Source organism: Hemibagrus wyckioides, linkage group LG23 (assembly GCF_019097595.1).
Source record: "Hemibagrus wyckioides isolate EC202008001 linkage group LG23, SWU_Hwy_1.0, whole genome shotgun sequence".
Lineage (NCBI taxonomy): Eukaryota > Metazoa > Chordata > Actinopteri > Siluriformes > Bagridae > Hemibagrus > Hemibagrus wyckioides.
Window position 1 is genome coordinate 3,368,307 of NC_080732.1, and position 68,850 is coordinate 3,437,156.

Here is a 68,850-nt window from a genome sequence, read left to right on the forward strand (position 1 = left end):
TGCAAAGGCTTAACAGAGACGAGCAGCTTGACTGGGTTAATCTGCGGTGAAGGACTTGTTAAGCTGGACAGAGGAAGGACGACATGTGGCTGTAGCAGAATCAAAGTAAATTCATTAGCTGTCTTTTGCCATGAATTACTAATTGAACAGAGCGAGACGCAGCTGCCTTCACTCACATTGTCATTCCTGTGAGAATACTGTGTGTGTATACTGTGCACACCAAGATTTCCTGAGTACTTTCACAAAAAGCAGGCGCTTTTAGGACTAAAACGTAAAATGCACTTGAGTGTGGTGTGCATTTCCTCTCTCTCTTTCTCTACCTCTTTTCCACTATCTGCATCCATCTCCAGAGCATCTCCATCTCCAGCTGGTCTGCACACTAAAGGCCTTTTGAAATGAACCCACTCTGATTTCATTCTCTCTAATGCACTTCCTCCCTCCGTTCATTCTCTTCTCTAATGTCCTTCCCCATGCCTCGTCTCAAGGTCGTTCTTCCTATTTTGTATTTATCTGAACAGAGCACATGGATGTTGTTTTTTTCGTTTGGTTTAATTTACAATATTATAAACATGTTACAAATGTAATGACCCCCAGGATCATTTTCATGAGTCTTCTCAAAGCATCCCATTTAAAGAAGCTGGTACCAGACATGTAGTTGACAATACTTCACTCCCTGGATGCTTTCTGAACATTTCCATCCAAAAAGGGACGTTAGAGACACATGCAATTACAGATGAAACCAGAAACTGAAAAAAAAAACCCAGCTTCTTTGAACGTGTAAGGAGCAAATCAACATCGTGATTTGTAGAGGCTCAGATGCTGATTGTGTCCTTGAGCTCTCCTGATATGTGAGATCTTATAGGTCCTGTTACACAGAGGAGGTCCTCAGGTGATATGTAATCCACAATCTTTTAGATGCTGATTGCGGTCTTGAGTGTTGTTTACATGATCCAATCCACTTTTTCCTCAGTCTTCACATCGCTGCTGAATCCAGTGGCCTCTTATGTGTTCGATTTACTTGAACTCATAACTGGAAGCATGAAGTGATTTAAAATATGGCTAGACTGTGACCAAAGGTCTTTAACATTTTTGGCACTCAATTTTTCCAAAGCAAGAAAAGTTGGAAGAATTGTGAAGTTGAGATCAGCAGGTCAGGATTTTGATGAAGGCTCGGCGAAATTCGATGTTGAATGTGGTGTAAATGACGGGGTTGAGGGCGCTGTTGACATAGCCGAGCCAGGTGAAGGCGCTGTACAGCTCGGCCGGCACGTGACACTTACTGCAGTGAGTGTTCAAGATGTGAGTCACAAAGAAGGGTAACCAGCAGATGAGAAAGACTCCTAGGGGAATTTCCACACACACACACACACAGACACACACACACACACACTAATTAACTCTTAATAAATATCAAACAAACATGGCACACTTATTAAACTCTATACCTGAGTGCGGTTATAGAATAATACATTAAAGTTTAGACCTCCAGCAGCTACCATTTCTAAGTGCCATCATTTTTTAAAAACAAATCAATGTAAAACTGACCATTCGGACTTTGGGCTGAGGCATGTGTGAATTAATTCCCTCCCTGTTTAGCCAGACACTTCAGATTACCATCAATGTCATTCATCAAGTGTAGGACACGCTGGCTTTCACAAAGCGCAGCAACACATCGTGAGGCAGAGCATTAATTGTGTGAAATTGTTTTCTGGGAACTTAGCAAGCCATCAACTTAATTTTACAGAGCCTGACTTTGTCTGGACGGCTGAATGACACTCTTCAGGGTTCCCCAGGTGGCCGTGCTTCAGGCTGACAGCTAACACACAGACGTAGCACAGAGAGATTGCCGGGTTGTGATCTGGTTGCTATAGAATTAGGAGTGTATGAAGCTAACAATGAGAGGGGTTCGCATATCAATGACTTTATAATCCCTCACTGGCTTTTTTTTTTTTTTTCCAGAAAATTATGTCAGGAGGTAAACCCGAATGACATTCTGATAAATGTTTATCAGCGAGATACAGTATGTGAGGGCTTTGCTGTCTGTTTGCTACAGTGGGCTTGCAGCCAGATTCCTAGAAGCAGGTGCGCTTTATCTTTCTTCAGCAGATGATGAGTCGTAGCAGGAAATTGAGATAGTAGGTAAATGATTCTGCATCAGCTAACTAAAAACGAATCTGTATCGACAGAGGCCAGACTGTCCACTTTATTAGGAATACCTGCACATCTTCACCTTTGTGCAGTTATCTTATCAGCCAATCATGTGGCAGCAGTGCAATGCATAAAACTGCAGACAAAGGTCAATACTTCAGGTAAAGTTCCCATCAGAAATCAGTAAAAGTGTGATTTCTCTGTCTGCAGTTGTGGTATGGTTGTTTTGAAATACTCAAATATTCAGACCAGCCCATATGATACCAACCACCATGCCTTGATTGATCAAAGTAGATCACACCTTTTCTTTATTCTGATGTTTGATATGAATATTTCCTGAAGCTCTTGACCCATATCTGGAATTAATTAATTTATTTATCTTTGCACAATGCTGCTGCCACATAATCGGCTGATTACATCGACCTACATGAGTATAGGTGTTCCTAATAAATTGGACAGCAAGGGTAGGTCACTTGGTAGGTATACGATTACAGTCATGTATAATTTTGCGTGTAGTACTGGTATAAGTCTATGAGGAACAGCAGAAATTAATTTTCACACAAACCCTCTTTTGTAAGCTTACATTTGGAGGCTAAAGTTCTTCCTTTTTTTATGTACAGTATGTATTAATTTCCTTTTGGTTGATGGACTGTACTGTAATCTGACATTTAGGTGGTCAGAGGTTGATGCTGCATTCTCTCTTGTACAAAAATATGCTCATACATGCATATGATTGCTTAATGTCTCTTTGCGAGAGTAACGCATCTGATCAGGAAGGTTCTCACCCAGTACGATAGCCAGCATCTGTGTGGCTTTCTTCTCTCTGGACTGTCGGTTCCTGTAGCGGCTCTGGTTGTTGCGCCGTGAGACCCGAGTGGGCCGAACTGCGGTGCGAGCACGGCCATTAGACATCTCCTTCACCTCGTTACTCCTCACAGTCGCCGCCTCTCCTTCTTGCCTCGCCTCTTCGTCACGATTGGGCTCGGGTTCAGTGCGTGCGAAGGAGGCCTGGCTGATGCTGCAGTAGTTCGGCGTGTCCACCGGGGGAAGGATGGAGTTATCGACGGGGACCGTTTTAGGTCGTTTACGCCGTAGGCAACCTGAGAGAAGCCTGGGACGAGCCACCTTCTCTGTGCTCTCCTGAAAAGATGACGATTACAATAACAGTATAATGATTCAGCAGCTAGATAGTCCAGATACAGAGCAATATCTAAAACTAGAACAGTAATCCAACAGCCTCTAGGTATTAAAGATGCAGTCTGGCGTATATAATGGTGTATCTATTTAAGTATTAAAAATATCATGAATCACAATTCTCACAAACTCCGCCCTTAGCTTAGTGTTATAAGATGTACAACACTGTTAACTTTTTTCAAGTATATCCTATTTTGTAATAAAGTACTAAATTAATCAATACATCATATCAAATCAAGAGAATATCTCTCTGTATCTCCTGCTTCATTGTCACTCACTCTGAGACCTGAGCATGTTCACCGCTGTATTAACTATCATGTTCACTGTTAAGGTTATTTGTTGGGTTGAAAATTGGTGTGAAAATTTAATATGACATTGCAGCATTAAGACCCTGAGAGAGGAACGGAGCACCTAGCGTGACGTGCTGTAAGAACCTGCGCTCCGGGATTGCAAATTTTCAGCTCTCGGCTTGCATCCCCAGGGTAATAATACAGCGTGACAAAACAGACGGAATAAACTGGGCTAAATAAAGAGCATGCTCGACTGCCGTTCATTACAGAGAGGAGTCACTCAGCTCAATGTGCCTCTGTCAGTAGAGGATAAATTTATACCAAGCGTCAAACGTTTAGCACACGCAAAATATACACACATTTACCACATTGATCCTGATGGGAGACAAGTCGCGTCTGTCTTTTCGAGCGTCATCTTGCAAACAGGTCTCCTTAGGGAGAGAGTCAGAGAGAAAAACGGAGGGAATAAGTGTGAGAGGAGAAAAAAGACAAGACAGAAAGGGAGAAGAGCTTTGAGAGCAGACTGGGATAAAAAGAGGAAAGAAGAACACTAGATGTCTTACATATCTATATTATATAAAATCCTGCTGCTAATATCCATGTGTAGTGAAATTAGTGCACTTCTTTAACACATAGTAACGAGATCCTAATGCATAGCCACAGCATCGGAAGATGTAGGAATAAGAAAATTAAGAGCAGGCATGTTTTAATAAAGCATGATCATTGTGCTGTGTCCCAGTTACAGAAGGGAATTTATATACAAAGTTTGACACTAATCAACCAGATGCCTGCTTTTTTCATGTAAAGAGTGTATAATGCAAATAAAACCCATATCTCACAGCTGAGTTTTAAGTTTTAGTAAGGAGAAATGTCCCATGGCTCTGAGATAACTGACCTTAAGGTCATAGTTGGTTTTATGAGCTGGAATTGAACATGGAATGGATTAAGCGTCCACTTCAAACGCATGGTAGAATGTCTTCAGAAAAAATAGGCTATATAACTGATTTGAAAACAAAGCAATGAATAAATAAATAAATAAATAAATAAATAAATAAATAAATAAATAAATACACAACATCTTTACAACTTAACATGTATCAAATTTAGATTTTCTTTAGAATTTTAGAAATTTTAGAAAAATAGACTAAAAAACTGATTTATGTGTTTGTCAATTCTGTGGATATCATATAAAATAAGCAATAACTAACCAACTACATTCACATTCACAGTTTCAAATCTCCTTTGAAATGATCTATAATATGATATATAAGTTTAATAATATACAGCGTGTTTTGTTGCAGCAGGCGAGCCATAGGGTTTAAAAAGTTTCAAAAGTGTTACTATAGATTGGCTAATTACTAAACGTTCATCAGGGGAAAGTTTAAGAGATAAATAAAATATACACTATTTTAATTACCGCCCCACCAGACAGAAAACAAAAGCTCATTCACAGTTGTGTGGGCATGTCGGAAACAATGAGATGCTTAAAGACTGTGTAAACATGTCGAAATAATGGCCTCTGGTTAAAATGTGCTTTTTACCTGTCTTACCTCAATCTTCTAGGTCATTTTCCTTTCACAGCTTTAACAAAATGCAAATAAATAAATAAAAAAATCACAAATGAACACATTTGGTATTCTATCTACAAAACAGTGAGCAGGAAAAAAAAATCATTTCAGTTTCTGTTATGGGTTAAAGCAGGCAGATGAAATAAAAAATTTCAGTCGACCTGTGCAGTGCTTAGGTCTAATATCCGTGTCAAAAATCTCACAGGAGGAAGAGGTTAGCAAATAACAATGAAATGGCCTTGCTGGAACTGTTTCAAGGTCTCGGCTCAATTTCAAAGGAACGACACGGAAACCACATCCCCTGATCAGGGGTATGGCTTAGATTGATCTGCTTCAGTGATAGATGATGCTTTCGAACATGCTCTGCTGGCCAAAATAGATTCGAAATGGAGAAATATAATAGCAAATTGGCATGTAATCCAAAATTGATCTGTAAGGTGCTATGCTGGAACACTAACACCTTATGCATGAGTGATTCTTCTGTTCTTATCTCGATGGTCTGTTGTATGTTTTCACAAAGTGGGAACACACTGATGTGGTCAGGAATTAATTTCAGGTTGGGGGGGGGCGTGAGCGTTACAATTATATTGATATATTGACATGATCATGCATCCTGGGTCGAAGCCAGACAGAGTGCTGTGATTTTCTGCAGATGTGGGCCAAGATATATCTTGTGACATCACCAGCCCTCTCTGATTCACGTTACATTATATCATAGAAAGCAATTACATACAGTATGTGTCTTCACTGCAAGGAGCTTGACATTTGGAACAGTTAAATATTGATCAATCATTCTGATGTCATCTTTGACCTTTTATGAACATCATTACAGTGCAATACCCAAGCAAAACTTTATCCTTATTATTATTATTATTATTATTATTATTATTATTATTATTATTATTGATTTGTAACCTGCATTGTTGTTATGTAACTGCCCATGAATAAGCTTGATGAACTGTGAAAAAATATTTTTAATCTTGAAATACACCCAAACCTTCAAACCACCAACCAATCCCCCTTCCCTCTAAACCTCTGCATGAACGTGTGTGTTACTCTTACTGCGGCTGGCAGTGCGGACCCTGGCGTGGCTTCGCTGCTGGCTTGCCGGAACGTTATCCTTTTCCTCCTCCCCCTGAGGAAGATGTAAATGCGCACGTAAACCAGCAACGTCACAATGAAGGGAAGGTAGAAGGACACAACAGATGAGTAGATGACAAAATCAGGGTTGGATATGGAGCACACCAGTGGATCGTCTGCAAACACAAACAGCATAAAAAATATTTGATATGGTAATAATATCGTAACATCTCATATACACAGTACACGTAAACTGACTCACTGTAACATAATTACAAATTGTAGATAAACTAATGCGCTCATACTAGATTTTTACTATCTAACTGCCATTATTAGAGATTACAGTCCACCTAAATTAGCTCATTTTCAGTTGCGCTCCAGACAGTAAAGCCATAATGTGATAACAGTTGGGGGTGATGGAGCCACTGGGTCTTCAATACAAATGCACAGTTGAACGATTTCGTTTCTATGGCGACACGATCAAACTTTGAATGTCTAATCTGTCCTTAGTGAAGACAGAGCAGGAGTTATTTATTGGGAACCAATGTGAGAAACCTGCTGTATTATTCCCAGAAGGCTTCTTTGTATATCATCCATTACTTCTCAGCCAGAGACTAATTAACTGATTACACAGATCGAGTGGCTACAGAGGTTGCTCTGTATATCCCATTGAAAATCCTGAGTGTAATCTGATTGAAAGGTCTCAGAGGGATTGACCATGAAAAAATAAAAAAAATGACAGCTCTCTGATCAACGCTCTGATCATTCCTTTACTTTTGATCTAATATTCAGATTCATGAAGCAGCAAATCCCAGGTGTGATTCAAATCAAACAGCACACACTGACGTTCACATCTGAGTCCATTATCATGAGCTGGTTATATTTATAGCACAGTGAGCTGTTCGACTGTCAATTAAAGCTAGGTGTTGGGTTTATATATATATAAAAACACCATTTCTGACAATAGCACAGGTTGCAATTGATATCACAGGTTTATATTAATATTAATAGTCAATGCTTCACATAGATTAAGTCTAATAATAATGACATACACTACCAGTCAAAAGTTTGGACACACCTTTTAATTCAATGTTTTTTGTTTAGGGATTTATTTTCTACATTCTAGAACAGTACTGGATATTTCAAAACTATGAAATAACACACATGGACTTAAGTAATCCATATGTAATGACAACAAAAAACAGTCAGTTGTTATTTTAAGACACGAAGGTCAGGTGTTCTGGAATAGTTCTTGCAAGAACAGTATTGTCAAGTGCATTTGCAAAACCCATCAAGCACCATGATGAAACTGGCTCACATGAAGACCATCCCAGGAAAGCAAGACCAAAACTTCTGCTGCAGAGGAGAAGTTCATTTAGAGTTACCAGCCTCAGAAATCACCAATTAACAGCACCTCAGATTAGAGGCGTTATGAAGGCTTTACAGAGCATCAGTAGCAGACATGTCTCAATATCAACTGTTCAAAGGACATTATTGTGTATTTCGGCCGCCTTCAGCAATGTTTTACAATGTAGAAAGAAATAAACATCAGGAAAGACCATGGAATTAGAAGATGTGTCCAAACGTTTGACTGGTAGTGTAATTCTATAGGGATTTTGTAGTAGGGAAAAAATGATTTAACATTTATGGAAGGAGTCTCCATGCCATAGGAAAGTCTAAGTGTGGAGAAAAGCGTTTTTTTCAGTAACAAGCTTCATTTCTTCGTCCGATTACCTATGAAAACATGAGCGTAACGCTTTATAGCTGCTGTAACGTAAGTAATAACTGATTTTGTGGAATTGCCAATTGAATATTTAAGATGTCCCTTTGGTGTATAAATAAATCGGTAAAAAAATGTGTTTAATAAATAAAATAAAATCCTGTATTAAATTAATTCTGAGAAACTTTGAGTATAAGAAATAATTTAATATGAACCAGTGAGTACAAAACAGTATGTTTTCAACAATACTAAGTTAAGAGGGCGTGTCTTACCACTCACACAAATTTCATCCACACAGCAGTTAAGAAAATGCAACAAATAGGATTCCCAAGGTATCTTTTTGAAGTCTGTGACTGTATCTGCATCCTGACCTGTGGTGTTGAAGCCAAACAGTAAAGGGCAGGAGACAGCGAAGGCCAGGATCCACACTGTGGCTATCATCACTGACACTCTTTTACGTGAGCTGTTAGTTGTGTTGTACAGTACAGGCATCACTACGGCTGTGTACCTGCAGAGAAACAGCCAGACTGCTCATAGCATGAAAGCTGATACAGGAAGACAAAGGAAAGCAAGTCAAGATATTCAATTCTATTTGTGTGGCACATTTAAAAATGCACATTGACAGGAAGCTGCTTTAAAGAAGTATAGAAATCCAGGATATAAATGATGCACTTTAAATTTATCCCTAATGAGTGTTGGATTACAAATTTATAAAATGTTAAATCTAGGTTCCAACATAATAGTATATAAACTAAAAAGTTATGTACATTGGGTTTTACATTTTAAGGTAAAGATGATGACATTCTAAGAAGATCAAGTCCGGCAGCCCAGGTGTCTGAGACATTAACCTTTTGTCTGTATGTACTTCCACCGGGAAGGGTCCCAGGTTAAATGTGAATGCTAATCTCAAGGCCAGGCTGTGCCTTTGTCTGTATGATAATGTGAAGGTCTGGGTGATACTGTCAGGCTGATTGGATTAGCACCTATGCATTTGAACAACACTGTTATGCTGATGAGCTCAGGGCTGGGGAAATTCCGTTACCGGGCTGATTCCTGTACTGCAGTTGCATGCTTTGTTTAGATTGTCTCCACCTCTATGTATCCCTCCCCCTGGAAAAGTATAAATTCTACAGTGCTGAAACTATAGTCAGACTTGCATGACTACAGCGACGCACAGTGAGTTCTCAATAAAGAGTAACTTCTGCTTGAAAGATATCCCAACGTCTCCTGGTCTCTGCTTCGACAAGGAAAAAGTTTCCAACAGAGGTGACTTATGAACTCCCTATGAGACGAATTGAGGAAGAAACCTTAAAAGAAACCAGATTCAAAATGGTACGCCATCTGGGTGACACCGGGTAGTGCGGTTAGAAAATAATTTCCCTTTTATAACTGTGTTATTGAATATATGGACAAAAAGCCATTTGCATATCCACAGTAATGCCATATGTCTCAAGGCAGTCCATGTGGTGCCATCCTCAGCAGCAGCAAACAGCCTCTAAGTGATATAGAAATAAATAAACGATAAATATCTAGTGAGAGTTGACCAGCAGCCAAAAAAGAATTTGCAAAGGAGTACTGACTATGTAGTTGAGTCCCTTCTAAAACATAAATTTTAATATTTTAATATACAGTATGTGTATCAACTATAAGGTGCTGGAGAGGACACATTTAGGACTTAAATTCATGAGCAACCTTACCTTCTCTGCCTGATTATGTGCACTTTGGGTTATGCTACACTCACTTTAAACCATTTGTTCCGCTGCCCCAAGGGTTTTAATTATTCAACTCTTCACATCGTTCAAAACTGAAGAACTGCCCCTTAATATGGAAGAGGGATTTGTGTGTTTTTACTCACTTGCTCTCAGTGGATTTTAGGCTTTCTTTTCTAATGGTGTATTGGTATTAATAATAAATTACGGACACATCCAGGGCAGGCGTGTTATTAACACTTTCACCCCGAAGGCTGCGCCTGGCTTCGGGTTTAAATAGCTTTGACGGTGTGGTGTGGAGAAAAGGAGGAAGAGCAGAAAGGATTGTGGCCAGGTATGGATACATAAAGAAGGGTTTAAATACAGACACAGGATGTGTGTGAACGTGTAATAATCAACATAGCTTTCTGTTTCACAACAGAATTAATATTAATGACGCTGTTTTGTAGTCTCGCCCATTTCACTCCACACGAGCCGACCTATTATTTCCTCCTGTTTAGCCGATACCTCTCAGCGTCTACTGATTGCATTTTGATTTGTCTCTGAAATAATTGATATGATAATGACGATGATGATAAAGGTTCAAACCGTGCCATTCAACGCAGAGAGTAATTAAAATCCCCTCAGATCCACGGACATCCTCACTATTTGCAAATGAATTAACTTTGAAAGTTAATTAAAAAGTGTCCGTTTTATTGTGACCAATGGTGGCCCATTTCTAAGAAAGTCATCAAAGCTGTAGTTAACATTAAAGTAAACTGATATACTTTGCCCGTTCCTGGTGGTTTGTATCACAGTTATCGTAAAATGCATAATGAATTTAATTAAGGATTAACATTCATGTACAAAAAGCCTGACTGATTCCTGCTTCTTCTTTTTTTTTCTTTTATAAACAACGCATGAGATTTGTCCAGTTGAATCAGATTGGGCCTTGAACTACAATCCTTTTTAATTCCAATTATTCCAATAATATAGAAATAAAACAACAAATTAAACACAAATGGATCTTTTAACACTTCAAAATTCGAAGAAATAAATTGTTGACAATAATATAAGCCCAGTAAAATATCTAATAAAACATTTCTGACAGGAAGTATTCCCAACCTAGAAACAACTCTATTTATAACACTATACTGTATTTGTTTCATATGTTTCAGAAGTGAGATTTAGGAAGCATGCATTTAACCAGGGAAAATATATGTGTTAGACAGGTAATATCTGGTAATATTAACATAAAGTGAAAAGTACCCTTTTTTAAAAATAACTTTCAATGGATGAATCATGAATAATGATGTTTCCTTTTTCAGCTAGGGGACTTACAAGTTAATGCAATAATAATATGAAATTTTTAAGCATTTTATGTGTTATATTTCACCATAATGTGTAGATATAATGGGCTGAGACAGGGAAAAAGTGCTGTAGGTTTATTAATGTTTTATTGCTTTAATTTATGTATCTGAAACATGCATAATGGAGCATCTATCTTTGAACCACACATTTTCACTCTCAATGGCATGGAGTGAGCGAACACTGCAGCGCTATAAAACCTGCTAGCAGTTTTAAAACAGATGATACAAACAAACTTAGTTTACAGTCGAGTGGTTTGTTGTAGGGCCTTTCAGATTTCACTGTAGGTTGCAGTTGCTACTCAATAATAATGAACTTGAAGCAGCTGAAATCTTTTGTACATCGTTATTAAAATCCTCACTTGCAGGGAATCCCGTGATTGATTAGCGGTGACGTTACCTGTCGATGCTGATGGCACACAAGTTGAGAATGCTGGCTGTACACATCATCACATCCAACATCACAAATATATTGCAGTACAATCGACTAAAGAGCCAAGAGCCACCAACCACCTGCAAAAAATGAAGCGGTTTTACAAGCATTCTCGAACTCTCACTCGCTTTATTGGACTGGATCCTTAATAAACAAATGCTGCATCTTTCCATCTTATTACAAATTAGCAACATGAGTACACTTTTGTCCATTTGGATAGTCCTTATCTCCTATGATATATGGCGATTAAGATGCAATGAACAAACAGATACATCTTATCTTCCATATTCCTCAGTGAAACGCAGTTGTCATGGATGGTTGAGTTGTATCTAATAAAGCTCTTGCAGATATGCTTCCGCTCTGAATTACAAACTCTGAAATTGAACCAACTGAAATTTTGTTCTCAATCGCAAATCGTGCTATTTCTGTGACACGCTCTAATGAGCTGAGAGATTTAGAGTTAACAGCTTTGCTCCTCTGAAGTATCACAGAGGCTCCCTGTTTACTTCAGATTTGTAGCACGGTGTAAACTCTGGTTAGATTGCTGGTGAGGTTAGGAATCTGTATGTAGCTGTTAGAATGTATGCCGTAACTGCCGTAACTTGTTTCTTAGATGTTCCACAACTTTAAATGGAACTACTGACAGTAAAAAGGTAAGATGCATCATTATTTAATAGATTAAAACAAAGCAAATTGATGTGGAATAAGCAGAATATCAGACTTCATGACATGCTGTTTCAGGAAAATGATTCACTATGGGATGCTTCACATCAGATTGGATCACATCACCCTGTCATGGATTATTTTCCTATAACAGCATGCCCCGCCCTGCTGCTGGTCCCCTATTTATTGTTGCTCTGAATCTTCATTGTGTCTTCATTCCTCATTGTTTGCATTCAGACAAGATTCTGACTTCCTTCTGTCTTTGTTTTTCCAGTTCTTTAGCCAAATTAAGTATCTTCTAGTTTGACTTCTGCTCATTTTGTACACACTGATTATGCATTTGCTTGCGTCATTTTTTTGACCTTGCCTGTGGTCATGGACACAGATTACTGGTGCTTCAGACTCCCAGCCAGATGGAGAGACCAGGACACAACAACATTCATCAATCAATTCAGAACTAAAATGAAATATTGCCATTCCCTCACTTTCAGTAACCTCTTTATCCTAGTCAGAGTCTGTATAACTACAGTGTTTGATCTCTTTGGGCTCACCTCTAAATAAACAGCCCAAGGCATGACCAGCGAAGCCACCAGCAGATCAGCCACAGCCAGGCTAACCACAAGATAATTGGTTGTGGTTTGAAGCGACTTCTCTCGGACCACTGCCAAACACACCAGCACATTCCCAAATACAATCGCCAGGATAAGTAACGAATAGAGCATGGCGTAGTAGTTACGCACTCCTTCCTCCAGAGCTGGAGCCATGCTGGAGTTTGGCATCGCGTTGGCAGATCGCTCCGAGTCATTCCACCACCAATCACTGCTGTGTAACATTGTCATCGAGAGTAAAACCTGAGAAACAGGCATGAGTTAAGGAATCTGAAGGGAAAACATCAACATATTTATAAGTTCACAGAGAAATGTTATAAGTATCATGAATTTAATGACTAATAGCAAGCTAAAAAACATCACTTCTTCAAATGTTAGACTGACAGAGTAAAATATGAACAGAAGGCAGAACCTGGACCTACAGTTTTTCTTGAACACCTGGACAACTGTCCTCATGGAACAAAGGCTACAGAGGATTCTGAATCTTATAGCAAAGCCTGAATTCGCTGAAACCAACTGAGCAATGACCACTAAATGGAACTGAACATGCAGAGCCTTAACCCATCCTTAATCAGGTCTTACACCAATAAATTACATTGGGTGTGGCATAGGAGAATTTTAAGTGGCATACATGTGATGTTGGCTATCTATCTGTCTATCTATGAATCTACATTTACATTTCTGGCATTTGACAGACGCCCTTATCCAGAGCGCCTTACAATTTATCTCATTTTATACAACTGAGCAATTAAAGAGCCTTGCTCAGGGGCCAAGCAAGGGCAGCTTGGTGGAGCTGGGATTCAAGCTCACAACTTTCCAATCAGTAGTCCAACACCTTAACCACTAAGTTACTATATCCTCACATCTATCTATCTATCTATCTATCTATCTATCTGTCTGTCTGTCTGTCTGTCTGTCTGTCTGTCTGTCCATCTATAATAGATCAAGTTAAAAGAAGCCTAAAATTCAGGGGTGCTGCAGCAACCTGAACACCTCCACTACAGATCCTCATTGGCCCACTGCTTGTTCAAGCCAGCATTTAAATAATCTAATTACAAACCTGACAAATGTAATAAACATTTATAAGCTCTTGGATACCTTTCTTGATTATAGGTTTAAACCTTTAAGGATTCCCCTTAAGGGAAAACTGCAGAAAGTTCTAAAATGTTTGACCTTTTTCTGTGAAAGTCCTGCTATGCAGTATTCTGTAAGGTGTACCGGTATGCTACAAAAGTGCTTGCAAAGCAGAATAAGGACAATATCCACTTATAATATGGATGTGAAAAGGGCAAATCATGGAACTACCTAAATAATTACAATCCCCACTCATATTGTAACCCTCTGCAGTACAACAAGCTCAGCAAACACTGCATTACTCCAATGGCCCTGAGTCATTCTTCAGGCTCAGCAAACAGACTGACTATCACTGCACAGGCTCAGGAGCACTATAAGACAAAAAAAAAAATCTAAATCAGGAAACAGAAAGGTAAATGCTTTGGGGTTTTGTGGCTTTATAATACTGACAGACACTGAGAATTATGCTAATGACATATAGACTTGGGAAGAACAGACAAGCTAAAGAGGCACACACAGTCTGGCCAGACTAAAGATAAGAGATTCCTCAGCTCCCTGTTTTATATCATTATTTAATGATAAATATAATAAAATTCAACAAAACCTAAATGTGATTTTTTCTTTGTGGATGGATGGAATTTCTTCATCTCATAAATCAGAGTGACACAGTAAGCAAGTGCATGTGTATATTAACTCATGCATAAGTACAAAGGAAGTTAGTGTCTCCTCTGAGCATGTTGAACTGCATGAGTGATGTTTTGGAGGAGGCACGTGTTAGTTAGCCCTCCCAGATTAATTTGTTGTATTGCTGTGCAAATAAATGAAATGGAATTAGCAATGACTACAGTAAACAAGTAATGTGAAGAATTCTATAGAAGTCCTTGTCCTTGTGTGTCACCATCATAGGAATTTATAAATGACCTTATCATAAGCACGCATATTCGCTAACACATGTCCTCTATATGTTCTTGTGATTGCTAATATTGTAGTAATATTGCAGTTGTATTGTTTTTCTTCTTCTTATGAAGGCTATTAAAACTTTAAAATATTCCATGTCCAAACTTTGCCAGTACCAATATACCTTTGTCAGGTCAGTAAATCACCTTTGGAATTGGATTGAGACTGGATTGAGGCAGAGAGTGAAGAAGCTACATATGGTTTTTAATAGTACATCAATTTAAATTGGGTTTAATTTCAGCTGCAGCAATAATATTAGCAATAGCGTGGGTCAGTCCTCATTCCACCTCTATTTTCTCTGTTTTGACGCTGCCATTTCAATTAGCCTACAGCCTCCAAGTTCTTATTAATCCCTGGAAATTTCATAAAACCCCCTTATATAAGTGCCATTGTGTGCAGAAAGGATCACTCTCTTAATATAGAGAATCAGAGGACTTAATAGGTTATTAATGGGTTTTGTGAAATTTTTAAAACAACGTTTTTTTGGTCTCATAAACAGAAGGATGAAACAGACTGAATTCCAAATTTGGCTAAAGCCCATAAATTCACCCCATAAGACATGAGCCTGTGTCAAATTTATTTTACAGAAATTGGGGTTAACAAATCATGATTAATCATGAATCATGAATAAAAAAATTTCACGCAAAACTGTCACTCATAATGGACTTGTTTCTGTGAGATTCTGAATGATGACCCTGGGTCATGGGTGCCCAAAAAAAATCATTTAAGCACGGGATTCCCAAAGGAAGACATAGTAGCCTATGGTAGTTCTAATAGGAGATTAGTTTCCTGTGTAAACCTCCATACAGCATGCTTTGACAAGTCATTAACAACCCCCTTGAGGGTTCCTAACGTGTTTCTAGGGAGGTGGGGGGTGTAGTCTGCTGATATGCTTTTAGGATGAGCATCTATACAAAGAACAGAAAACAAGCTCTGTGTTAGTGTTTTTAACGCCATTGATGAAACACTAATCATTATCAGCCACTAAACTCATTAGACTCATTAAACCCTGTCTGTAATATAAAAATGTAAAAGAATTTGATCCAGAATATAATAATTAATTGCATGATTGTTATATATGTTATTCATATCATTCAGACAGAGTTAGACAGCACATTTGGATATACTGTAGCCTGTTGTAACGTATAACAACTTACTGATTCGTACCTATCTCTGGATGAACAGAGGAAACGGGATCTTCATGCATATTCAACATCAACAGACTTTCTAATCAGTCCATGATTAAGTTGTTTCTAATGATCATGTTTGATAAACTTTCAGCAAGACATACGTATGCACTCATATAAATATTTAATCGATACACATTGTCTGAATATTAATAAAAATACCCATGCTGATGGTATTACCTGTGCTGCTCGGAAATCACCTACTCCTGTGCGCTCAAACTTCTCCCGACACTTCGCCTGTGTACTTCTCCATTTCCCCCTGTCCTCTTCAGGATGGAGAGCATATAGAGCTTCTCATCAATGCACAGTGCTACACACCGAAAGACACCCACTGCACTTTCTGTCATCCACTTATTCCACTAAAATCCAGGAGTTTTTTGCGAATCCGTGCCGCGAGGACGCATCCCCGTGTGGCTCCTGAGAGCGCGCGCGCCTTTTCCAGCTTTCCACATGAGAACAAACCGAGCGCTTTTCGCTGTAGAGAACATCCTGCACCGATTCTTCTTTTACACAAAGTCAAAAAGATGGATTTGGGATTCGTACATTAGGGCAGAAGTCATTGAAGTGGCATTTCAAATTGGAACCAAAATAGTGCTGGTGCTTTCTCTCCACGCTGCTACTGGACTACTGAGTATCCAGTGTGGATACTGAAGCCAACCTAATAGCGCACTCGTTTGACAGCTTGACACACACCACTATTCACTGCTGTATGTTTTGAGTATTATTAAAATCTTTTAATTTTCAACTTCTTTGATTTTTTTTTTTTTTGTGTGTGTTTACCCCGGAGACGCTCGTCCTCTGGTGTGTGTAAATATCTAGAAAAAACCCAACACTAACACGTCATACCACTGTAAGAAAAAAATCCAGCCATCCAGCCATCTATTGTTTTCTGTATACAACTTCCTGTCTTACCATTCATTCCTCCTTTCACCCATCAATCCCTTCAGTCCGTAGCTATTTTATATCCTGTCTATTTAACTGTCAGCCTGTCTTCGTCTACCCCTTCATCCATTCATTCTATCTATTCACCTATCCATCCATATACCCAACCATGCATCCATCTGTCCATCCTGGTGTCTGTCTGTACTGTATATCTATCCATCTAACCATCTGTGTCTGTCTTTATCTGTTTATCTATCTACCCTATTTCTGCCTCAACGTTAATTACTGTCTGTGCCAAGACAGAGGGACTAAATCCACCTTTAATTTCTTTTCTTAAATAGAATTAACCACAGAGATATAACTCACATCATACTGATGAAAAAATAATGAGGTTCTTTCCACTGCCTTGTCTGACCTTTATTACAAACTTGTTCATCATATTAACATATGCAGCAGCCAATTTGTGTGGAAAATTATTTGTTTTGATTAAGCATTAGAGCATTAGGGAACTGCATATTTTGTGCGTGTGTGTGTATCATTTTATGGCTTTATTTTTGGACTGCTTTTTTTATATTGCAATCAGCCTGCAGTATTTTTGTGTGGTGAAGACAAATAGAAGATGTGATTGATGTTCAATCAGTGTGAAGCAAACTGGAAAGAAAAAGTTAGTTTGTACTTTACTGAAAACTGGACCAGTTATGAGCTCCAGTAGAGTACAGAAACAACACATCGACTCAGTGACTGGAGAGATGTCTCAGTTTAAGGCTAGACTGTCACAGTGATTAGTAACTGAACTCTTTAAAGCTCTCCATCTGTAGTTATTGTGCACTGTAAAATCGTTTTTTTTTTACAGGAGTGTGTTGCTGCACAGTTTGTTAACCTTGAGCCAGGGATCAGCCTGAACAATGTGCTGCCCTTGAGTTGTGTATCAGTCTGACAGTAAGAATGACCACATCTATCCTGTCAGTTTAATTAGTTCCTCAGCACCTGTGGCCATGACGCTGGGTCTATAGTTCTAGCCATAAAAATGCTACCATGTACTACAGAAAGCTAAAATATTGCTCTGCTGCCTCCTTCTGGCTGCTGTTACACACAGCTTGATTGCCAATATGGTTCCTGTTTGACGTTTAGTCTTGTTTGACCTCAGTGAGAAAGTGTAAACTATGTACCATGTGAAATTTATGGAGAAAATAAAATTTTAATCTGAAATCTCTCAGTGGAATTCTTTTCTTCGTATATACCATCTGAGGAAGTTGGGGTCAGAGCACAGGGGCAGCTATGATATAGCACTCCTAGAGCAAGGAGGGCTAAGGGCCTTGCTCAATTGCCCAACAGTGGCAGCTTGGCAGTGCTTAAATCCCAACCTTCCAATCAACAACCCAGACCCTTAACCAATTGAGCCACCACTGCCCCTAAACCACCATTGCCCCTAGGACTATATGCACTATATCTAAAATACATTATATTGCCAAAAGTTTTGGGACACCCCTCCAAATCATTGAATTCAGGTGTTGTTTTTCAGGGCTTGGACTTGGCCCCTTAGTTCCAGTGAAAAGGACTCTTAATGCTTCAACATACTAAGACATTTTAGACAACATCATGCTCCCAACTTTGTGGGAACAGTTTGGGGATGAGTCCTTCCTGTTCGAACATGACTGCGCACCAGTGCACAAAGCATGGTTCATAAAGTCATGGACTTTACACTGGAACTAAGGAGCCAAGCCCAATCCCTAAAAAACAACACCTGAATTTACTGATTTGGAGGGGTGTCACAAAACTTTTGGCAATATAGTGTATCTCAAGGTCTCATCTATGGCATGATAAGAATGATGTGGGGCAAAATGTTACACACACTTAAAAACAGACAGACAGCTGCATTCATGAATCCATGATTAAAGTCTGTAATGGGTTCATCCTGTGTTTTTTCTGAATACCAAACACAGCAAACATAAAAAAGTAAGGTTGTGTCATTTCTACTTTTTTGAACAATATCGGTATAGTCTGTCAACTTATGTTTTGTCAATGGAAGGGGAGGAATTTTTGAGGAAAATGGATGATAGGTGATAGAATTTAATCCATATACGCTTTCTCACTCACTGATAATGACATGTTATCCAAAATATTCCAGATCAAATTGAGATTAAACTGAAGGGGCGTATCCCTCTGTGGAATCACATGACACGACTGTCACTGATACGCTGCATTAATCTACATTCTGGTTGAGAAAGAAATCAACCCCAGCCTCACTTCATTCTTCTTCTTATCACTTTGTGTGATATATATTCTATATCTCAGCATACTCTGTCCTGGGCTGACTCTGGCCCTTGGCTGACTGTGTGACACCATTTGTTTATAACTGCATCTTATTACCGTGATATCCTTTGTTTTGTCCTAGAAAATCTTTCTGTTCTGTTTTGAGAACATGTGCCGAACACAGGCACTCAGTGACAGTTCCGTATTCTGTATCTTAGATAAGCCTTTTCGTTGTAAACTGCCAGTGAACACGTCAACCACCACGTCTGTTTCTGCTTATGTCTTTTGTTTACCTATAGATAATGATGAAGATTACACCTTTCTTCTTCTCCGAGTGAACAAAAAAATTCTAACACTGTGCTTGGTTCCACAAAAATCCCAAATAATTTCATTCACAGCAAATAATCTGACATGTATGCCAACCTTATATTTATTTATTTTACTTTAAATTCAGTATGCATTTAAAGGCTTTTCATGACATTTTAATAATCACAAGCTCTGGTTAGATTAAGTCTTAATTCTGTAAGGAGTGAACAGAATGGATGGTAAATAGATGACTGCAAAGAAAAGCAGATTACCTAAAGACGTTTAGTTTTTTCAAAAACAAACAAAAAGTCAGAGTGACATGGCAAAGTTTTCTCAACGTGCTTTACACACCAATTAGCTACTTCTTCTCTTTCTCAGCCCATTCACTATATCCTCCCGCATAGTGACGTGCCCTGAAAGACAGAAGCAGAGCGTGTGTTATTTCAGCAAGCCAAACCGAGCAGGAAGCTCACAGTGCATACAAATACTTAGCTTCTTGCCTGCTGAACCCCAGACGCCAGGCAGTTTCAAGAGCTGTTAAACTTCTACGGCCTCGTTGGCAGTGAAAAACAATATTATCGTCCTCCTTTTTGGGCGCCTTCACCTTGAAACGCTTTTCAAATTGCTCTGGAGGAAGCTTCAGTGATTCCTCAAGCTGTCCCACTGTTTAAGGAAGGTAAATGACAGCATGATGGTAGACAAAAAAACAAAAAAACATTGCATGTAGTTTAGTTTACACAAATTGATTTATAGTTAAGTTCAGAGTTCATGGACTTGCTAAAGGGTGTAAACTTTTACTCACAAGCTCAGGACAAGAAATACTTGCCTTTATCACAAGGAATAAAACACAAAGTGATGAGCTGTCCATGCTGGGGTGACCAGTGTGAAGTGTTTTATTTCTCTTATACTACAGATATTTATTATACACCTGTAGCATATTGTTAAATGTTAAATATTTTTTTATTATTAAACTGATTATGTCTCAAGTCCACCATTAGGTGTTAACATAGAAAGAGTGATGTATTAGACCAACCTGTAATTTATATAACTAAATCATAACTATTGTAATAGCAGCTCTCGTAAAAATTAATCAATACCTTATACTTAATCAGATAAGATTGTGGTGTTTTAATGATTAATTATGGCAAACAACATCATAAACTAAAATGAGACGTTGCTCACATGGAAGATTGACAGAATCAGGAATGCGGCCTGCCTGGAACTCATCAGGCTTTCGGACATCAAATAACTGGACACTGTGACGGGCCAGCATGACCTTAAGCTGTTCATATGTCACGACTGAGTCTGAAATCATAAAGCAAACAATGAATTAGTAGTCATTTGGGCTCACCCCAGAATTAACAATCAGTGCCCCATGACCTATGGATTTGATCTTGATAATAGTTACACTTCCATCAGCACAAAAGCCCATCATAAAGGAAGAAGAAGAAGAAGAAGAAAGGCTACACAATTTGTAGTTGTAAAATGTGAGTTAATGTTTTGTTGAACTTTGTACATGATAAGACCCTAATTATAGGGTGTTTGGTGCCCTATGAACACTAACACAAGAGATAGAGACTTGTGAAATTAACAAATTAGTAGGATGAAAGTGTCAATAAAATATTGCAGCTATGAAATATGATATTTATAAGTATTTAATAGACCTGGATTTTATTTGTAATCATTTAAAATATATTCAAGAATTGGTCTTTGGAAATCTGTAATTGGTTTTTAAATAATAAAAAAAAAACTGTGAATGTTCTTAGAGTGTGATCTTCACAAATATTTAATAGGATTTTTAAGACAATGGTGTATTAAACAGAATGCTTTCAGAGGGATGCATGGCTATTAATCCCAAAAGTTTTTCCTAAAAATTCTTGTTACCATAAAATTCATAGTTAAAATGAAGGGACTGTATAAATGTGGGCAAAGATTAGGCAAAGAATCAAGAAAAACAAGTCCTGGCCAAGCAGTTTGTAATTGAGGGCAGTGGGAAATTTGAACAAAATGATTTATTTGTATAGAATAATGTCATTTTAACATTATATATTATGTGTATTATACAGCACACAACACCTATATGCATAGCAGGATTTTCACTGTCTTTACCTAGCTCAGATTTGTCCTTACTGGTGTGATGAACGCTTGATGTCCTCAGTCCAGCTCTGAGTCCCACATAGTGAACAGATCTGAATGCAGAAGCAGAGACAAAAACACGCCGTAAACACGGGTAGACCGTCATTGCTGCAAGAAATTCAAGCTCTCACTTGGACAGGGGTTTTGTAAATTGCAGCATGAAGACGGTCCGTTTAAATAACCAAAGCTGCTGTCCACAAAGCCCCGCCCACTTTCTGTTAATCCTGTTATATTATAGACTACTGCACTACATCTCTAGGACACCAGGGGGCGCGCGCGGGACAGGGATAATGCACAGAACGGGATGATTATGGAAGCATGTATTTCAGTGTAATGCATTTTAAAATATACCAAATTGTTGTCATACGCATTGGTTATTTTAAAAAAAAAAAACAGGCACTTAGAAGCCTTTTTGTGATTCAGCCTGATTTAGCCTATAAAGAAGAGCATTCATTCATTCAATCTTCAGTCAAGATTGCTAAGAATCCTGGAAATCCTAAATGGGATGTGATTCCATTGAGGGGGAACCAAGCATACATACATGCACAGACACCGATCAGGCATAACATTATGACCACTGACAGGTGAAGTGAATAAGACTGATCATCTCCTCATCATGGCACCTGTTAGTGGGTGGGATTTATTAGGCAGCAAATGAACATTTTGTCAAAGTTGATGTGTTAGAAGCAGGAAAAATGGGCAAGTGTAAGGATTTGAGCGAGTTTGACGAAGGGCCAAATTGTGATGGCTAGACGACTGGATCGGAGCATCTCCAAAACTGCAGCTCTTGTTGGGTGTTCCTGGTCTGCAGTGGTCAGTATCTATCAAAAGTATCCATTAAGTCTTGTTAGCATCCTTCAAGTTCATTAAAGTTCTGTAACTTAGAGGACTTGAAGGATCTGCTGCTAACATCTTGGTGCCAGATACCTCAGCACACCTTCACGGATCTAGTGGAGTCCATGCCTCAACAGGTCAGTGCTGGTTTTGCAGCAAAAGGTGGACCAACACAATATTTGGCAGGTGGTCATAATGGTATGCATGATCAGTGTATTCATTAACACACAGGAGTAATTTTACATTTAAAAAATTCACTTTCTTGCATGTAATTCGGGGATAGGAGGAACCTCAGTGAGATGCAAACAGACACATAGACAGCTCAAGATTAAAACAGGGACCCTGAATTAAGTGAGGGACAGATTAGCATTGCTGTCTCACAGCTCCAGGGTCCTGGTTTGATCCTGAACTTTGTTTACTCTCTGTGCAAAGTTTCAGTGCATGTTCTCTGGGAAATCAGTTTAAGTTGTTGTTTAAGACAAATTGCCCTAGGTAAGAATGAATGTGGTCCCCTGTGACTGACTAGTGCCACATCTAGGGTGTATTCCTGACTCACACCCAGTGTTCCTGTGACTGGTTCCAGATTCACAGGGACCCTGACCAAGTGCATACTGAAAGCAACTGAGTGTGAGATTGAAACTTGCTAATGCAGTTTGTGATTGATATTCAATGACTAACTAACCAATACCCTAGCCCTAACTCTGTATGACTGGCTGAGGCAATGTGTGGCTGCCTACTTGTCATTGGTTTTATGGCCTGCAGCTTTCCATGCTTTTGGCTTCTGGTGCTTTGAACCACAGCCCATTTAGACATATGTGATATGCAAATACTTGCAAAATAGGCATTTGATTAAATCCTTCATTCAAGCAAACTGAATATGCCAAGCATTGTATAGGCCTCTTACTAAATGTAGAGACATTAAGAGGTACTGTAGAATTTAGCATAAAACTTTTACATGCTAATAAATTTAAAGCCATGTTAAAATATTTAATCTAAATAAACAACAACAACCCTTGAATACGCATGCGCTGACTGAACGCCTGCCTTCGGAATAACGCATGCGCAGTTGCATAATACCGGTGGACACTTCAGATCAGTGGCCCGAACGACGAGGGGATAAATCGAGACCGTTTTAACAGGTCAGTGTTTTAAAGAATTGGCAAGATTTCACTGATTATTTATCTACATTGATTCAGTGTAAAATAGTGCTCAGAAAGCCACTTAAAATCATTCCAAAGACAAGAAAAACAAGCCATCCGGCGAAGTAGATGTAGCTCGCGACGGCAAGTGAGGCGGTTATTTTTTTTCCCTACACATTTTCGAGCAGTCCCGCCTCCCGCTTTACGATTGGTTAGTACTGTCCCGTTTCCTGGGATACGATTAGTCTATAAATTGGTACGTACAAAATGTCTTGCAGATTAGCCAATCCTAGCAGAGTAGGCGGGGTTTGACGGAATGCAGATAGGAACAATATTCTCGAAAAAGCCGTTAGGACGACATTGCGGCTAGCTTGCTATCTGTTAGTGGTGTTTTTATTGACATATATTGTGTAATTCAAGGGGAAATTAAAATATTAGCGTTAATGATCGTCAAAAACATAAAGCAGTGTCGAGATCCCATACTAGTTCGGTACTGTATGTTTAAGTGTACAGCTGGTTCTCTTGCTGAAGTGTACGAGCTAACTAACTGCCATTAAAAAAACAATCAATAATAATAAAGCTAAAAGAAAATGTTATTTGGCGATATTATGTCGATATTACTGGATAAAAGTGTATGTAGCTAGCTTTTTAGGCGATGTATATTTGTTCACTGTACATGTTGTACAGTTCGCTACTGCGCATGTCTGGGAAAAATAAATGCGCTCATTTCCATACTTGGAATATTATGAAATATTATGAAAATTCAGAACGATTTGGGAAATAAATAAATAACTAATTAATTATTTTCTGTTATCTAGGTTACGTCAGTTGTTTTGTACTGTACCTCCCTTGATATCTTAATTAATGCATCCTTCCTAGTGCATATCACATTTTATGTGATTTTTCCTATTTATAATGCACTCAATGACCTTTAAAAATGGTAACAAATCTGTCCAGACTGTTTCAGAAATCATTTGTTCGGTTATCTTTAGCTTCATCCTGGTTATTATGGTGCAGTGGGTTCGGAGCCTTTCCCAGGAACACTTGCAGGCAGGATTACATTTCCTGGATGGTGTTTTCCCGTCAGTCTTTTTTAGACACTCACTCAGATCTATTAGCATGTTTTTTTGGAAGTAAACCGATATGGATATCGGCGCACAAACACCACACAAGACAGTAACTCAGGATCATACTGGGAATCCTGGAGCAATGAGACAGAAATTAATTCTCACCTGGTTCAGATATCTTGGGGTGGGGGTGAAATATGTTGTTGATGTCGTATAATCCGCAGTACTTTGTTCTCAGTGTTTCAGAAAATCCTTCACCTTTAATCCAACTCTGCCGCACGTACGTTTCAGCGACGTTTCTGCACAGACAACCGCTTGTTTTCCTGCACAAACACCTCAGCCCAATGGTTACGACAGTCAGGTGTATAGAGCTGATAAAACATGAAAATGTGCAGAGCTGGCTTTGATGGACTTAAACAACAAGCCACTGAAGCGTTTCTTGTTTCCCTTATAAACATTTTTGTTTTTGTTCATTACATGGGGAATATAAATCCAGGTTCAATTCAAATGAAGAGCTAGTTAAGAAGTATTAAGAGCAGGGAAATAAACTATGGTGTTCTTTGAGTTTGGCAGTCTGCATAATTTCAAAGTCGGGCTTCGGGTTTTTCAAGAAAAAACTTTCAATCCTGCATATGTTCCAGCATTAAGACTAGGCATACACACACCTCGATTAGAAAGGTTTTCACATAAAAGCAGCTTGTTACTAAACTTATATATAATTAATATTTTGTACGTACTAAAAACAAAAAAAAGTTCTGTGTTTTGTGATATTTGTCATCTTTCCCACTCCAGCCCATGTTATTTTCCTATAAAAGCAGGTCCTTGAGTGTTTATTTCTCTTACACAAGCAATTTGTGCGATTATACCTTAATGCTTTGAAACCGTTTGTCACGTTTAGTGTTAAGGAACGTCTCTGAAACAAGTAAGTTCTTGTTATTATTGTGTTATTAAGCATCATTTCCTCAGCTTTTTTACTCTCTCTCTCTCTCTCTCTCTCTCTCTCTCTCATAACATTTATAAGCCAAAAAAAAAAACAACACAGCTTCTCATGTTGCCAAAAACTACAATGCACTAAATTCTCCATCCTGCTACAAAGAACAGACACTGGAGGCTCCTTCCAACTTGCAGTCTACGATAATATTTCATTGTTAAATAACGTCCCTTTTTCATTCAATTAAAAAAATTATTAGGGATCGATTAGGTGTCACGTCCTCCATGCAAGTCCCCGTGAATGAGCCGTTACTATAGAAACAATAGCGATATTAGAATGGGCCTTTTCTTTAATTACAGCTGCTAGAGAAAATAACATCAAGTCAGACTTATAAAGCAGAAGCACTGCATGGTCTTCAGTATAACAGCGAGTGAGTTAAATGTACTTCTTCTTAATTGAAGGCAGCATGAGCCGTTATTAGTCCAAGAAACTGTCTGCCGGTGGCGACACAGCAATTTCCTCAGCCAAGCCATTAAATATTACCTTTTAAAAATTTCAGCACTTCCATTGAGATTATATCATCAGAATTTTGCAGCGCAATAGGATTTAACCTGAATGAATGAAGGGCAAGCATTCACGCTTAACACGCTGTAATTATTTTTTTCCCTAAAGGCTACACCATGAGTCAAGGAAAGGACAATGCACGACTCCGCAGCTATAAGAACAAATCGCTTAACACAGATGAGATGAGGAGGAGGAGGGAGGAGGAAGGCCTGCAGCTGCGCAAACAGAAGAAAGATGAACAGGTGAGATGAAGAAGAGCAGCTTCAGGGTTCATCAGCCGAAAGAAGTATAGAGTGGTTATCTTGGTGGCAGGAACAGCCAAAATTGCTCATAATTGCTCTGGGGGATTTCCTCAAATCTGGCTAGAGGTTTAAGGCTGTATGTAACACAGTGGCATGCCTAGTGGGTGAAAATGATAAAGCAGTAATGCAGAGGTGAAGCATGAACAGTATGGTTACCTGTAATTAAGCATCTGTGTGGCCTTCCAGCTGTTCAAACGGAGGAATGTGGCCACAGTGGAGGAAGACTGCACGCTGGAGGATGATGGGATGTCAGACAGCGGCTACCTGGAATCGCAGGCCAATAACATGGAGCAACTCACGGTAAGAGCTGAACACTGCACGAACAAATTTGTAACAATTTAATAACAACGTTTATTTATTTTTTAATAATGTTTATATGTTATAATTGAAGAAGAAACTTCTGGGTACATGCTTTTTGGATTCAGGACACACTTTCAGGCTTTTTTGTGGCTTAAGCTTCATATAATGTTGTGTTCAGTGTACAGTGAGTGCATTAGTCTAGTCAATCGGGACAAACAAAATATTAATGTCTAGGTTATCAGTCTGTGATTCATAGTTACCCGGAGGAAAAAGGAAGTTGAACAATCACTTCTGTAATTCGGCCCCGTTTAGGAAGTCTGTTGTGTTCTGTAAAAGTCATGATTTAAATATAATGCACTACACAGTGATGCTCTGTAACTATAACGCAAGCTGCTCCTCTCAAATCTCACCACCTGCTGCACTACACACATCAGCCATGAGGCGAACGGGTTGTCGCTTCAACACTAAACTAATGAAACCATAGGGAATATAATCAACAAAAATAAAACCTCAAGGTGCAAAGCTTATCCTGCTCACAACATGATTACTTGAAGCTGAAATGCTGGCCACATACAAAGTGCTGGATTACAAACTTCCTTAGATGCCACAACACAGGACTGGGCAGCATGTTAGAGCAGTTTATTCAGATGTTGTTTCTTGTTCGTTATAGGGTGGTGTTATATCTGAGGACATGACCCAGATGATCTTCTCCAGCTCTCCGGAACAGCAGCTTATGGGAACACAACGCTTCAGGAAGCTTTTATCTAAAGGTTACAACACACACATACAAACACACACATCTTACTATTCTTCTAAGGACCTTTCACTGACATAATTATCAATGCAGCAAAGTGAATGCTATGCCTACATCTAATTACAGCTCTAACCTTAATTATCAATAGTTAATTTTATTTGTTCATTTGTTTATTAATAAACTGCATTTTTTTTGTGGAGGTCAGCAATGTCTAACATCCCTATCCTTGTGGGGAAGATTTGCCCCGCCTCCCCAAGACATAAGCATATGCCCACACACACACTCACAGTCACGTGTATAAAGTGTGTGTAGTTGCTCATGTGAGTAGTGTCTGTCTCTTCATTAGAGCCCAACCCTCCTATTGATGAAGTCATTGCCACACCTGGTGTAGTGGAGCGCTTTGTGGAGTTCCTGAAAAGGAAGGAGAACTGCACACTACAGGTGAAGTCCACACACATACACACACACACACACAAATGTCACTGAGCATTCATTGACATTACCCAGGCGAGTTGACGATGTTGCCTCCAGTTAGTCTCTTTCCATTATCGAATGGCAGCCCTAATATTTTTCATGGAATCCCAGCAGTATGAGAGATGTGTCTCTCAGATGTTCCCGATAACTCTTGTTCCACTTTAACAGGGTTTCAAGCAAAAGGTTATGCATTCTGAGCTAGCTCATTATCTCTTCTAAATAAACAAGTGGTCTAAATAATATAAACACAACAGGTAGCCTAGTAGATTTTAAAATGCATGAGTAGAGCCTGGGGAAATCAGTCCACCTATGCCATGTGATCGATCTGAAGAATTCATTGTCCTCCAAATTCCAATTTGTTCCTTGTCATTGCTACTAGACTGAATATTCCCGTATGGCTTGCTAATGTAACTTTAGGGTCAGGCTGACAATAAACACACATAAACATACCCCCTCATTCCTCGGATGCTGAACAGCCAGGATCCCAATTTGAACTCTCAGACCCTCAGCAGCTTTGAGACAGTTACTTACTCCAGAAGGAATGCTCTTGTGATAAGCTCATACTGGAGGAATGTGTATGCGTATGTGTGCGATCTGCTTTGTCTGAGAGGTTCAGCAGTAAAAGGTCATGCCATTGCAGTAATGGTGTTGTATCTCCACAGTTTGAAGCAGCATGGGTCTTGACAAACATCGCCTCTGGCACATCTCACCAGACGCGCGTGGTCATCCAGGCTGGTGCTGTGCCCATCTTCATAGAGATGCTCAGCTCTGATTTTGAAGATGTCCAGGAGCAGGTACAGTTAACCATACCTCAGGTCATCTGTTTATTTTCAAAATGCAATATAGCTGTATCTTCATCACTTGTTAGGAATTGAAATGGAAGTACAGCCCAAAATGGCAGTGTGTGTGTGTACACAGATGGAAACCGACAGAACATGATCAAACTCTAAATTGTTTGACTCAGGCATGTTAGTTTCTGCCAAGTGTCTAGAAATAGATCCACTTATTTTCCTGTTCTATTGGTAAATGAAAAGCTAGTCGCATTCCTAGTAACAGGTTTGCTGTGTTAAAGGATGGTTATCTGGTTAACCATCAGGTAACCATAGCAACCACAGAACCTGTTCCTCCTTAGTTTCAGACTCTCTAAGGGTGTGTTTCTGACTGGCTTCATTAATATGTATGTAAATTAATCACTTTATCCTGGTCCGGGTCATGGTGGATTCACTGGGCAGGGTCACACTGGGCATGCACACACTTATTCTCACATGAAGTGATTAGCGTACCACCTACCAGCATGTTTTGGGGAGGTGGGAGGAAACCACAAGGAAGCCCACATGAATTTGGGGAGAACATGTGAAACTCCTCAGAATCAGGATCATGACCTTGGAACTGTGAGAAGGCAACATGCTGCATGTTTATGGACAGGTGTATTTTATAAAGAGACATGGGGGAAGCCTGTTGTTTACAAGCACTTCAATTTAAATGAATGGGACTGTGTATGTATGTGTCTGTGTGTCAATCTTTTCAGCCTGTCTCTCTCTCTGCCTGTGTTTCTCTTTCTGTACATGTCTCTCTGTCTCTAGCTCTCTCTGTCTCGCTGTTTTACTCTTTCTGTCACTCTCACAAAGTCATTCACTTTGATTCTTGCTCTGTCTGCCTGTCTTGGTGTCTGTCCGTCTCTCATTTCCTCATGGTCTTTTGTTTCTGTGCAGGCGGTGTGGGCGTTAGGGAACATTGCAGGAGACAGCACAGAGTGCAGAGACTATGTGTTGGATTGCAACATCCTTCCCTCACTTATACAGTAGGTTTCTTTGCCAAGTGTCCCGAATTTACCTCTTTGTCCTGGGTTAAGATCAGTTGTATCTTTATTTTATATGCTGCTGCACCTAACTTTACAATCCCCTGCAGTGCTCGCCATTTTATTAACAGAATATGTTTTCTTTATAGCTAGTGCATAATTATATAAATCTGTCACACTGTTGTTTGCATGAATTGAACTGTGTCCTGTTTACAGGCTCTTGACCAAACAGAATCGCTTGACCATGATGAGAAATGCAGTGTGGGCTCTGTCTAATCTGTGCAGAGGCAAGAACCCACCTCCAGATTTCACTAAGGTAAGACCCACTGCTGACGGGTTAACACACCTGGATTGTGGATTGACATTGGGCATGTACTACTGGCTTTTGGATTTATACTCTATCTTAAGTAACACTAGGTGTGTAATCTTTGATATATTGACTTAAGTGGTAGAGTGATTGTAAAAGGTGTGTTTGCTGTGTGCGTGTAGGTGTCACCATGCCTCAGCGTGCTCTCCTGGCTGCTCTTTGTGAATGACACAGACATTCTGGCTGATGCATGCTGGGCGCTCTCCTACCTGTCTGATGGGCCCAATGAAAAGATCCAAGCCGTTATAGACTCGGGTGTCTGCCGCAGACTGGTGGAACTGCTACTGTAAGATATTACACACACTTTCACAACTTTGTTGTGTGTTTGATTCAATATTGCAGACTAAAAAGCTAAATTCAGATTAGCAGATGTTCTTCATTTGTTGAGGGACGTCTCCTCAACATACATATCCTCTATATACTAGCCGTGATAACAGTGATTTTATTTATTTATTTATTTTGGTAGACATTCGGACTATAAGGTTGTCTCTCCTGCGCTTCGGGCCGTAGGGAACATCGTCACAGGAGATGACGTCCAGACACAGGTAATAAAAACAAAATTACTCTTGTCTGGTTTATGAGTTTCACCTTTAGGAGTGTGTTTAGCTTGCCAATTATTCTTATTTGTTTTTAACGGTTGTGTTTTACCTGAACAGGTGATCCTGAACTGCTCTGCCCTTCAGAGTCTCCTTCATCTGCTATGTAGCCCTAAGGAGTCCATTAAGAAAGAAGCCTGTTGGACAATCTCTAATATTACTGCCGGTAACCGGGCACAGATACAGGTGTGTCTCTCTCAGGTGCAGTATAGACTACGGTTGTGATATGTATGTATCAGGTGTGTGCTTGATTTAAAGAGTTTTTCTTTCTCCCTCACTCTCTAGATGGTGATAGATGCAGGTTTGCTTCCTCCTCTTATCACGATCCTTCAGGTGGCTGAGTTCAGGACGAGGAAGGAGGCGGCGTGGGCCATCACCAATGCCACGTCCGGTGGCTCTGCTGAGCAGATCAGGTCCGCTATTGCATAAAATGAAACCATGCAAACGTAAATGCTACCGATTGTTTTATTTCATTGTCTCACTTCAGGGTGCGATACGACAATTCTTCATAAAAATGAGATCCGAAAGAATGAGATTATCAGCGTAATATTAAAAAGTCATTAGTGTGGTTTCTAGCGCCCACTGCTGTCACTTGGGGGCGTGTTCTGTCTGGTTTATATCATATTTATTTACTGTGGCAGATCTAAACCGCATAGAATTTAATTGTCATTTTGTTGCTTGCTGCTGTCTCTATTGTATAATCGTGGTTTGTACATAGAAAATATAAGATCTGTCACTTTGTTGCTGTCTAGTGGGAAGCTAGGGCTAGGAATCAGCAAAATGATTTTTATTTTAGATCAAAACTTGGATGTGATTTTAAAAAGTGTTACACTGCATCCCATATATAGGTAGATTCCAACAACATTTCAGCATGAGAAAAGCATACAACTGAAGTGAAGGAAATTATGCCCAAATAAGGATGTCTGAATCCATCAGGACAGAAGGAGAATGAATAGGATTTTCTTAAAACTTGTATTCATTTCAAACAGGCATCTGGTGGATCTGGGTTGCATCAAGCCTCTCTGTGACCTTTTGACCCTGATGGACTCCAAGATTGTGCAGGTGGCACTGAGTGGCCTGGAGAACATCCTCCGACTGGGAGAACTGGAGGCCAAGCGAGGAGGAGGAGGAATCAACCCGTACTGTGCTCTCATCGAGGAAGCATACGGTAAGTCAGCACATTCAGGCTTCAGGTTTTCTGCTTCCTAAAATCTTTAAATCTCACAAGAGATTTCTCTGGTGCGTTTTGAGGACTCATTTGCTTCCTGTCGCCTTTCCTCAGGCCTGGATAAGCTGGAGTTCCTGCAAGGCCACGAGAATCAGGAGATCTACCAGAAGGCATTCGACCTGATCGAGCGCTACTTCAGCCCCGATGACGAGGATCCCACCCTGGCCCCTGCCGTCGACCTGCAGCAGCAGCAGTTCCTTTTCCAGCAGTGTGAGGCTCCCATGGAGGGCTTCCAGCTCTGAGCACCAGAAAAGCCCTAGCGGAGAGAGTTAATATTAATATCTATACTGATCATAAAGAGTGTGACGTTGCAAGAGCCTGTGTTGCTGGTCGACTTCCTTAACCTCACCCTTAACCTTGACCTTGACCTTTCCTGCTCCCTTCACACCTGCTGTCACTGGTTTTGAAGAACGGCTTCAGGAAAATAGAACCAGATTGATCCAAATAAATGACCACCTGAGCAGCTCTGGAACTCTTGAAAAGACTCCCATTTTGGCCACCTTGTATTAATTCCTACCACGGAACTCAAAAAAAAAAAAAAAAGATTCCCCGTCCAATATAAACAAGCATAAAGACGAAACGCTGTATCCAGCTAAGAGTCGATTAGAAGCTGGGTATCGACTGCTTGTACGTATGACCTTGTTGCAATACGGACGTCTTGAGACGGACGGCCTGTACGCGATTCTTTTTTCATTCGTTCAGAAACACTGGACTGACCGTGTGACTGTGGAAGTGAGCATTACAAAAACAAACAAAAAAACCCAACAACAACGGAGAGGCACAACTTGGCCAGTCTGCCCTGAAGGCTGAAAATACTTCAGCACTTTTCTCTACTCATTAGACCCAGACTGCCTACTAAAAGGCAACTCTTGCTGACGGACATAGACAGGAGTCCAGACTGTGTGCGACTGACTGTGTTCGAAATATCGAACTTATTTGCTTTCATTCTCATGCATTCCTACGACGACTGTGCAGGCTCCTTACAATTACTTGTTTGCACCTTCTGGGAGACGGAATCTCCCTGCGCACTGAGACAAAGACGAACTGTGTTCAATTTTTTTTTTCTTCCCCCTTCCTCGAGCCTGTGCTCCAGACTCTTCGGACTTAAAGAGGACAAGTCCATACGATTCTCATCCTTTATCATCAGCAGCACTTTATGTTTAGGACACAACTCCTTCGGTTCGAATGGAAACCATTTTTTTTTTCTTTCTTTCCGTGCAGTACTTGGCTCTCCGCTCCTCAGGAAATGAGACGAGGAAGGTGTGTGCTCGGTGCACAGCCCCAGATCGTAGGACATTCTTTACAGAACTATACACACTAAATACCGGAGTGAAATTTCATGGCCGATTAGCTTTGCCCTTCTGAAGCTTCCTCCACTACTCGGACTCTCGATGACATTTAGTGAGCTGAAATCTTAGCTTCCCAGTGTGTGACACACACACACACACACTTTAACATGACTGATATTGCTAATCTCAGACCCAAGTTCAGATGACCCCATATAATATCATTATTTACTAGAGTGACATGAGGAAAACAAAAACATTTCTTCACGTCTTATTTTGGGGGTGGAATCTGTTAGTACCGACTGTGCCATAATCCTTATGTGAAATTAAGATTTACAACCCAGCAGCAATTTAGACAAGGCGAAACCATGCAGAAATCAATCCAAAATTGAGCTTGAAGCATACTGGCGATTTTGTTTGCTAAAGAAAAAAAAAAAACGGCGCTGCAAGTTTGTTTACTAGGTTTGTTTTCTTTTTTTAAATGTCGGGTTTTTCTCCCAGCCAGAGATGACCAGCTCTCCATTTTCAATACTGCTGTCGTATTGAGATTGTGTAACTGTTCTGTTTAAGCCATTTGCATAAATGCTGTTTCATGAGATCCTGCGGCCGTGCTCTTTTCCATTTCTGCGCCTCTTGGTGAATAACATGGGGAAATGTTGTCACATGTAGACTTAATGATCAGATCGATCAGTGAATCAGAACGGAGGTGGTTTGTATCACGCACCTGAAGTGTGTAGAGAACTGGTAGGTAGTCCATTTAATGACCTGTTTAACAGAGCATTCTTACGACCTTGACCCATTGTGCATCGTCTACATGGAAAACGATTGGATGGTTGGCATCCAACTAATATTTTGAAGAAGATTGATGTTGGATGCTAATGTTTCTTTAATCTTTTTGTTCATTCCATTTCTGTTCAGCCATTTAAGTACATTTGAGGGAAAAAATACTGCTGAAAATTAAGTCGTTTAAGAATTAACGAGGTCCCGAAAAGCAGATAATGAAGATTAATAAAGCTAATAAAGTAAATGTGTTGCATGACACTGCATGAGCACCGGGTTGCCATCCACATCAGCAAAAATCACCCCCTTTGGGATCCCAGTTTGAGCTGCACTTAAACATTACTCTCATCAGCCTGCAACGTCCCCTTTCATCTGTCAGGGTTCGATTCAGGATAAGAAACCAAAATCAAATAAATGAACCTTATAAATATAAAGTTACCCATATTTTTCAGGTAGCTGATGTACTTGCCTGAGATCATTATTTACTAATCATTTGCTAAGTATCTGTTACAATTTCTTAAGTTTTACATTTTACACCTGCACCATTAAAAATGTATTTATTTATTTATTTATTTTATATGTTACTAACATCAGAGCTAAAGGTTGGCGATATGACAGAAATATCATATCATGATATAATGAAACACACGACCACAGTATAATATTACAATAAATTGTGCCAGAAATACAGTAGCATTGGTTTTTTTTTAAATAAATCCTGTTTGATTTTAATGTCTAGAAAAAATAAACAGCATTTTAAAAAATTATATATATATATATATAGAATTTTTTAAATCCCATTTATTTTGAAATAAAAATGAAATAGCATTAAATAATAATATATAGACATTATATATGTTTTTTTTATTAAATTAATAAATAAATTCTGCATAAAGTGAAAATACAAAATCTGTAAAAATTTTATCACTATGATCTCTATCTCTGAAAAGAATATTATGACATAATTGATCATGATATCAATATTATATGGTCATATTGCCCAGCCCTAACCAGAGCTCTGGATATCGGTCTGATCTGATACTTATTTTCTTTCAGAAGATGAAAAAGATGCTGTGGAAAGTGAGTTTGTGGGAAAGACAGGGTCTTAGGAACATGTTCTCATGGCAGTTTTAAAAATCTGCCACTAATCTAATTGACAAGGAAGTAGAAAGTAAATTTGCTCTAAGAATGACATTATCACCTAAAGAAAACCGAGTAAGAAAAAAAAAGTGACAATAACATGACGGATACTTCTCATTTAATCTCTCTTTTTTTACTCAAAGAACCCTGAATATAACAAAACAACATTAACAAAAATCAAGCAGACGATCAACAGTGCAGATATTTATTTAAGAGTGCAGGAATACTTGACTGTACTGCTATAGGATTATTTCAGGATAAGTTATGCTGTTTGAATGGTGAACATGAATGGTCACAGAGTTTTAGTGTTCCTGATCCCGGAAAACTCCTCACTGCGCCTTCTTCTCAGTCAGAGATGCTGCCATTTCTAGCTCCCTCTGCGCCTCTTCTCTTAACCGAGCCTTTTTCTCCATGTTCCTGCTGGTCAGGTTGTCATGGCGACTTACAGCCTGCAGGGACAGGAATCATTATTATTTTCTGGGTTATGGACTAATAGAAATGTGTGTTATGGATGGAACAGATTGAAAAAAAAAAGTTTAATTATGATATTCATGTTGATTACTATGATAATCTAAGGTAATATCCACTGATATGGAGGTTTAGCTAATGGTGTCGTTGGGGTCAGAGCTGTATAGTGCATTACTGAGACAGGTATATTGGTAAGAATGACACACCTGTTTTCCCATGATGACCATCAGGATGCAGCCTCCAATAGTCAGAGCTATCATGACATAGCAGGCCCTAACACGCACTTTGTTCCTGGCGGCATCGATCATCTCAAATCTGGAAATAAGTAACAGACTGTTTATAAACTGCATGTTAAAAATGCTTTTACATTTAGTAGTGTTGAAAATCTGAAAGATGATGCATACACTGCACAATACAGACACGTGCCCGCCTTTAGCAATGACTGCAGCTCTTTGCCAGTGAGAGGAAAATGATTACTAGGAGCTTAATGATGGAATATTCCTACATTTATACACTTCCTGAACAGCATTTAACTAGCCAACATTTAGTCTCTGTTTCTTGTAGCATGAATTCAGGAGTGTGAAGCCACGACTTCACTGTGACTGACAGGTACAGCAGCCATGCCCCCTTCACTGTGACTGACAGGAACAGAGGCCACACCTCCTTCACTGTGACTGTAAGGTACTGAGGCCACACTTCCTTCACTGTGACTGAAAGGTACAGAGGCCACACCTCCTTCACTGTGACATGACAGGAACAGAGGCCACACCTCCTTTACTGTGACGTGACAGGCACAGAGGCCACACCTCCTTCACTGTGACGTGACATGACAGGTACAGAGGCCACACCTCCTTTACTGTGACATGACAGGTACAGAGGCCACACCTCCTTTACTGTGACTGACAGGTACAGAGGCCACACCTCCTTCACTGTGACATGACAAGCACAGAGGCCACACCTCCTTCACTGTGACGTGACATGACAGGTACAGAGGCCACAACTCCTTCACTGTGACATGACGGGTACAGAGGCCATGCCTCCATCCTTGTACGTTACAACATTTTAACTTAAAAGCAAACAATTTCTATTCCAAAGCAAAGACTATATTTAGGAACGAAGGACTTTTGTATCACTTTAATGTATAATAAAGTCTCTGTAACCCATCAAATGAACAGGTCCAGCTCTCTATATGAGCCACGTCTGTTCTTTGATCTCTTCCCAGATATCTCAAATTACACCAATTAACTTTATGCACTGGGAAGTCATTTTGTTTCAGAATAAATGCCACATGATATTGCCACTGTTTAATCTGGTTATGTAACAGGAAATGGCCACTTACGACACTTGCTCTGGGATCTGCTCCTTGGTTTTGAAGCGTCCAGACCACACCAGTATCTTTTTGTCCATCTCGGTTGGTCGGTAGCCGGGCATTTTAAACCCTGCTCTTTGTGCTGCAGAAAACAGCGAGAGAAATACTCTTTAGTAATACCCTTTGAATTATTAGTTTTCGTTAAATCTAGTGACAAAATTGGTGATCAACCTGTTAAAAAAAAAAAAAGTGTGCAACATGACATCAGGTGTTTTTTTTTTATGACCCAGCCATCTAGCCATCACAATTTAGCCCTAGGCTGTGTCAATTTAGCTGTGACTGTTGCCTAATATATCCCACCCCTTTGACAGCTGCCATTGTAATGAGATAATCAGTATTACTCATGTCACCTATCAGTGGTTATCATGTTCAGTCAGAGTGGTGTATATACCTTGTAAATTGCCTCAGCTGTGTCTACAGGTATCCATAGGTTATGTTAAATCTAAATCAATCAACAATACATCCCCTGAGGTCCTCTGCTCAAGGACCTCATGAGCAGAGCTGAGCTTCAGAGAATTCAATAGATAAATAGACTTTAATCAACATAGAAATATAATAATGTTTTAACCTTGTGTTGGCGCAGGTGCCTCATGTGGTTTACTACACAAACTCCTCCAGCTTGCTGACTTTGGTGCAGATCTCTGCAATTGGCCTAAGGTAAACAGAATGAGAAGGAGATCAACAGCAAAGAAACATGCTATGTCATGCCATGTCATGGCACCTATGTCAGAAAAAAATGTGCGACTACTAGGGCACATGGTGTCCTCTTTAGAAGTAGTGACGTCACTAAACGATGGGGAATCTGGATTGTTTGAAACACTGCATCCATCAAAAGAATGAGAGATATTAAAGTAGGACAAAGATGTATCTCATCAATACATGCACATCAGTCAAAGGACAAAGAAGATGTAGAAGGAGAAGATCCCATCTCATAACTAGGAACCTTGTAATTTATATACAGTTCTAAGTTCTGGAAGGAAGAATATATGAAACTCTCTCTCTCTAATATATATATATATATATATATATATATATATATATAGAAGCAGATGTTGTCTAAAGGAAGCAGATAACCAGACAATACTGTGTTACTCACCTACAAAAGTACCAAAAGCGGCACGAGATCTGCTGATTGCGTTGAAGATCATGACTTTAAGTTAAATATCTCTGAACATCGACTAAAAGGAAAAGATACAGTGTCGTAAATCTTCGAAAAGACTAGACAGAAAAGCTAACTTTGCACTCCCGTCACTCAAATCAAGTCTAGCTCATTTGTTGTGTTGGTTAAGTGCGCAGCTCGGCTAGCCTGTGTGTGCTACATTCACTGGTCCAGTGAGTCTGCGTTATACACTGTTTTCCAATTACACAAGCAACATTGTGTACATTTCCTTCGTTACGTTTTTTTTTCTACTAAGAGTTTCAGTCTAATGTGGTCATCCTATGTACACAAAAGTGCATAAAACAAGCATACTTATCATGCATTTTGTATTTTCTTTGCGTGTTCATGGCACAAAATACAATCTTTGCTATTTCATATAGTCCTTTTTCAGTTCATTGTAACGTTCATAACAAACGTAATTTAATACTGTATGTATCAACCTAAGGTTTAGCATTCGGTTTTTGTTTTCCGCCAGACATTTAGTCAACACACTTCGTTAACATTTTACTCTTATCTAACAGATGGGTGTGCTAAACACTTTGTAACGTTTAGTTGCAGTGAAGGTACATCTGCTTAAACGAGCACTTGTGGAGACTGTTAGTAGTCAGTCAAGACCGCCTGTTTAGGACGTTCAAGTACAAAAAGGACAATAGAAAGGTGTTACTAAATGTAAAAATTAATATTTTTTAACGACAATCATGTATACATCTGAAATATTAATTATAATTTGTTTTTACAGTATGTATATATATATATATATATATATATATATATATATATATATATATATATATATATATATGAATCTCTATTATTATGCTTTCTTAAAGTGATTTTCTTCTATTTCTTTAAATATATATTGCCCACTTGTTAGAGAAACGTATACAGTTTGATTTCCAAGTAAATATATTAACACGAAACGTTTATCAGGTTAACCAACCAAACTAGTGCAATATTCTTTCATCAATATAATGCAGGCACTGGTTGGACAACTATCACCCTCACAGGTTTTGAGGGCCCTTCAGTCATCATGGCGGCGCCCGGTGGTACTCTGAATTGTGAGGACTTTTTAATGTTTCAGGTAAAAGCTTTTCCTTTGCCTTTTTTTCTTTTTTTTAAACTACAGATATATTCTGTTGAATAGGAAGCCCATCCTTGTCAGCTTGTTGTTGTTAAACTGACGTGAAATTTATTAAAGTGCAGCCTCCGAACACAGACAGGGTTCATCCAGTTACAGGGTTGATGAAGGCTGAGTTCTACACGTCCTCCTGCTGGAAATGTAGTGCACTAAGTAGGGTGTAGAATACGTTATTTCATGCCCTGTGTAGGGACGGTGTGTTCGTGCATTTGGGATGTGACCCATGTGTACGGATACACATGAGACATGAGGGGAAAATGCATTTAGTCTTTCATTCGAATCTCTTTCTCAGTTAGTTATACCGATGACAACCTTTTTTGTTGTTGTTTTAATGAAGGTTTGGTCACGTTAACTTGAATTCACTCTTTATTCTCGAGATAATCCGAGATAAAGAGGAGATTCTAGCCAATATACAGTATGTAGGTTGACATTGCATTATTTCCACCTCAGTGAACAGCTTATATATCTTATATATTTTTCATTAACTAAAGCAGTGTAAGGGGCAATTTAACACAGGGTATATTTTCTATACTCGCTTTATTCCTAATTAGGGTTATGGGGATCTGCTGGAGCCTATCCCAGCACACACTGGGCAAAAGGCAGGGGTACACCCTGGACGCCAGTCCATCGCAGGGCCACACATATAGACAGACAACCACACACTCACTCCAATTTAGAATTACCAATCAACCTAATATACATGTTTTTTGGACTGTGGGAGGAAACTGGTGTAAACCCATGCAGGCACGGGGAGAACATGCAAACTCCACACAGAAAGGCCCCTGCTTGTTTGAACCCGGGATTCGAACCCAGGACCGTCTTGCTGTGAGGCAACAGTGCTAACCACTAATAATTATCATGTCTTGTCAATAATTTTGTAATCTATTTGCAGTCAAATGTGGTCTACTCATGATGTTCATGATGTTTCCCTCTTTTAGGAGGTCTTAAAAGCAATGCGTACCTTCGATGACAGGATTGTCCACGCTCTCAACACCACCGTGCCCACGGTGTCCTTCTCAGGCAAAGTGGACGCCACGCAGACATGCAAAGAGCTCTACGAGTCTGTATGTTTGCTGTTCAGTGCACAATATGATCAGTACACATCGTTCAAGACTTAATCAGATCGTGTGTTTGCTTGCATGAGTAGACACCTGATAATGTGTGTGGGTTTTGAATGTCCTGAATGTCTCTTCCAGCTGATGGAGTCCCATTTGAGTAGAGATAAAGCAATTAAGACGTGTATCAGAGAAACTACAGAAGTTGTCGGGAGGTTACGTGAAGCGAGGGCGAAGGACAGCGACAACCTATCAATCATCAAACAACTCAGGAAAGAACAGAACAAGGTAGTGGGCTCACCTCTTAACCTCTTGAGGTTGTTTACATAGCTACCAAACATGCATTCATGTTTACTGAGGTTGTTTACATAAGATTATGTAGGTTGTGTGTATGTGTGTATTATATATAAATACCAGTGTTTTGCATATGTGTAAGTTATAAGTACACAAATATACCAAGTGCGGGTGTGTACATATCTAATGAGGTTGTGTAGTTCTCTGCTGGTGTGTACATATCTAAAAAGATGGGTTATGTCTCTCCTGACTCTACTTGTGGACTAATTTACTAATGATTGTGTATTTATTTACTGAGGTGCACTGTGTGCATATCTGTCTACTTGCCGCTAGGGGGAGACAAACTTCAACAGACTAGTTCCAGCACATTTCACAAGAAATGTTCATGAGCATTGCAGTTAACGTTTCAGTTCCTTTTTTGTACAAGTATTGGAAAATGGTTTTAAGAATTGTTTCTTAAGTTTGAATACCCAGATTTAAATAGCTGCTTTTTGAATATTTATTGGTTTCACACACAGAAAATGCAGCGAAGTGTTCACTTTTAGTTCTGAGTTTATTTTAGTTGGTTAGTTCATTCTGTCTATTTTTAAGTCTTTTTTTTAAACTGTAAGTGTTGGACATTGAATTGAAAATTGGTTTTGTTTCACACTGCATAAGGAGTACCCTTTTCTTTTGTGTTTGTGTTTTTGCTCGTAGTTAAAACTCATGCAGTCTGAGCTGAATGTTGAAGAAGTCATCAATGATCGCAGTTTGAAGGTCAGAACGTCCGAGTGCTCATTATCTGTGTGTGTGTGTGTGTGAGAGAGAGAGAGAGAGAGAGAGAGAGAGTTTTTTGTCTTATGTTACTTTTCACCTGATTCAGACACGTCAGTGAACTACACTCGCTAGCCACACAGGTCTTAATAGACACTTTTGATAGATACTGACCACTAGATACTGAACACTCCACAAGAGCTGCAGTTTTGGAGATGCTCTGATCCAGTGCTCTAGCCATCACAATTTGGCCCTTCGTCAAAACTCACTCAAATCCTTACGCTTGTCCATTTTTCCTGCTTCTAACACATCAACTTTGAGGACAAAATGTTTACTTGCTGCCTAATATATCCCACCCACTAACAGGTCCCATGATGAGGAGATAATGAGTCTTATTCACGGCGCCTGTCACTGGTCATAATGTTATGCCTGATTGTTGTATTACTGTGAAGCACTGGCTTCATCTTACTTTTCTTCTCAATGCTCGACAGCTTTAGAAATGCTCTGACTTGTATTTCGATTCTCCGGCAGGTTTTCAACGAACGATGTCGAATCCACTACATCCCCCCTAAGATCGATTAAACCGCCGTGCCCTGTGTAGAGATGTACAGTAGACACTGAGATGGCTGTGAATCGCAACTGGAGTGAACTGGGATGCCGCCACCGCTGTGTCCAAACTCTATAAACCCCTCTCATTCTCACTGCTGTGTTTCTACAGTAATTTCATACAGCCTGTTGTACAAACAAATGGATTTTTATAAACATTTTTTTTTTCCCCCCAGTCACCAACATGTGTTTTAGTTCCAATCTCTTTTTATAGTTTACACTGCAACCTGAATTACAGGTGAAACCAGGTGTGTTTGGGTGTGTATTCTGGTGTGCATCCAAGGATATGAAATGGGGAAAAAAAAAACATTTTCAGTTCATTGACACCAGGTAACAGCTTAAGAAAAGAAGGTACTACAGTCCTGGTCATATTCTCTAGAGACCAACTTCCAGGATTAAAGCTTTAACCGTATCATAAGTAAGGAATAAAACACTTGAGGGCATGCTGCTCTAGGAAAGCAATCAGAGATTGGGTGTGGTGAGATGTGACACAACATAAAGTCACAACCCAGAAGTTGATCATTTTGCATATTATGACCGCACATTCCTGAAGGGATTTCTCCGTCTCATACCATAGTTATTTTCCCAATAAACATGTCATGCTTTTTTTAAAATCATTTTATAATTGCTTTTAATGAAGTTGAGCTTCTGCCAAAAAAAATACAGCAAAGTATAAACCTCCCTGCCCTGTCACTCTAGTGTTAAATAACCTTTACTGACTGGATATTTGTTGGAAATTCAGATGGACAGCCCACAGAAACCAATATATTTGCATAAGTTTCATCTCCCGGAGGAAGAAATGTGAATGAAGTATATATTTCTGCCAATTTTTTTTATAACAAGCTCTACATTTTTCAATACAAATTTAAACACCATCCCTGTCTGTACACATTTGTGTGTCTGTCTTGAATGAAGCCTATAGTTTCAGAAAGAGTCGGTGCTCATCTTGGGTTATTGGGGGTTTGTATTCCCTGAAATTCCAGCTTTTTTGACTCGCACGTGAGCAAAGTCCTCAGCACCCACAGGGACCTCTGTGACCATCAGTACATCACCACCAGTTATTATTTGATAAGAGGTTAAAATATATTTATTTATCTGTCTCTGTGTGTGTGTGAGCGAGAGAGAGAGAGAGAGAACTGTTTTCTGTCTTGTCTGTTACTTTTCACCTTATTCAGAAACAAAGAACACACGTCCCCTTGCTCATTCATGCAGTTATCCAATCAGATCTCAATCCACCATCAGAATGGGGGAAACGCTTGGTGATTTTGATCATGACATCTTTACACCTGTGTTGAACAGAAAAGCATGTCAGTATGTACAACAGTGAGCTAGATTGAATTCAGGAACCGAAAACCACATCGGATGTAGACAGCCTAAAAGATGTACTTTTCCTTAGTAATTGTTCTACGAGACATATTTGTTATATTTACTAAAACCCTGTGTGTACTGGCTGTGAGCTACAGTTTCTACCTTAGACAGGTGTTTATTTATTACTGCTAAACAAAGACTTACACCGATCAGGCTTAACATTATGACCACCTGCCTTCTATTGTGTTGTGGTCCCGCTTTTGCTGCTAAAACAGCCCTGACCTGTCGAGGCATGGACTCCACTGGATTCCTTGAAAGTTTGCTGTGGTATCTGGCACCAAGATTCTAACACATCAACCTTGAGGATACTTACAGGTCTTAATAGATACTGACCACTGCAGACTGGGAACACCCCACAAGAGCTGCAGTTTTGGAGATGCTCTGATCCAGTGCTCTAGCCATCACAATTTGGCCCTTTGTCAAACTCGCTCAAATCCTTACGCTTGTCCATTTTTCCTGCTTCTAACACATCAACACTGAGGACAAAATGTTCACTTGCTGCCTTATATATCCCACCCACTAACAGGTGCCATGATGAGGAGATCATCAGTCTTATTCATGTTACCTGTCACTGGTCATAATGTTATGCCTGATTGTTGTATTACTGTGTATTATTTTTCTTCACATACACTGGCTTCATCTTACTTTTCTTCTCAGTGCTCGATGGCTTTAGAAACGCTCTGACTTGTAATTCGATTCTACGGCAGGTTTTCAACGAACAACGTCGAATCCACTACATCCCCCCTTAGATCGATTAAACATCCATGCCCTTTGTAGAGATCTACAGTAGACACTCAGATGGGTGTGAATAGCACCTGGAGTGAATTGGGATACCGCCAACCGCTGTGTCCGATCTCTATAAACCCCTCAGTCATTCTCACTGCTAGTCTGAACTCCTGTGTTTCTACAGTCACTTCTGCTCTTCATACAACCTGTTGAACAAAAAATGGATTTTTATGAACATTTATTTTTATCCCCAGTCACCAGCGTGTGTTAGTTCTAATCTCTTTTTATAGTTTACATTGCAACCTGAATTACAGGTGTGTTTGGGTGTGTATTCTGGTGTGCATCCAATTTTCAGTTCCTTGGAACCAGGTAACAGCTTAAGAAATGAAGGTACTGCAATCCTGGTCATATTCTCCAGAGACCCGCTTCCAGGATTAAAGCTTTAACAGTCTCATATAAGTAAGGAGTAAAACACTCCTAAAAAAGCAATCAGAGATTTTGTGTGGTGAGATGTGACACAACATAAAGTCACAACCCAGAAGTTACATATTACGATTGCACAGAAGTGATCTCTCCATCTCATACCAAAGTTATTTTAAAGTCCTTTTATAATTGCTTTTAATGAAGTTGAGTTTCTGCCAAAAAATTACCACAAAGTATAAACCTCCCTGTCCTGTCCTGTCCTGTCCTCACTCTAGTGTTAAATAACCTTTACTGACTGGATATTTGTTGGAAATTCAGATGAACAGCCCACAGAAACCAATATATTTGCATAAGTTTCATCTCCCAGAGGAACAAATATAAATGAAGTATATATTTCTGCCAATTTTTTTTTTTTTTATAACAAACTCAAACAGCATCCCTGTCTGTACATGTTTGTGTGTCTGTCTTAATGAAGTTTGTATTCCCTGAAATTTCAGCTTTTTTGACTCACACATGAACAAAGTCCTCAGCACCCACAGGTCTGACAAGACCATCAGAGACTAGTTATTATTTGATAATAAGAGGTTCAAGTGTATTAATTTGGGATTTTAGAAGACTTAGAGTTTAGCCCTGCAGAAAGCTATGTCTTCTAGGGTTTATCAGTGAAGATGCCACATGTTTTGTTCAGCCTGTTCCTCAGCATGAGGCTTGACCAAAACCTTAGTTCTCAAACAGTGAAAATCTTATAGCTTGTACTGCTTACTAAATCAGCTTACTAAAAACAAACCTTTTATATGGGGTTTTCTGCACTTGAAACCCGAAAGCAATAACAAGATCTTTGCTTTAATGCCGTGTTATGATTACAGAAAAAGTTCAGTTACTTTGGTTGGACTGTTTCGTTTTATTTTATTTTGTTTTCTTTTGTCTGAAAAAAACACCTGAGGTTTGTGGTGTTTTTGGGGAACTAAGCATCTCAGGGTGGTGTGATTGAGCCTGGCACGAAATCTTGTTACCACAACAAAGAGGAATATTTTGTCCTGTAAATGTGTTTCATTCCTTTCACTTCACAACAATCTTGTCTTGTATTTACAATTTATTAAATCATTCTATTCCTATGACTGGAAGTGCTGAAATGAAGCAACAAACGTTATGTAAACGTCTCCTTACCATACATTATTAGCTAATACACATTTATAACTTTTGGCTAAGATCTCTTGTGTTCGCTAGTCTGGCTTTTTGGCCTTTGACTGGGTTCACGTTGCGATCCTTAGTCTGGGTTTGGGGGTGGTGGTAGCTCAAGTGGTTAAATTTCTGGGTCATTGACTTGGAGATTGGGGTTCAAGCCCCAGCACCACCAAGCTGCCCCCTGTTGGGCTCTTAAGCAAGGCCCAACTCCAGCAGCGCTGCATCATGGCTGATCCTGTGTTCTGATCCCAGCCTCCAAGGGTGGGATATGCGAAGAAAGAATTTCACAGTCCAGTAATGTCTACGTGACAAAAAAAAGCTACTTAAAACAGACCTGTTATGAGGCTTACATCCAGGACGTTGAGTGAGGTGTAAGCTGATCAGCTGAATCAATGTGTGAATTGAAGTACATTGGAATGGCGACAAAATATGAGTTCAAGTATGACCCCAGGACGCTGAGAGCAGACTGGGAACAAATATCAGACCGTTCTGTTTGTGATTGTGAGACCCTGTGAACAAAAGTGATTATTATTCATTTAATGCTACAGTATACTGAATGAACCTACTGAAGAAGGTGTTCTGGTAAAGCAGGTGATGAACAGGTTTTTGATTTTAAGAATACACCAAACCTCATCATCAATCATTATTTCTGTAGAGTCATGCTTTTGAACCCAATTATAGTTATAGTTAGCGGATAAGAGGTTTACAGCCATGACGATCTCGATCCTTTACCTGATTCTATTTTATTCTTGAAGTCAGTTAGGCAAAAAAGCTTGTCATATAAAGAAACAAACTCTATGTAATGTCTGAATACTGGAAGCTTTACATCTGAGCGTGACTGGGATGACACTGGAGACTCCTTCCATGAATGCAAATGAAATTAATAATCGTCTGCTCCACTTTCCAAGTCGGAAAAATGGACTCCAGCTCACGTAATCTAAACATATCATAAGAGCATGAAGCCTTTATTATCTCCAAAAATACATTACAGAGGAATTTTTTTCTTTGCATATCCCAGTTGAGGTCAGAGCAGGTATGATACAACACCCCTGGAGCACAGAGGGTTTTGCTTAATTGCCCAACGGTGGAGCTTGGTGGTGCTGGGGCTTGAACCTCAGTCCTCTGATCAACAACCCAGAGCCTTAACCACTTGAGCCCACACCCATCTGGCTCATACCTTACAAGCATATATTCCCTGATCAAATACTGATTATTTGTAATAGAAAAAAAAAGACTGGGGATGAATGTAAATAACTGTGAACAATATAAGAACCGGTTTAGCTCCACATCTTCCATGATTTCATTTCTACTATACAGTAAGTGTGTAAACTGGTTCATGTATCAAAAACTTCAAGAATAAGATCTGCACATTAGTGCTCAATCATTCCATCAGGAATTCTGACATGAACAGATTAGCGTGCATCATCTTAAACCACACTTCCCTAAAGGCTGCAACGCATCATGTGTCATATTTAAGAAGACATTACGCTGACTACTTCTCAAAATTGCAAAACACCATGTGACGGCAAACCCTAGCAATTTCCTCAAACAACGCTGACCATGTGCTTCATCCCTTTATTATTAGTTACCATAGCAACTCGGGGTGGAAAAACAAAGGTGGCCTTCCATTTCCATTTCTTTATCTGTATTAAACAGATAATGGACACATTGATGGATAGATCTTAATAATGAAGACTCAGGAACATGGCTGATTTATGTTACAGGTTTGTCAGCAGAAGCTCATTTCTTGTCAGGTTTATAACTAATGCAGAATAAACATGTAGTGATTAACAACACATAAATAAATATGTAACTTAACAGTAAGATTACAGGGTGAAGAGGTGAAGAAGGTACAGGAGTTTAAGTACTTGGGGTCAACAGTCCAGAGTAATGGAGAGTGTGGGAAAGAGGTAAAGAAGCGAGTGCAGGCAGGTTGGAATGGGTGGAGAAAGGTGTCGGGAGTTTTTTGTGATAGAAAAATATTTAGCGAGAATCAAGGGGACAGTGGTGAGACCATTGGCCATGCTTTACGGTTTAGAGGCAGTGTCACTGAGGAAGAGACAGGAGTCAGAGCTGGAGGTAGCAGAGCTGAAGATGTTGAGGTTCTCTTTGGGAGTGAGACGGTTGGACAGGATTAGGAACGAGTACATCAGAGGGACAGCTCATGTTGGACGTTTGAGGAGACAGAGTTAGGGAGGACAGATTAAGATGGTTTGGACATGTTCAGAGGAGGGAGAGTGAGTATATTGGTAGGAGAATGTTGGACATGGAGCTGCCAGGCAGGAGGCAAAGAGGAAGGTGAAAGAGGAGGTATATGGATGGAATAAATGAGGATATGAAGCTAGTGGGTGTAGGTGTTGAGGATGCAGAAGACAGGGATAGATGGAGAGAGGGAAAAGCCGAAGGAAGAAGAAGAAGAAGAAGAAATAAATATGTAACTTAACGTATATATATCATGTAAATCCAAAGAAAATCCCACCTCTGTCTATATCTGTATGTATGAGTGTGAAAATGATAAAACAGGGGTTGAGGGAATGTTCGATATCTTGACTGTTGAACATTCAGGATTCTCCACTGGAATTTGAACCTGTTTTTGTCGTGTCATTGTTCAGTATTGAATATCTTTGTCATGTCCCAGTACACAGTGCTGTTTAATATTGATGAAAGTAGACATTTAGAGCTTTAAGCATTTGTAGTGTTTTATAAGTATTTCTGTTTTTTTCCTAGCCTACTAGGGGTGATATAGAAAAGTTCCAGACAAATCCATAATGGTTAGTTTTTAACACACTAATGCTTTTATCTTCAAAAGTAAATGGTGATATCAAACCCATTTCTGCTCTCTGAGATGCTCCAAGTGCTTGTTCATAAGTAGCTAAAATGAGTGAACAAGTAAAAAAAATTCTGTGTAAGGATATACAGAGGAGGCCTGCCTTTTGCCCAGTGTGTGCTGGGATAGGCTCCAGCAGATCTCTGTGACCATAATTAGGAATAATGTGAGTATAGAAAATGGATGGATGGATATAAAGAGGGAAAAACACATGACTCATGACTGAAAGCAACAGAGTCCTGACTCATTTCATATCACACTCACAGATTATTCTTCTTTTTCATGCATCAATGTTTATTCTTTCCATCAATTTTTCAATCATTACAACTGTTGCATTTTTTAATGAGGACATGAAAACATATTGTAGATATAGAAAATAGCAAGTACCACTTCATATGTTCTCTGTAACTGCTGATCATTTATGAAAAAGGGACTGTAAATGTAAACACAATATATTTTTATCTAATAAAAGAATCAGCTATGTTCGTCAGTTCAGGAATTACAACTTTGTCAGCTTGAAGCAAGTAACATGCCAAATGTTACACAATTTCAAGCACTACCCCTGTTTAGTAAGCCTTATTACTGCTTCTCTGCTGTACAGTAGTAATTTCAGCGGTACGGTCAGTCTTAGAAGTATTCAATGGGATCATGATGGGCTTTGGGTGTCTGTATTCCATGAAGTTCCAGTTTTTCTCCAGCGTATGGCAGCATCTTATAGACACGCAGGTGAACAAACTCCTCGCCGCCCACATGGACCTGAAAAGCACATGAAAGCACATTGTGAGCTCAGTCTGTGGAAATGAAATACAAATTCTACACATGGCTTTGTGTCCTACCTTGATGAAATAGTTCGTCCCAGCTACCACCTGTGTCTTGTAAGATTTAGCAGTGAAGGTGCTGAACTTTTTTCCGGCTTTTTCCTCCGCGAGAGCCTTCATCTGCGATTTCGAAAACAGTCGACTTATGACTGCTGTGATTCATCTATATGACTCCTTATAAGCTTTAACTGACTCCCTCCCTCCCCCATCCCCCCTCCAAAAGTAAACTATTTTACACTGGAAACTCACATGGACTCACGTGCCAATCCGCCCTAACAGTGTCATTATTGCTACAAATAACCAGTAATTTGCTATAAACCATACACCTGAACCAAAGGTGTGATGTATTTTTTGGATAAGAGTCAGGACATGGAGAATATGTACACTAATTAAAGTGTTTACACACACATTAAACCGCATCATTCCTTTCTGCTTGAGTCTTTTTACATCTTTTATTTTATTTTATTTTTTTTACCTTCAGTATGCATCTATTTTGTAGAAAGTTTGGCATGCAGTGAACTCCAAACTAAAAAAAAGTCCAACAAAAACAAACCAACCTCATCACAGATCTTCTGCACTTCTTCATTGGCGTCCTTCGCCTCGGTGGTCCCTCCGCACAACAAAGGCATCTTCTCTGTCTGGAAGTAGAAGTAGATGGAATAGTTTGGTCTAATGTTCCCCAAGCTCTCCTGAAGTCAGCAGACGCGCGGAATATAACCCCTGATGCCACTCCCAAAAATGATCTGACAGGAAATACGTGCCAAACAAAACAACGACCAAAAATCAATACCTGCAGTAAGTTTTTTTTTTTTTTTTTTTTTTAATCGATGTTTATTTACTTTATTGTTTTTATTTATTTTTGGACATTAAAGCTTTTTGGGCAGTACCGCCGCGAAATCTCGACAGCCAGAAACAGAACTCTGGAAAATAATTCCGCGAACTTTGGTCCCTATGTCCATGTATTTTTAAGCGTTTTTTTTCCTTTCTTTTTTTTTTATTTGTCACATTTCATTCTTCACAAATGAAGAATCTGTGCAATTAAATGTTATGACTAGTTAAAGTACAAAAATCACAATTTCATTTGAGTTTATGAGACGCTGTATTTCTGTTATCGTAGCAAATATCTAATTGCAGTCCGCCTGCAGCCACCAGAGGGCGCCAGAGACAAAGGGGGAAAAAAAAGTATAAACCGCCAGCTTCAGCGGTGATCAATGAAATATTTGAGGGCGCAATTAATACCCCCATAGGTCGAGGTCTTTCTTTATCCTGTTTAAGTATAGATCTTGGGATGCAGATATAAATAATCTGAAGTATAGATAGATAACACATCGCATATTTTGTAGGCTAAATTATTTATAAAAAAAAATGTGTAAAAAATGTTATTATTATTATTATTATTATTATTATTATTATCATCATCATCATCAACATCATTATTATTACTTGGTAGTGTTTTTTTAAACTAATTAGCTTGTCTTATACCTTTAAACTATAAGTTTCGCTTATAATTATTAAAGTTGAGGACTGTGCGGCCCATACCCCCAGATGTCGAAGTCTTTATTCATCCTGTTTAATAGATCATGGGAATGCAGATATCTATAATCTGAAGTGTATGTGCCATATTTTGACACATTTAAGTAGGCTAAAATATTTATTTAAAAATGTGTAAAATTATTATTAATATTAATATTATTGGAAGTTAACTAGTCAGCTAGTCTTATTCCTTTAAACTATAAGTTTCGCTTACTATTATTAAAGTTGAGGACTGTGTGGCCCATACCCCCACATGTCGAGGTCTTTATTTATCCTGTTTAAAAATAGATCATCTCTCTCTCTCTCTCTCTCTCTCTCTCTCTCTCTCTCTTCAACCTTCAAAAGAAAACTGTTTAACAATGGAAACTCACATGAGCTCACGCGTGCCAATTCGCCCTAACAGTGTCATTATTGCTCCAAATAACCAGTAATTTGCTCTAACCCGTACACCTGAACCAAAGGTATGATGTACTTTTTCGATCAGAGTCAGGACATGGAGAAAATAAACGCAAATTAAAAGACACAGATTAAACCACATCATTCTTTTCTGCTTGAGTTGCACCATGAAAGAGTATATCTTTTATTTTTATTTTTACCTTCAGTATGCATCTATTTTCTAGAATGTTTTGCATGCAGTGAACTCCAAACAAGTCCAACAAAAACAAACCAACCTCATCACAGATCTTTACTTCTACAATGGCGACCTCCGCCTCGGTGGTCCCTCCGCACTTAGCCATCTTCTTTGTCTGGAAGTAAAAGTAGATAGAAATGTGTAGTCTAATGTCCCCAAGCTCTCCCGAAGTAAGCAGACACGCTGAATATAACCCCTGATACTGCTCCAAAAAATCATTTGACAGGAAATACGTACCAAACAAAAAACACGACCAAAAATCAACACTTCCAGCCAGGTTTTTTTTAATCGATGTTTATTTATTTACTTTTTTGTTTTTATTTATTTTTGGACATTAAAGCTTTTTGGGCAGTACCGCCGCGAAATCTCGACAGCCAGAAACAGAACTCTGGAAAATAATTCCGCGAACTTTGGTCCCTATGTCCATGTATTTTTAAGCGGTTTTTTTTTTCCTTTCTTTTTTTATTTGTCACATTTCATTCTTCACAAATGAAGAATCTGTGCAATTAAATGTTATGACTAGTTAAAGTACAAAAATCACAACTTCATTTGAGTTTATGAGACGCTAATGTTTGCCTGTATTTTCACTGTCATTTATACTGATATTAGTTCCATCGATTGCGCTAAATTGTCTTCGAACCTATTTTAAAGTATATTGTTTAATATCCTGGTACGCAAAAATGACCTTAAATTTGATTTGTTGCAATTAGCTATTTAATTGTAATAGGAAGTACCCGCATTTCTGCAGACACTTGTGTAAAACGCCTTATTCTTATTGTAGCAAAGATCTAATTGCAGTCCGCCTGCAGCCACTAGAGGGCGCCAGAGACAAAAGAAAAAATTATACACTTCCAGCTTCAGCAGAGCGTCAATGAAATATTAGAGGGCGCAATTAATACCCCCATAGGTCGAGGTCTTTCTTCATCCTGTGTAAGTATAGATCATGGAAATGCAGATATCAATAATATGAAGTGTAGATAGATAATACATCGCATATTTTGTAGGCTAAATTATTTATTTAAAAATATTTTATTATTGGAAGAGTTTTTTTAACTAGTCAGAGCAGCTATGATACAGCACCCCTGGAGCAGAAAGGGTTAAGGGCCTTGCTCAATTGCCCAACAGTGGAGCTTGGTGGTGCACATGGTCAGTGTTGTTTGAGGAAATTGCTAAGGTTTGCTGTCACATGGTGTTTTGAAATCTTGACAAATAATCAGCGTAATGTCTTGAACCCTGATCTTCCGATCAACAACCCAGAGCCTTAACCACTTGAGCCACCACTCAACTGGCTCCCACCTGATACGCATATATTCCCTGATCAGACACTGATTATTTGTAATAGAAAAAACGGATTAGCGTGCATCATCTTAAACCACACTTCCCTAAAGGCTGCAATGCATCATGTGTCATATTTAAGAAGACATTACGCTGATTATTTGTCAAGATTGCAAAACACCATGTGACCGCAAACCCTAGCAATTTCCTCAAACACTGACCATGTGCTTCATCCCTTTATTATTAGTTTCCATAGCAACTCGGGGGCGGGGGTTCAGTATTGAATATCTTTGTCATGTCCCAGTACACAGTCCTGTTTAATATTGATGAAAGTAGACATTTAGAGCTTTAAGCATTTGTAGTGTTTTATAAGTATTTCTGTTTTTTTCCTAGCCTACTAGGGGTGATATAGAAAATGGTGATATCAAACCCATTTCTGCTCTCTGAGACGCTCCAAGTATGTTTGTTCATAAGTAGCTAAAATGAGTGAAGGTGTTATCTTCAACAAATAAAAAAATTCTGTGTAAGGATATACAGAGGAGGGCAGCATGGTGGCTTAGTGGTTAGTACTGTTGCCTCACAGCAAGAAGGTCCTGGTTTAAAATCCCAGGTTTGAACAGGCAGGGGCCTTTCTGTGTGGTTTCTGTGCCTGCATGGGTTTACTCCGGGTACTCCGGTTTCCAAAAACATGTACATTAGGTTGATTGGTAATTCTAAATTGCCCATAGGAGTGAGTGTGTGTAGTTGTCTATCTATATGTGTGGCCCTGTGATGGACTGGTGACCTGTCCAGGGTGTACCCCTGCCTTTTGCCCAGTGTGTGCTGGGATAGGCTCCAGCAGATCCCCGTGACCCTAATTAGGAATAATGTGAGTATAGAAAATGGATGGATGGATATAAAGAGGGAAAAACACATGTCTCAGGACTGAAAGCCAACAGAGTCCTGACTCATTTCATATCACACTCACAGATTATTCTTCTTTTTCATGTATCAATGTTTATTCTTTCCATCAGTTTTTCAAGCATTATAGCTGTTGCATTCTTCAAGAAGGAAATGAAAACATACTGTAGACTATTGTAAAACATAAAGTGACTGTAAATGTAAACACAATATATTTTTATTTAATAAAAGAATCAGCTATGTTCGTCAGTTCAGGAATTACAACTTTGTCAGTTCGAAGCAAGTGACATGCCGAATGTTACACAATTTCAAGCACCACCCCTGTTTAGTAAGCCTTATTACTGCTTCTCTGCTGTACAGTAGTAATTTCAGCGGTACGGTCAGTCTTAGAAGTATTCGATGGGATCATGATGGGCTTTGGGTGTCTGTATTCCATGAAGTTCCAGTTTTTCTCCAGCGTATGGCAGCATCTTATAGACACGCAGGTGAACAAACTCCTCGCCGCCCACATGGACCTGAAAAGCACATGAAAGCACATTGTGAGCTCAGTCTGTGGAAATGAAATACAAATTCTACACATTCCTTTGTGTCCTACCTTGATGAAATAGTTCGTCCCAGCTACCACCTGTGTCTTGTAAGATTTAGCGGTGAAGGCGTCAAACTTTTTTCCGGCTTTTTCCTCCGCGAGAGCCTTCATCTGCGATTTCGAAAACAGTCGACTTATGACTGCTGTGATTCATCTATATGACTCCTTATAACCTTTGGCTGACTCTCTCTCTCTCTCCCTCCCTCCCTCTCCCTCTCGCAAGTGAACTCACGTGCCAATCCGCCCTAACAGTGTCATTATAAATAACCAGTAATTTGCTATAAATCGTACACCTGAACCAAAGGTGTGATGTACTTTTTGGATCAGAGTCAGGACATGGAGAAAATATACTATACACATGATTATATGTGTGTATCTTTTACTTTTTGCAGTATGCATCTATTTTGTAGAAAGCTTGGCATGCAGTGAACTCCAAACTAAAAAAAGTCCAACAAAAACAAACCAACCTCATCACAGATCTTCTGCACTTCTTCATTGGCGTCCTTCGCCTCGGTGGTCCCTCCGCACAACAAAGGCATCTTCTCTGTCTGGAAGTAGAAGTAGATGGAATAGTTTGGTCTAATGTTCCCCAAGCCCTGATGCCACTCCCAAAAATGATCTGACAGGAAATACGTGCCAAACAAAACAACGACCAAATTCAACACTTCCGTGTTAAAGCGAAATAAGAAAGGTACATACAGAGCAGCCAATCATAAAGCTAGGTCCCGCCCTTAAAGAGAATATCCAGCCAATCATAAGGCTATATTCCGCCATTAAAAAGAATATCCAGCCAATCACTAGCCTAGATCCCGCCCTTAAAGAGAATATCCAGCCAATCATGATGCTAGATCTCGCCCTTAATACACAGTCTCACGGCTTTGAAGACATTTCTTTAGAAGTTTGTCGGGTTGATATGGTGATTTTCTGTATTATTGTAGCAAAGATCTAATTGCAGTCCGCCTGTAGCCACTAGAGGGCGCCAGAGACAAAAGAGAAATCTATCCAACCGTCCATTTTCTATACCCGCTTTATTTCTAATTAGGGTCACGGGGATCTGCTGGAGCCTATCCCAGCACACATTGGGCGAAAGGCAGGGGTACACCCTGGACAGGTCACCAGTCCATCACAGGGCCACACATATAGACAGACGACCACACACACTCACACTATGGGCAATTTAGAATTACCAATCAACCTAATGGACATGTCTTTGTTACCGGAGTAAACCCACGCAGGCACAGGGAGAACATGCAAACTCCAACTTCAGCAGAGCGTCAATGAAATATTAGAGGGCGCAATTAATACCCCCATAGGTCGAGGTCTTTATTTATCCTGTTAAAGTATAGATCATGGGAATGCAGATATCAGTAATCTGAAGTGTAGATAGATAACACATCGCATATTTTGTAGACTAAATTATTTATTTAAAAGTTGTGTAAAAATATTTTTTATTTATTATTATTATTATTAGTAGTATTATTATTAGTATTATTATTAGGTAGCGTTTCAGCTAGTCTTATACCTTTTAACTATAATTTTCGCTTACAATTATTAAAGTTGAGGACTGTGTGGCCCATACTCACATATGTCGAAATCTTTCTTTATCCTGTTTAAGTATAGATCATGGGAATGCAGATATTTATAATCTAAATATGCTAAATTATTTATTTAAAATGTGTAAACATATTTTATTATTATTATTATTATTATTATTATTATTATTATTATTATATCAGCATCATTACTATTGGAAGTTGGAAGTGTTTTTTTTTTTTTTAACTATAGTCAGCTAGTCTTATACCTTTACATAATAAGTTTCGCTTACTATTATAAAAGTTCCTGTGGATTTAATTAATCAGTTTTCTCACTAGGGGACGATGAGAGTGAGTTTAATTAAATTTTATTGTCTAGCGCTTTTAACACTGGCCGTTGTCTCAAAGCAACTTTACAGTACACAAGACATATAGTACAAAAACGTTCAACATTAATATTAGACATATATTTAATTTTATTTGTATCAATCCCTAATCCCTAAAAGGGTGTGTCAGGCACAGAGAAGTGTAGAGAAGCATATAAAAGCTATATATAAAAAGTTTCCAGACTCGCAGTCACCTCAGACTCTATACAAATCACCGCAACTGAAGTAAACCATATTATAATATCATAATCATGTATTATATTAAAAAGAAAAAGCATCAGAGGAGCTTCATTGGAGTTGAATGAAATCACCAAAACAAGTCTAAGGACTAGACTCACCATTTCAAAAGTTAACAAAGAATAGGTCAGATTAGAAGAGTTATCACCAGAGACATGGATTTTGTACCGTAATGAGCGCTTATGCAAGTCTAACATTTTGATTTGGGTCTTTTAAAAACAATCAATCAATCAATCAAACAATCAATAATTAGAAATGACAGACTGAAGCTTTTCTTTGTACTCCAAAACTGAAAAAAAAAAAAAAATGAAATCAAGAAGAAATCAAGTCATTTTGTATGAATTGTGTAAATTATATAATCCTCTGCGCCAAGGTTAAGTAACAGGAATACATAACAAAGTCACGTGACTTGTCAAATGAATGGAAAGTGGTTACCTAACCCACGCCGGTATATAAAACTGAACCAACACCTAGTACAGTGTCTTTTCTTTACATTACCTACAAAGCAGGTAAGAAATGATCTATGTTCTAGATTATGTAATGTAATGATATATAATAATAATAATAGGTATTATTATAATTATGGCCTGGTCTTTAGTATGTTCAGTCAGCTTTTCTTACACCATTCTTATATGTCTGCGTGTAATCTTATGTTTTGTAATGTTGACTGTGGTCTAAAGGCTTTTCTCTTTTCTTCTGTGTTTCAGCAATAATGGGAGCCCATAGCATCACCCGTATAGCTGTTATAGTAATCTCGGTTGTGGTCTATATAGCCGGGATCACGTTTAACATCCTCTCTGCACGAGGGACGGGTAAGACAGCAGATTAATAATGACTTTATTTCTAGAAGAATATGTTAAAATGCATCTTCTGCAAGTGCTGTAGATATACACTCTCAGAAAGAAAGCTACAAAACTATACCTTTTAAGGTACAAGTGGCCGTCACTGGAGTGAATCTATCTATCTATCTATCTATCTATCTATCTATCTATCTATCTATCTATCTATCTATCTATCTATCTATCTATCTATCTATCTATCTATCTATCTATCTATCTATCTAGTTTGCTCATTTATTTGTTTGTTTGTTTGTTTGTTTTTAAATGTCTGTTTTCATCTTAATCATCTCTAATGTTGCATAATCGTATAATAGAAATTAATCCAATTAGTATTAGCTGGACCTACTACATATGCCAGAAATCTTGTGAATTAACAGTCTGTAATAATCCATTTATTACACATTATAAATAAATAAGATTGGTATTAACTTTAAGTGTTTGTTACTGGACAGAAGGTTATATGGGTTATATGTTTGAATCCCTGAACTGCTAGTGCTGAGCTCTTAACTGTAAGAAACTCCTGGTACAAATTCACTGCCAGACCACCAGAGGGCGTGCTGGTGGGTTGAATTGTCCCAGTAGTTTCTTCCATTAATCTTCACATGCTGGGATTGAATTCCATGCTCTCCCACTTGTTTCAGTTAAAAGATGATGACTAATTGTATTATTTAATAATCATTATGTTATTAAACACACTGTGTTGTTTCCTTTCTTTCAGGTCCTTTCTTGAAGACGACCGCGAACATCTCTGACACATACAACACACAAATCACTCCGTCCGGATGGACCTTCTCGATCTGGGGTGTCATCTATTTCTGGTTAACTGCAATGCTTATCTACATTGTGTCTACTATATTCAGAAGGTAAATGTCCATTTAGAGAAGGTAAAAAAAAAAAAAGAAAGCAGGAGAATGTTCGGTTCTTGCTGTAATGGAGTCTGAGGTGTGATTTCTGTTCCAGGAATGCTTTCGGACCGATGTATTGCAGCCACTCGGTTTTGACGTACGGCTTTTTCATCTGCTGGATCCTGAATGTTCTGTTTAACATTAGCTGGCTTCTGCTGTGGGACAGAGAGTAAGTGTCTGATTTAAACTGATTTATTTTATTGTTTTTATTTATTGTATTCTGTTATATTCTTGATTTCTGTTGATATCAGTCATATCAATCTTGTCTCCTTCTTATCTTATCTTTCTCATCTCATCTCTCTCATCTCATCTCATCTCCCTTAACTCTTTCATCTCATCTCCTTTATCTCTCTTATTTTATCAAATCTTATCTTTCTCATCTCATCTCTCTCATCTCATCTCATCTCATCTCCCTTAACTCTTTCATCTCATCTCCCTTGTCTCTCTCTCATCTTATCAAATCTTATCTCCCTTATCTCATTTCATCTCATCTTATCTCTCTCATCTCATCTCATCTCATCTCTCTCATCTCATCTCATCTCCCTTATCTCTCTCATCTCATCTCATCTCATCTCATCTCATCTCATCTCATCCCATCCCATCCCATCTCATCCTATCTCACCTCATCTTTCTTATCTCTCTCATCAGTAATAAACAATGAAAGCTTCTTGACTTGGCTCTTGACTCAACTCTCAACTCTCATCTCATCTTGTCTCATCTCCCTTATCTCTGTTATCTCTTTTATCTTGTCTCTTTTCTCATCTCCTCTCATCTCATTTCTCTAATCTCATCTCATTTCATCTCATCTCCCTTATCTCTCATCTTATCTCTCTCATCTCTAGTTTGTATCATCCCTCTTATCTCTCTCATCTTTCATCTCATCTTTCATTTTATCTCATCTCTTGCTTTATCTCTCATCTCATCTTATCTCTCTCATCTCATCTCTACAGAGGTGACGCAAGACCTGCCGCTAAATGATGACCTCATTAAAAGTGACTGACTGAAAGTGATTTTCTTTTCTCTGACAGGGTGATGATCGCAGCATTGATCTTTCTTGCTTTTGTTGCCTTCACAAACTACACAATGATTTTTTTCTCCTGTCGTGGTCTTAAAGAAAACAGCGCCTGGTTATACAAGTATCACAACAAGGATCTCTGGTGCATTCGTATTCTGGTAAGATATTCAGCATGAGACATCAAGGCATCTGCTTTATGACCTGGTCATCAAACGCTTTTAATGCTTATCTGCTTCCTCGATCTAGGTTCAGAACGGCCTGGCCGTGTACGCGACGTGGACATCCATCGCTACGCTGATTAACTTGACCATAGTGGTGAGCTACAATGCTGGAATGAGCAAATCAGATGCAGCGACGCTGTCACTCTCACTGCTTTTAGCAGAGGTCCTTATTTGGTAAGGGGCTTTAGACCACTGCGCTGTTGAATTCTCCATTCTGATTGGTCAGACGGTGTTGATTAATTTTCTTTAATGGTCTAATACTTTACACCAGCTATTCATTCACAAGGATTCAAAATGATTATAATTCATTAGGAGATTTAACATTTATGGAAGGAGTCTCCAGTGTCAGTGCTTTTTAGTTTCTCAGTAGCATAAAGAGAGAGAGAAACAAAAAGTGTTCCTAGATGCTATGGTTAATTGATATTAGGAACTAGCTACTTGTAAATGTTAGGGATAAATCTTCTTTTGGCTTTTCCCTTCAGGGGTCTCCACAGCGAATCATCTCTCTCCACCTGTCCCTATCTTCTGCATCCTCAACATTTGCACCCACTAGCTTCATATCCTCATTTATTCCATCCATATACCTCCTCTTTGGCCTTCCTCTTTGCCTCCTGCCTGACAGCTCCATGTCCAACATTCCCTTACCAATATACTCACTCTCCCTCCTCTGAACATGTCCAAACCATCTTAATCTGACCTCCCTAACTCTGTCCCCCCAAACGTCCAACATGAGCCGTCCCTCTGATGTACTCGTTCCTAATCCTGTCCAACCGTCTCACTCCCAAAGAGAACCTCAACATCTTCAGCTCTGCTACCTCCAGCTCTGACTCCTGTCTCTTCCTCAGTGAAACTGTCTCTAAACCATACAGCATGGCCAATGGTCTCACCACTGTCCTGTACACTGTCCCCTTGATTTTCGCCAACATTTTTCTATCACACAGAACTCCCAAAACCTTTATCCACCCAACCTGCCTGCACTCGCTTCTTTACCTCTTTCCCACACTCTCCATTACTCTGGACTGTTGACCCCAAGTACTTAAACCCCTGTACCTTCTTCACCTCTTCACCCTGTAATCTTAGGTGTGGAGGTGTAATCTTTGAGTGGGGGTTTTTATGAGAGAAAAGAGGATCCACAAATGTCTCTTCATGTTGTTTATGCTCTCCGGTTGTGTTTTGTGTGTAAGAGAAAAGACAGTGAAACTAATAAATGATATTGTCCTCAGGTTTGTTCTGGAGAACAGTTTGCTTGACAAGCACGTACGCTACATCCTCACCGTCTACCCCGTCATCATCGTCGCCTTATCCGGAAACATGACCAAGAATTTTGATGCTTCAGCTCCTGGAATCAACAGTGTGTTTACAGGTGAGTCCAAATATACTGTATAAATAGAAGTGAACTTATAAATATAACACATCAAGCCATTTTTTTCTTCCTGTTTCTGACTAAAGTATTGTGTTTTATGTTCCTCAGCCTCGCTGCTGGCTTTAGCCTGTGTGCTGTTTGCAGTAAAAGTGTGTTTGGTCGTCTGGAGGCACATAAAACATCCTCTTTATAGCGACACACACACACAGGAAGTCACTTCACAGATGGAGAGTGCTTCAAAGCAGTAACCTCTCTTAACAAGCGCAGTAAATCTGCACCTGCACCAATTGCTATTATATATAAATGAAATTTTAATTCGGAATAATGTAATGATATTTGAATGATTTGTGTAATTGTGAAGCTGTTAAAGCACCCTGAAACACATATGATATCTATCTATCTATCTATCTATCTATCTATCTATCTATCTATCTATCTATCTATCTATCTATCTATCTATATATATATATATATATATATATATATATATATATATATATTCATTTTTTCATTTTTTTACATGTATAAATTTATTATAATTATCAGAAATGTATTACAGAATATAAAGTTGTTGTTTTTTTAATACATGAGTCATTTTACTGAATGAATGTTTTTTAAAAAAAATTTTTTCTAAAACTAATTTTTTAAAATAGTCATGTATCATCATCAGTTTTTTATATTGAAATAAATAGATGGTGGGGAGTGAAGGCTGGCCCGTGTGATCCGATCCAACAGACGAGCTACTGTTGATCAAACTGCTGAAGAAGTTTATGCTGGTTCTGATAGAAAGGTGTCAGAATACACAGTGCATGAGGAGTTAGGGCTGTTTTGGCAGCAAAAGGCGGACCAACACAATGTTAGGCAGGTGGTCATAATGTTATGCCTGGTCGATGTAACTGCAACTGACCGCATGACGTCTGTACTGCTGTAGTGACACTGTAATAAAGGTGCAATAAACTCTATTAATGTTTAATGTGTTATGTAGCATGTTATGTACAGTGTTATGTATGCGTGTGTTTGTATTTTTCCTCCTCACTACTGGTTATTACACAACACTTCACTACACAACACTTCTTGAACAGACATTTTAATTAATTAATAATTAATTAATTAATTATTATTATTATTACTATTATTAAAATAGGTGCATTTTCTCTCACAAAATAGTTGACACTAATAAAGTATATTTAAATCAATTTTCAAAAATGGTCGCACTTAAGATATTGTGATAAATTCCTTTCAAGCTACTTTAAACGTATTCATTAAACGTAGGGTGGCACACGTAAAAACTCTGTCATCCCTCAACATTGTGGAAATGAAAACAGTCTCCTTAGAGGAATGTCTTAAATCCATGTGCAATCCTCTAAGTGTCTCATTTGCCCAGTTTACCCAGGACAGGCTCTGAAACCCAGCAACCCCTACCAGGATAAAACAGTTACTGAAGATGAATGAATAAATGAGTGCTTTATGTCCAGTGTTGCTGCTTCACAGCGTTAGAGTCAATCAAGTGATCCGGTTACCGTGTGTATGGAGTTTTCATTAGTCTTCTCTGGTCTCTTATCACTTATAACAGGTGAGTGCCTGGTTTGGCTTATCTTTATTGCCCCAGGTGTAAATGAGTGCGCATGGTGCTGGGGTGTAATTCTCCCAGCGTTTCCAGGAACGTGATGCATGCATGCATGAAGATATAACAAAGGAATTTTGAATAGTTTTAAAACAGAGTGCCAATAATTCTGAAGTTGACTTTCTAATAAAACTGAACATATAAACATGATGGGCAGCACGGTGGTTTAGTGGTTAGCATGGTTGCCTCACAGCAAGAAGGTCCCAGGTTCGAACAGGCAGGGGCCTTTCTGTGTGGATGTTCTCCCCGTGCTTGCGTGGGTTTACTCTGGGTACTCCGGTTTCCTCCCACAGTCCAAAAACATGTCCATTAGGTTGTTTGGTAATTCTAAATTGCCCATAGGAGTGAGGGTGAGTGTGTGGTTGTCTGTCTATATGTGTGGCCTTGTGATGGACTGGTGACCTGTCCAGGGTGTACCCCTGTGTTTCACCCAATGTGTGCTGGGATAGGCTCCAGCAAATCCCCGTGACCCTAATTAGGAATAATGCGGGTATAGACGGATATAAACATGACGTCATTTAATTTTGTTAGACGTCTATTCGCGTCTACTACCACTAGGCGGCGATAGATTCCATCCGTGCGCTCCTAACCGAAAGCGCGGCGAAGAAGAAGAAAGAAGCAGACGCGGGAATTTGTGTTGACATCTTGTTTAGCGCGTTAGCTTTCTGCTATTTTCTGTTCTGGGGTCCGAGCAATACTGAAAGAAAAAAAAATCTCATTTATCCATAAGGGAGATGTTAACTGCGAAAACTGAGCCAGCTAGTCAGCTAAGGCTAGCTAGCTAACAATAGTATTGAAACCAATGAGTATCCATCGCTTAACGAAGCTAAGCTAAGCTAAGCTAAGCTAAGCTAAGCTAATAAGCTAGCGAATTTCCGAAGAACGCTTAAAGAAGTCTGAAGAATAAACACCACCGGCGCTGACGCCTTTCTCTTACAATGGATCGAAAGATGATGAATTTGGTCAGTAGCTAAACGCTGCTAGGAAAACGACTAGCCGAGTTAGCTTAGTTGTTAAGCTTTGTTCAAAACATCATGTTAAAAACATTAGCATTGTAAAGGCGGCTGAATGAAATACTGACGTAAATAAAGCACGGGCTAGTTCTGTATTAATGCGTGTATGGTTACATGGTACTAGATGATAGTAGATTTTATTTATTAATGATTTTCACTAACGTTGTTTATTTATTGTTTACAGTATGATTAAACATCACTGACTTCTTTAATGTTCTTGCAGGGGAGAGCCAAAAAGAAACTTCGTTACTTTCAGTCAGAGGAAAGGTCAGTGATTTGTTATTTTAGTAATGCATGGTGAGTCTCTGTTCTCGATGGAGTAAACAAAAACAAACGTGTGTGTGCGCGCGCGCTTGTGTGTGTGGGTGTGTCTTTTCCAGTACTCCATGTCAGCTGAAGATTAAAGATGTCTTTAGTATGAAAGACCTTGATAACATTTTTGATGATTTAGGTAAGTCCTGTTTATTTTATTCTTTCTTCTTCTGATTAATGATTATTTTTCTTCATTAGATTAATCGCATCAACACTTGTATGCAGAGGCATAACCCCCTTCGCTTTTCAAATATATTGTCAGATTATTTGGTGTTGGATTTCTGGAACATATTTAATTCCAATCGAATACCAAAACATCACAAGCAGCTGGCACTGACTTTGTGAAAACTGCCATCCTCTAGATTCTGTTCCAGGGACGCCGCTGCTTTCGCCGTTGCCCTCGCCGCTGCCCAAGAGCCCGGGGTTAGACGAGAAATATAAAGGAAGCCAATCACCAGTTAAGAAGACACCCTTAACTTTCAGAGGACAGATCAGTCCCCTCAAGGTGTGTAAGGTTTTTATTTGCTAAAGTTCATTACGCGAGCAGCACGGTGGCTAGCACTGTTGCCTCCTGGGTTCAAATCCGATTAACAGTGCGATTAACAGTGCAAGTGAGTGCAAGTGTGTGTGGTTGTCTGTCTATATGTGTGGCCCTGTGATGGACTGGTGACCTGTCCAGGGTGTACCCCTGCCTTTTGTGTGCTGGGATAGGCTCCAGCAGATCCCCAGGTATAGAAATTGGATGGAAATTCATTATGCAAAAATATACATGTCTCATGACTGTAGGAAAAAAAGAATAAACACCCCAATCATCATTTGGTCCAGAAAGGCATGCATAATATAGATGTTTGTAAGTATTAGTGAAGAGGGTGTGGCTAGGGACAATAACTGGTGCTTTCATTGCTGATATAATTGTGTCTAGAATCTTGTCAGAGATCTTATCATCTCATCTCAGGTTGCTATGATTTATCATTTAGTAAAGAGGATAACTAGTGATTAGAGTATGCATAATGTGATTATTCATGCTCTTTCAGGGTCAAAGAAGCCAATATTGGCTTTGTAAACAATGGGCGTCGTTTATCAGACAGGACGGATTTATGTGCATATTGTACGCACAACAGTTTACGGATGAAATGATCTTGTAGTTTACATGGATTACTGCACTTTTATATCTGGAACATACTGTTGAGTTCAAATTGCCTAGCACATGACCTTATCCAGAGAGACTTAAAGAAGCGTCTAACGGTCTCATCTTTTAATTCTTATCCCCAGGGTTCTGATGTTTTGTTAGCCGATGCTGACATTCAGGTGGATCATTTAAACAATAAAGGTAATAAAATTTTTCTAAGGCACGGTTTGTAAGGCTGCAGTTTTCATCCGTCTGTGTCAAACAGCTTTCACTTGTGCACTCCATTTTCTATACATGTCCTCCATCAGGAAGTCCGCTGGAAGAAATTGCTCCTATTAAGACCTCCAGTCCCATCGAGCTGTTGGCAGTCGAGCATATTACAGAGGATGCAGAAAAGCCCGAAACCTCTCCACTGCTCTTCGGCATCGAGGATGAGGAGCCAGTTGTGGGCGACTTGAGCAAACCCAAGATGAATCAGATATCAGAATCCCTAAAGGAGATTTCTCATGGGTGAGAATGTCAGAATTGGCTCTTTTGCAAAAGTTGATTGAAAAAAGTCTATTAGGTTTTACATTTTAAAACGTGTTTTGAAACAGGGACAGTGAATCATTGGTGTCTCCTCCGACACAACTGAAGTTTGGAAAGCAGACAAAACAGGATGATCTCGCAACAAGGTTAGTTAATTGAGTGTAAATTCATGGATTTGCTTATCTGTGCGTACAAGGCTTCACTTTATTCTCTCGTTCTGTTCAGCTCATCACCACAAAAAGCACCAGATCAAGGTTGCAAGACCCTGCAACAGTCGGAACCTGAGGAAGAGTTGCAAACGTGAGAGCTGGATTTCGTAGAAATGTTTAATAAACAAATGCTCATGAACAGTTTGTATCAGATAATTAATAAACCGACTTTCTCATGATGATTTATTTATTTTTGGTCATCAGGAATGGACGCGTAAGTTTATCTCCGGTAATTTTGATTCTAAAGCGTCAGCCTGAACCTCCTCCCGAGGAGCAACGTAATGTGCAGGTGCAGGAGGTGGCTGTGAGACAGTCGCTGTTCCAGAAAAAGCTCCGAAATTCCCTACAGCCTAAAGCCTCAGGGTAAGTCAGGTTTTTTTTTTTTTTTTGGTTTGCAGTGTGCAGTATAATATAACATGCAGTAAAAAGATAAAAAATTCCTTGCAACACAAATCCTACAACATGCTTGGAATATTTTGAACAGTGCAAAAATAGTGAATTCAAAATGTTCTAATTATTACATTACAGTATAACATGTTAGCTCCTCTTCTTGTTTTTGTAACAGCTAATTTAAGTTCCTAGAAAAATCATAAAAATGTCAGAGAATCCAATTGTGAGAATGACAGTTTAACAGATATTTTGATTCCCTGTAAGCCCCGCCCCTTCCTCGACACCTCAGATCAGTTTCTTGCTCTATTTTCTTTCTTGAAAGATGATGCGCTCTCACTTTTACTGCAGCTTCTACTTTCTGCAGTGGTCTGTGATTCATGACAAGGGGGTATTATATATTAAATAATGATGTAATTTAAAAGCGGCCTTTTAATGCCATGAATTATTACTTTTACATTCTGCCCTTTCTTTGTGACCTTCCCTGAGTATGAAACGCGATTAAATTCCCTTTAATTATAAGTTTCAGGAAACAGGATACCGTGAAACAACCAGCTTGTGCTCCTTCACCCATCGATCCCGAGGAAGACTTCATGATCCTGGAAGATGACAGTCCTATTCGCTTCACAATTCCCAGGAAGACTGAGACTAAAGAAAAGTCTGCACCGGAGAGCGGGCCCGTAGTGCCGCATTCAAAAGAGAAAGCTTCTGCAAAGGAGACCGAAGAAGCTGAGAATCTCGAAGACGGACCCAAAAAGAAAAGAAAGGCAAAGCGTGGAAGGGCTAGTGATATTTCCACTAAAGATGCCATGGTTCAGTCAGCTCCAAAAGAGAACGAGGATCAAGTCGACGAAGACGTGGGAGGTGGAGAACAGATCTGTCTTTCTCCAGATACCAATCAAGATGCTGATATACCTGATTCCGTACCACTTGGTAAGAATGGCTAGTGTGTGAGTCTGAATCAGAGCAAAACAGAGTAATTTGGTTGGGATTTGGTTTACACTGCGTTTAATTAAACCATCTGAGCTAGGATAAATAAGGTATGCAGGAGAAGGCAAACTCTCTTAATTTTTTTATTGGCTTAAAATATGGAGACAGAATTATTTAGAAACATACCTCAAGGAAAAGCACAGAGAACAGTGCTAAACAAATGATCTTTTTGAAATTTTGTTTTTGTTTACGGTAACAGGTAAAAAGGTACCAAAACGCAAATCCTCCAAGACTGTACAGCAATGCAACAAAGATGGTCATGATGTTGGTGCCAAAATTCCAGCCGAAAAACCTAAAGCTAAAACAAAGAAATCTGCTAAATTGGCCTCCAGTACTGATACAGAGGAGGAAGAACCTGTGTCAAGTGTGAAGAATAAACCCTTTAAAATAAAATTTGCCTTTAAGGCAGGCAGATATGCGTCTACAGGTTTAAGCTCTGCAAAACCAAAGAAACCAGATGAGAGCAGGAGTACGATAAAGAATAAGAAAAGGGTTAAAGAGCAGGATCATGTGGCTGAGGTGCAAAATCACACTGAACCAACACCGGACCCTGCTGAGCAACCAGAGGTTCAGAGCCCGAGCACAGGTATGGCAATAATAATGATAGAATTTACTTTAAATCTAAACATTTTCACAAACATTGTTATTTTTGGTAATCATTTTTTTAACCCTATTCTATACATTTTAATAAAATGTCTTAAATAATCAATCTGTTATTCTCTTATTTTTTTATTTTTATTTTTATGTACCAGTTAAAAAAGCAAATAAAGAGCCTGCATCAAAACAGGGTGCTCCAAAGAAGCCTCAAAAGGTAAAGAAGACAGAGAAAACAAAAGAAATCTTAAAAAGCAAGGAGCTTGTGCCTGAGCCTGATGTTTCTGCAGAAACCTCTGTGACCAGCAAGAGAAAGAGAAAACCACCCGGGGAATGGTGGCTCACACAACACGATGAAAACTATGTGCAGGAGCATCAAGAGTCTTCCCAAGAGCTCAAACCCAGAAAAAAAACTCAAAAGAAAGCTCCAGTATTAACAGACTCGCCCGAGCAAGAGTTAGCTACAACTTCTCAGGAAATCCAGCACAAGCCTGTTCCTGTTCAAAAACTGCCCAAAAAGGTGAAGTCGTCCCAGGCAGCTAAATCTCAGTCTAATCCTGCTGGTTCCTCGAAAAATCCTAAATCAGCAGGTGGCAGACGGAAACCAAAGTCACGAGCTCAAGAGCAGCGTGAAATGACGCCAGCTCTCACGGATGAAGAAGAGGCAAGAGATAATGAGGTTTCAGGGCAGCTCAGTCCGGTGGCATGTGGTCAACTTCTTAGACAGTGCAGTCTAACTCCAGGTAAGTACACAAAGCATTTTTCTTTGCTAATTTTGCTTCAGCCTGTCCTAACCTCGACGACTGCTTGTGTATTTTGAATGGTTCAGTGATTTATCTTTATTTAGGAATTTATATTTATAAATATACATTGACTATTTCCTTACAGGAGATAAAAGGGTGTTTGATAATATCTACACACGGGAAGTTCATAGTAGATCAGCTCAGAAACGTTCTCCACTGCAACTTGATGCGGTGGAAAGTGTTCCCGTAAAACGCCAGAGAAAACCACCCCAGAACTGGTGGGAGGTTTCACAGTCTCAGGAACCTGTCCAGAAGTCTCTGTCTCCACGAACTTCTTCTCCGCAAACATCCAGACCAGAGATGGGCCCTCCGCGCAGTGCCTTTCCTCAGATGGCCAGTTTACATAAGGCAGTGGGCCGTGGTCAGAAAAAAAATAAAACGAATATGATCAACACTCCAAAGTCAGTCAAAAGATCATTGGCCACATTTGATGCCATATATGACTCTGGGAAACCAGGCCTGTCTACAGAGAGAGGGCGAGGAGCCAAGCAGAAGGGCCGCAGGAACCTGCTACACTCTCTGGAGGATCAGTCAG

General features: G+C 39.2%; 9 protein-coding genes across 9 annotated transcripts in view; 4 read left to right on the forward strand and 5 right to left on the reverse strand.

Moving 5' to 3' along the window:
- Positions 1-257: 257 nt before the first annotated feature.
- drd3 (dopamine receptor D3) lies at positions 258-16,570 on the reverse strand. The gene is made up of 8 exons (XM_058376022.1): positions 16,158-16,570; positions 12,703-13,002; positions 11,456-11,568; positions 8,372-8,508; positions 6,263-6,456; positions 3,998-4,063; positions 2,934-3,288; positions 258-1,340 (listed from the first exon to the last, which is right to left on the reverse strand). The coding sequence occupies exons 2-8, from the start codon at positions 12,988-12,990 to the stop codon at positions 1,144-1,146; spliced, it is 1,350 nt and encodes a 449-aa protein (XP_058232005.1). The 5' UTR covers positions 12,991-13,002; positions 16,158-16,570; the 3' UTR covers positions 258-1,143.
- A 2,996-nt stretch (positions 16,571-19,566) lies between these two features.
- On the reverse strand, positions 19,567-21,746 carry si:ch211-161h7.8 (thiosulfate:glutathione sulfurtransferase). Its single transcript, XM_058376871.1, has 4 exons — positions 21,528-21,746; positions 20,601-20,723; positions 19,919-20,081; positions 19,567-19,831 (listed from the first exon to the last, which is right to left on the reverse strand). The coding sequence occupies exons 1-4, from the start codon at positions 21,658-21,660 to the stop codon at positions 19,777-19,779; spliced, it is 474 nt and encodes a 157-aa protein (XP_058232854.1). The 5' UTR covers positions 21,661-21,746; the 3' UTR covers positions 19,567-19,776.
- Positions 21,747-23,387: 1,641 nt separating this feature from the next.
- Positions 23,388-33,792, forward strand: kpna1 (karyopherin alpha 1 (importin alpha 5)). Its single transcript, XM_058376366.1, has 14 exons — positions 23,388-23,527; positions 26,198-26,331; positions 26,578-26,691; positions 27,362-27,461; positions 27,792-27,886; positions 28,582-28,713; positions 29,632-29,720; positions 29,934-30,033; positions 30,207-30,370; positions 30,551-30,629; positions 30,741-30,866; positions 30,966-31,093; positions 31,670-31,848; positions 31,963-33,792. The coding sequence occupies exons 2-14, from the start codon at positions 26,206-26,208 to the stop codon at positions 32,148-32,150; spliced, it is 1,620 nt and encodes a 539-aa protein (XP_058232349.1). The 5' UTR covers positions 23,388-23,527; positions 26,198-26,205; the 3' UTR covers positions 32,151-33,792.
- Positions 33,793-35,215: 1,423 nt separating this feature from the next.
- fam162a (family with sequence similarity 162 member A) lies at positions 35,216-38,263 on the reverse strand. Its single transcript, XM_058376367.1, has 5 exons — positions 38,048-38,263; positions 37,520-37,603; positions 36,922-37,033; positions 35,789-35,897; positions 35,216-35,563 (listed from the first exon to the last, which is right to left on the reverse strand). Exons 1-5 carry the CDS (start codon positions 38,097-38,099, stop codon positions 35,444-35,446), a joined length of 477 nt encoding a protein of 158 aa, XP_058232350.1. The 5' UTR covers positions 38,100-38,263; the 3' UTR covers positions 35,216-35,443.
- Positions 38,264-39,087: 824 nt separating this feature from the next.
- mix23 (mitochondrial matrix import factor 23) lies at positions 39,088-42,831 on the forward strand. Its single transcript, XM_058376369.1, has 5 exons — positions 39,088-39,191; positions 40,187-40,312; positions 40,445-40,591; positions 41,294-41,353; positions 41,882-42,831. The coding sequence occupies exons 1-5, from the start codon at positions 39,141-39,143 to the stop codon at positions 41,930-41,932; spliced, it is 435 nt and encodes a 144-aa protein (XP_058232352.1). The 5' UTR covers positions 39,088-39,140; the 3' UTR covers positions 41,933-42,831.
- Positions 42,832-48,752: 5,921 nt separating this feature from the next.
- Positions 48,753-50,062, reverse strand: LOC131344574 (cystatin-B-like). The gene is made up of 4 exons (XM_058376967.1): positions 50,022-50,062; positions 49,861-49,987; positions 49,322-49,423; positions 48,753-49,241 (listed from the first exon to the last, which is right to left on the reverse strand). The coding sequence occupies exons 2-4, from the start codon at positions 49,930-49,932 to the stop codon at positions 49,113-49,115; spliced, it is 303 nt and encodes a 100-aa protein (XP_058232950.1). The 5' UTR covers positions 49,933-49,987; positions 50,022-50,062; the 3' UTR covers positions 48,753-49,112.
- Positions 49,856-61,157, forward strand: si:ch211-161h7.5 (uncharacterized). The gene is made up of 8 exons (XM_058376965.1): positions 49,856-50,098; positions 57,091-57,195; positions 57,941-58,085; positions 58,183-58,296; positions 59,156-59,300; positions 59,389-59,537; positions 60,587-60,726; positions 60,835-61,157. Exons 2-8 carry the CDS (start codon positions 57,096-57,098, stop codon positions 60,972-60,974), a joined length of 933 nt encoding a protein of 310 aa, XP_058232948.1. The 5' UTR covers positions 49,856-50,098; positions 57,091-57,095; the 3' UTR covers positions 60,975-61,157.
- LOC131344573 (cystatin-B-like) lies at positions 53,844-54,876 on the reverse strand. The gene is made up of 3 exons (XM_058376966.1): positions 54,696-54,876; positions 54,238-54,339; positions 53,844-54,157 (listed from the first exon to the last, which is right to left on the reverse strand). The coding sequence occupies exons 1-3, from the start codon at positions 54,765-54,767 to the stop codon at positions 54,029-54,031; spliced, it is 303 nt and encodes a 100-aa protein (XP_058232949.1). The 5' UTR covers positions 54,768-54,876; the 3' UTR covers positions 53,844-54,028.
- A 1,787-nt stretch (positions 61,158-62,944) lies between the features above and the next one.
- Positions 62,945-68,850, forward strand: part of si:ch211-161h7.4 (serine/arginine repetitive matrix protein 1) — an 11,105-nt gene continuing 5,199 nt past the window's right edge. The window contains exons 1-13 of the mRNA XM_058376856.1: positions 62,945-63,312; positions 63,587-63,630; positions 63,744-63,814; positions 64,038-64,180; positions 64,948-65,005; positions 65,113-65,314; positions 65,401-65,478; positions 65,558-65,632; positions 65,746-65,904; positions 66,452-66,861; positions 67,118-67,504; positions 67,671-68,255; positions 68,401-68,850. The exon at positions 68,401-68,850 is cut by the window's right edge and continues 148 nt beyond it. Coding sequence (XP_058232839.1) covers positions 63,289-63,312; positions 63,587-63,630; positions 63,744-63,814; positions 64,038-64,180; positions 64,948-65,005; positions 65,113-65,314; positions 65,401-65,478; positions 65,558-65,632; positions 65,746-65,904; positions 66,452-66,861; positions 67,118-67,504; positions 67,671-68,255; positions 68,401-68,850 — 2,686 coding nt within the window. The 5' untranslated portion in view covers positions 62,945-63,288. The remainder of the gene's footprint in view (positions 63,313-63,586; positions 63,631-63,743; positions 63,815-64,037; positions 64,181-64,947; positions 65,006-65,112; positions 65,315-65,400; positions 65,479-65,557; positions 65,633-65,745; positions 65,905-66,451; positions 66,862-67,117; positions 67,505-67,670; positions 68,256-68,400) is intronic.

Excerpts from the sequence above, each read along its gene's own strand:
- drd3 (XM_058376022.1), bottom strand. The coding sequence starts at position 12,990 with ATGACAATGTTACACAGCAGTGATTGGTGGTGGAATGACTCGGAGCGA. Across the intron at positions 4,064-6,262 it reads GGTCCGCACTGCCAGCCGCA|GAGACCTGTTTGCAAGATGA; the intron begins GTAAGAGTAACA and ends TCTCTCCCTAAG. Across the intron at positions 3,289-3,997 it reads CTCCCATCAGGATCAATGTG|GAGAGCACAGAGAAGGTGGC; the intron begins GTAAATGTGTGT and ends TCATCTTTTCAG.
- si:ch211-161h7.8 (XM_058376871.1), bottom strand. The coding sequence starts at position 21,660 with ATGACGGTCTACCCGTGTTTACGGCGTGTTTTTGTCTCTGCTTCTGCA. Across the intron at positions 20,724-21,527 it reads TAAGGACAAATCTGAGCTAG|ACTCAGTCGTGACATATGAA; the intron begins GTAAAGACAGTG and ends TTATGATTTCAG. Across the intron at positions 20,082-20,600 it reads TGATTCTGTCAATCTTCCAT|TGGGACAGCTTGAGGAATCA; the intron begins GTGAGCAACGTC and ends TTCCTTAAACAG.
- kpna1 (XM_058376366.1), top strand. The coding sequence starts at position 26,206 with ATGAGTCAAGGAAAGGACAATGCACGACTCCGCAGCTATAAGAACAAA. Across the intron at positions 30,371-30,550 it reads AGACTGGTGGAACTGCTACT|ACATTCGGACTATAAGGTTG; the intron begins GTAAGATATTAC and ends TTATTTTGGTAG. Across the intron at positions 30,867-30,965 it reads GTAACCGGGCACAGATACAG|ATGGTGATAGATGCAGGTTT; the intron begins GTGTGTCTCTCT and ends CTCACTCTCTAG.
- fam162a (XM_058376367.1), bottom strand. The coding sequence starts at position 38,099 with ATGATCTTCAACGCAATCAGCAGATCTCGTGCCGCTTTTGGTACTTTT. Across the intron at positions 37,604-38,047 it reads CGCTTTTGGTACTTTTGTAG|GCCAATTGCAGAGATCTGCA; the intron begins GTGAGTAACACA and ends TGTTTACCTTAG. Across the intron at positions 37,034-37,519 it reads GGCACCTGCGCCAACACAAG|CACAAAGAGCAGGGTTTAAA; the intron begins GTTAAAACATTA and ends TGTTTTCTGCAG.
- mix23 (XM_058376369.1), top strand. The coding sequence starts at position 39,141 with ATGGCGGCGCCCGGTGGTACTCTGAATTGTGAGGACTTTTTAATGTTT. Across the intron at positions 39,192-40,186 it reads AGGACTTTTTAATGTTTCAG|GAGGTCTTAAAAGCAATGCG; the intron begins GTAAAAGCTTTT and ends TCCCTCTTTTAG. Across the intron at positions 40,313-40,444 it reads GCAAAGAGCTCTACGAGTCT|CTGATGGAGTCCCATTTGAG; the intron begins GTATGTTTGCTG and ends TGTCTCTTCCAG.
- LOC131344574 (XM_058376967.1), bottom strand. The coding sequence starts at position 49,932 with ATGCCTTTGTTGTGCGGAGGGACCACCGAGGCGAAGGACGCCAATGAA. Across the intron at positions 49,424-49,860 it reads TGCAGAAGATCTGTGATGAG|ATGAAGGCTCTCGCGGAGGA; the intron begins GTTGGTTTGTTT and ends TCGAAATCGCAG. Across the intron at positions 49,242-49,321 it reads GGACGAACTATTTCATCAAG|GTCCATGTGGGCGGCGAGGA; the intron begins GTAGGACACAAA and ends TGTGCTTTTCAG.
- LOC131344573 (XM_058376966.1), bottom strand. The coding sequence starts at position 54,767 with ATGCCTTTGTTGTGCGGAGGGACCACCGAGGCGAAGGACGCCAATGAA. Across the intron at positions 54,340-54,695 it reads TGCAGAAGATCTGTGATGAG|ATGAAGGCTCTCGCGGAGGA; the intron begins GTTGGTTTGTTT and ends TCGAAATCGCAG. Across the intron at positions 54,158-54,237 it reads GGACGAACTATTTCATCAAG|GTCCATGTGGGCGGCGAGGA; the intron begins GTAGGACACAAA and ends TGTGCTTTTCAG.
- si:ch211-161h7.5 (XM_058376965.1), top strand. The coding sequence starts at position 57,096 with ATGGGAGCCCATAGCATCACCCGTATAGCTGTTATAGTAATCTCGGTT. Across the intron at positions 59,301-59,388 it reads TCTGGTGCATTCGTATTCTG|GTTCAGAACGGCCTGGCCGT; the intron begins GTAAGATATTCA and ends TCCTCGATCTAG. Across the intron at positions 60,727-60,834 it reads AATCAACAGTGTGTTTACAG|CCTCGCTGCTGGCTTTAGCC; the intron begins GTGAGTCCAAAT and ends TATGTTCCTCAG.